This window comes from Amborella trichopoda, chromosome 4 (assembly GCF_054954075.1).
Source record: "Amborella trichopoda isolate Santa Cruz 75 chromosome 4, AtrichopodaSantaCruz75HAP2 v2.0, whole genome shotgun sequence".
NCBI lineage: Eukaryota > Viridiplantae > Streptophyta > Magnoliopsida > Amborellales > Amborellaceae > Amborella > Amborella trichopoda.
Window position 1 is genome coordinate 57384999 of NC_142339.1, and position 72089 is coordinate 57457087.

A 72089-nucleotide genomic window follows, 5' to 3' on the forward strand; every position below is an offset into this window, starting at 1 on the left:
ATACAGTGCAAAATTCTATCCAAGACCTTTTCACAAGACAAAGTCACCCCTTCGAAGACTCTCCTATTCATCTCTTTCCAAATTTCTCAAAGAATGACTCCTCTAACAATTTGCCAAGTAATAGCCCCCAGCTTCGAAAATGGAACCAAGAGGCCCTCTATTATCCTCACTACTGAGAGGGGCATTACCAATGCAACTCCCAACTTCGCAAAAAACCATCTCCAAATATGGCTAGCAAAGACACAATGTAGGAATAGATAGTTACCTAACTCCCCATCCGCCTTACACAAGAGGCAAATATTTGGTAAAATCTTTCTACGCTTAATGAGATTATCAATAGTGAGCATTCGATCTTGGGCCGCCAACCACAAAATCCTTGAACCTTCAAAGGAAGAGGCCACTTCCATCGTAGCAAGAATAGATATAGACCATCTTGCCCTATCATAGAAGAGCAAATAATACATGGATTTAAAAAAGGCCATTCTTATCAATTTCCCACGTTGCAACCTTAAACAATCCAATCAAGGTGCACCTCCAAAATTTATCATAACATGTAATTTTGGTGTAAAAAATTCTTCGGATCATAAAATTTTAAACTCCAGAACTAGTTAAAATCAAGTAGATCTATAAATATATGAAAATCTTGAAATAGACGGTCTAGATAATGTGTTGCAAGATGCACTATTTCTAGAACTCAAAATTCTTTTTTTTTCATATTCATATATCTTAATGTCGAGATGATCAATTAGAAGGTTTGTCAACATTAAAACAACCTTTTTTGATAGATTTTTTATGTACTTATGTAATTCTACATTTTAAGGTTTCAACCTTATATAAACTTGTTCCAAAATAATATGCTTCCCTATTTATTTGCTTTCTATTTTTTAAAGTGATCTTCTTTTAGGGTCCTCTCTTGACTTGAGTGGTTAAAGCACAAGGGGTGTAGCCTCGTGGCTTATCCACATGGAGAAAAAAGAGAAAATAGAAAATTAAGATTAAATGCCAATTCCAAACAAGCGGTTGTTTTTAAATAATCACGTAAGGGTGTTGTTTGTATAAGGTTGCAACCTTAAACAATCAAATTAAGGTGCACGTCAAAATTTTATCATATATATAATTTTGATATAAAAAACTTTTATCATAGCTTAAGAATCTATTTTCATCTATAATTATAAAATTTTAAACTCCAAAAATGGTTCAAATCAAGTAGATCTATGAACATTTGAAAGTGGATGGTCCAGATAATGTGTTGCGACATAAATTATTTTTAGGACTCAAAATATGCTTTCCTTCTCATATTCATGCATCTTGATGTCAAGATGATCAATTAGAGGGTTTTCCAATACCAAAATAACCTTTTATGATGGAATTTTGAAGTATACCTTAATTCTACATTTTAATATTACAACATTTTATAAATTTTTTCCATCGCATAATAACCATTGGTTTAATTATTTCATATATGGATTATAAGTCAATGATATTTCTGTACTCGCTTTTTGAATTACAATCGTCGTAAAACCCCAGTGGAACCCATCGACGATTACTTAAAGGGCCCCAAATTTCAGGAATGTAACCTTCTCAGCAACCTAAAGACCAATCACAAAAAACAAATAAATAAAAAATCACGTACTTTGCATGCGCCTTAAAAAAATTTAGAGATAAATTTTGGATCCGAAATTTTAGGATTGATACTCTCAACCATGGTGATCGTGAATATAAAGTTTTCAAGAGTTTAAGCTGATGTGGACCTTGTTATGAGCAACAAATGAAACAAACATGCTACTAGAAATAATAAAATGGAAAATATGCTCTATGCTTGTGGATAGGCAATGAATTTTTTTTTTTTGGGTAAATCAATATAGGGAGAAGGACCCCTATTCATTTTTTTTTCATTAATAAATGAGAAAGAAAAAACAATTAACGTATAACTTTATAATAGGACAATTACACGAGATCATGTCGCAAAAGAGAAAGAAAGCAAATATTTGTTGTTGGAGTAATGACCTCAACTAGTGAGGTTTAATAAAGAAGCAAAAAGCAAATCATAACAAACTTAAGGCCTAGCTCAGACCTAACCGGTTCGGTTAGGCTCAATTAATGTATCCGGCAAGCCAAACTCAGTCCACTTGACTTTGACCCCAGTCTTGTCCAGGTCTAGCTTAGACCTAACCGGTTCGGGGTGGTTTGATCTGACCCCATATCTATATATAAGAAAATTGTTTTATGCGGTGGGGACCGCATTTCTATATTTGCGGTCCCGAGGTATAAAGCATCCATCTTCAAGATGAATGCAAATAGGTGATCCATTTAAAAACAATTGAAACTAACGGTCCAAATGTGTTCTTAATAGAATTATTATTTAATTTTAAAATTTATTTATCTATTCGTATTCATGATCTCCACGTCAGACATTACGTGTCTTTAAAAATTAAGTCCAAATATCCATATCAAAAGTAGATTTTTAAGAGCCAACTCATTTCTACATGGACTCATAGAAACCATATCCGAATATAAATTGGAGTGAATCGGATTCTTATATTCTTTTCCATGTGGGTCACTAGGTCCTATGATTCATGCGGAAGTATTGGCATCTATATAGATTCTATTGTGCGTCTTACTCATGTATATATATATATAGGAGTACTTTGAAAGAATTTACAGATGTGTATATATAGAGGAGTAGCTTGAAAGGTAAACCGGAATGCTATGGCCACTTTGCAACAAGAAAATGGAGGAGGTCAGCCCTCACAAGCAACCGGCATAAGTTCAGCAAGAGCTTATCTCAATCTTCTCAACGCGCTCTCTGGTGCACCCTCATATTACTCATCATATTCACTCCATTACCTAGTTTTCTCTACTGCCAATGATCGCATGCTCCCTCGGAAGCAAACTATCCATTTGCTCCCTCGGACAAAGACTAGGGGCATTTTCATGACCCTCAAACTTTGGAGATGTATCCCTCCACACCTAGAGATCAATTCTGAAAATAAATAAATAAATAGTAATTCACACACACATTTATGAGCCTAGGAAAGTAACATCCCAAAGTTCCATTTTAGTAAGATCAAAGTGTTAAAGAGCTCAAAATATATTTTTTTTCTTATAAATAATTATATGATGACATTTAAATGGATCCCAAATTTTCAGATCCAAAAAATCTTTCCAAGTAGAATTCCTACTCGACGGAGCAAACAGACAGTTTGCTCCTGCAGGAGCGTAGTATATGTGCAAAATGCTGTTGGAAAGCTTTTCCCTGTCTCAGGCTGATGTCAAGGTCCCAAATTGACGCCCCAAATGATTTAAGGTGATTCATTCGACTGTGAATAGAAAATGCTTTAATGGATTTGTTGACAAAAAGGTTCATACAACGAATCAATTTTTATGCTACAAAAGTAAGGTGCACTTTCACTTCTTGGAATAGGTTATTTTGATATTAGAAATCCTCCAATTGATTTTCACAAAGGTGTTATTAACTTTGGTCCCAATTGGTTATTCAACCATTGTTGTTAGCTTCGCTTTGCTTTGGATGAATGGTCTTCGAGTTTAATCTTGTCGCCGAGGTAAAGTGATAACATGAAAACTCGTTCATTTGTTTGAATTCAAAAGTTAGAGAGGAAATATACGTAATAAGACCATTTACTTTTGATATAAAATGGTGACAATCATTATTGATAGTTAGATGGAAAATTGGGTGGTTAAAAATGTGTCATTGTCTGAATACAAAGTTTAAAATAAAATATATCATTGTGACACACTTCAATATATTAGATTTCACATCTAATGGCCAAAAAAATTGTAACCTTCATATACTAAAAGTAAATGGTCTCTAGTTAGAAAAAAACAAAACCTATGAATCGTATAACTGTGGGTACAGAAAACTTACGTAACATTGGCATACCAATCCTCTTAAATAGAGGCAAGGACAAAGGAAAGCCGATAAAGATAGAAAAAAAGCATATCTCATGAGAGGGAATTAGCGAAAGCGAAGAGATTTTATTGTTCATTTACTCCCATGGGTAAGCTCAATCTAAAGAGTATTTTGAGGTCCTCAAATTTTGGAATGTACCTTCTTCAACCTATATGCCGTGTTTGATAAAATGAATTTCCAAATTATATTCTTCATGGGCTTGAAAAAAAAAAGGTTTAATTTTTGAAGGGTGATATATAAATGTTAAAAAACTCAAAATTTATTTCTTTTTTTCTTTTGGAACAATCATATGGTGATTTTTAAGTCGTTCCCAGAATTTCTGACAATTTTTTTTTCGAGATTAGTTTTTTGCTCAAGGGAGTAATTGTATAGTATACAAAAGATGGTACGCTTCAAATACAACCTTTACAAGAGAAAATGAAAGGAAATATTTCTCTCTGAGAGTATGAATAAAATATTAATAATTGAAGCAAGAAAATTTTAAGGTTAAAAAGTAATTTATAAAACATCTTAATAAAGTAATAATTTGTTTTGGATTTAATTTATAATATTTATTTGTATTATTCATTTTAAATTTTAAATTTAATCGAAGACTTCCTCTGAATTGCTGGAAGTGCCAAAGTGCCTCCTTTCTTGCACCAAAAGTGAAGATCTAAAACAAAATTGATAATATTGATCTCAATCTTAATACTTTGTGATATTTAAACATATCAAATATTTTTTTTGGATTGTCCATTTTCAAGATTTTTAAGTATGTATATGAATTTGCCCAATTAGCACGAAGTTTGGAACTTTAAAATTGGATAACTTGTAGTGAATATAGATTTTCAGGTCATCCCAGGATTTTTTTTACACTAGAATTGCTATCTTTTGGCAGGAACAGGAGCTGCATCTTACTCTAATTGTTTAAGATTGATGCCTTACATATTATGTGCAACCCTTATTTATTGTACGTGTGTAACGTATTTTGTTGGGATCAAATTGTACACTTCCTCCTCCTAGCAAACCACCAGCATTTGTTAGGTCTGAAAACTTAGGAATCATCTTAAAACCATCCAATTGATTATCGGTTTCAAAAAAATTAAAATATGTAAGTTTTTAAAGGGAAAAGTTTATATAGAGCCGAGGCTCTAAACAATCAAATTTGAGCCTACCTGAAAACTTTCACCGAAAGAGGTTGTTTTGATGCCGAAATATCTTCAAATTGATCATCTCAACATCAAGATGCATGGATATGAGAAAAAAATAAATTTTAAGTTTTGGAAATAGTATATTTTTGGATTGTCAATTTTAAATATTTTCAAGTGTTCATAGATCTGTCAATCTACACTATTTTTTAAGCTTTAAACTTGATAAATAAATATAATATATTTTTTAAAGCTATAACAAATATTTTCAGTATTGAAACCACATTTTTCAACACTATTTGAAGGTATGCTCTAATTTGATTGTTTAGAGCCTCGACTCTATACAAACCACACCCAAGTTTAAATACCTTAACCCTTAATAGAAATGATCTAGAAAATGAATGGCGTGTTCAATCATGATTTTTTAAGGCAATTATAGAGTGCATCTTCTACCTTGCCTGCTTTTTGTTTTCCTTATTAATTTGGTATTTTGGATTAGAACATACCTCACAATTCAAGGTTTAAGAAAAGGGTGTAGTTTTTAGAAGATTACAACCTTGCTTAAAAAAATAAAGTTGTCATATTCTACATCTCCTATTTTAGCTAAACAGTGTCGATTTGATATGTTGTTTAAAACAATGTTAAAAAGCAACATGTCTTTTGAGATAGTAACAAATCTATATTATCTAAATAAAATGAATTGTGTATATCATCGTAAACTTACTTTACTCAATATTAGATTTTTTTTCTCTGAAAAAAAAAAATACTCATACATAAGCTTCTTTTGCCAAATATTTATATTTTTCCCCTGAGGCAGCATTATAACTCGCGCTTTTTAAAAATGAACCCAAATTTGGATTTTCAATATGCAAGTATGCGTTAAACATAGGGAAAGTATGTAAAGAGACCACTTACTTTTAGTACAAAGAGATCATAATCACTCTTGCTGGTTAAATTTTAAATCAGGTCGTTGACTAGCCTCAAAGTTCAAAAACGAAATTTCTCAAACTTCATGACACACCCAGAGCCATCTATTTTAAAATATGATGGTTAGAAGTAATTATGACCTTCTTATAACAAAGATAAATGGTCTCATAGTATATAATCCCATAAACATAAGCCTATAGTCTAAAGATCATAGGTTTTAATTCCATTCAATCCCTTTTTAGCGTGATCCAAACTGAACCAAAAACTTGATATTTCGTTTCTTTCTTTAAGTTTTAGGACTAAAAAAATGGTCGAAGAAATATGCAAAGTGGTTGTTCATGCTCCTAGCATGCTTCAAATATGATCGATATGCTATCCGTCAAAAAAGGATACTTTATATGGGATTTTGACACCCTCGATGGAGAACGAGCATTTTAGGACTTTAATATTTTTTTTTGTTCTTTCCTTTTTAATTATGAGGAGATTGTACTCAAGGAAAATGATTTTGAAGACTTGTTTAGTATAAGGCAATTTACTACAAGAAAGTCAAAATCACTCCAGTCTAAAAAAACTTTATTGCACTTTTAAACTCTATCAGTAGCACCCCAAGCTGGCCAATGCCATATCCAGCAGCTAGAGCGATTGTAACCTTCTTACATGAAAGGTAAAAAAGGTCCTATCCTATATTTTCCCTTCTTTTATATAATATTTTCACATCCAATTCAAACATCCAAAAAGTTTTCATTCACAAGCAATTTCTAATCCACTATTTCAAACATTGGACAACCAACACAAAAGTGTTGAATTCCTTTTGTTGCTTTATTTCAGTTTATTTCTTTTTCCTCTTCTTCCTTAAATGTTAAATGGAACCCAGTGGAAGACATCACATTGTGGCACTTAGCAATCTGACCACCTACGCCTTGAGACGACCATTCTCTCTTTCTCAGTTCGAGTTCATGATATTCCATTTATTTTCCTTTCTTTTATCCAGGAATTGGGGTTTTATCGACCCCGTATGCACTATCCGAAGGTGGTTGGGTATGCCTAATGCTACTCTTCGTAATGGCCTCCGTTAGTTGCTACACTATGTTCCTTCTCAAACGATGTATGGATACAAATCCAAGGATTCATAGCTATTCTGACTTTGGCAAATTCGCCTTCTGCCGAAGAGGTTGGATGACAACATCTGTAGTTCTCTATCTTGGATGCTATCTTCTTGCAACTGAGTTCATGATACTGGAAGGTGACAATCTGGCAAAATTGTTTCCTGGTTTTGAAATTTCAAAGCCAATGTTGGAGGGCAGAAAAGCATTTGTTATTGTCTCCGCCATTGCAATATTCCCTACTGTTTGGCTGCGAGGTCTTGGTCCACTTGCTTATATCGCAGTGGCAGGAGATCTAACTCCTATACTTCTGCTCAGCGCAATTCTATGGTTGGCATTCTTCGACGGCATTGTGTTCCACCAGGGCCGAAAATTTGCAAATCTCAAAGGAATGCCGACTGCTGCCAGTATTTATGCAACCTGTTTTAGTGCGCATGCCACCTTCCCTCTAGTTTATTCTACCATGAAAGACAGGAAGAAGAGCTCAAGCGTAAGCACAGTACACTATATCTTAGTTGTGGTTGCCTTTTTCCTTTCTTCTTTGGTTTGGCTGCGTTTTGAACCTTTGGATTTGAGGCCCTTAGATAACCATGTTTCATCAGTAAATATATATTTTATTTTATCATTGGAAATTTATCGAATTATACTAATTAATTATTTAACAGTTTACCTTTTTTCAAACTATTCCAACTCATGATCATGTATATTTTGATGGGTATTTTAAAATTAAATCCGAAGTACTGGAAAAAGTGCTAAATAGTTTTATCTCTTGTACATTTTGTTAAATCTCCCTTTTATTATTCTCGACTAATGACTATTGCATGCTTTGTCAATATAGATGCTGGTCATAAGTTCTGCTACTGTTGCTGTGATCTATGGAGCAATGGCTTTATCCGGTTACTTGATGTTTGGAGACCAAGTAAAAGCTCAAATAACTTTAAATCTGCCCCCCAAGAATATCAGCTCTGCCATCGCAATTTATGCCTCTATTGCGACTCCATTTGCGAAATACGCGTTGGTGGTAACCCCAATTGTGATTGCAATTGAAGAAGCAACCCCACTATGTAAACATAGGCCCATGAGCCTTCTCATTAGAACCTTGTTGGTGGTTAGTACAGTTATAGTGGCCCTGACATTTCCATTTTTCGGGTACTTATTGGCACTAATAGGATCCTCTATTAGTTGCACCGTCTCTTTATTGCTCCCATGTTTGTTTTACTTGAAGATCACTAATGGCTTGAAGGGTTTCAGGGCAGAAGTGGTGCTTATCTCAGGGATTTTGGGGATGGGACTTTGTATTGCTGTTTCAGGAACTTACATTTCCATGAAGAGGATTGTTCAAAGCTTATGAAGGTTAAAATCATAGAGGCTCATGGTGAAAAGTTCTAAAAGATTACCTAATTGGGCAATCAAAATTCAACTTCTGTCAAAATTCCCACTTCAGTGTAAACTTCTGTCCCACTTAAATTGTATATTTAGAGTAATGGGCTCTAGGATATGTAAAACATATGGTTATGGTTCCGTTAAAAGCTTATCGAGCAAAAAAACAACAAAAAAAAAAGCAAATTGTTTATAAAATTTCTCGACAGGAAATGACAATTATGAAGCCCTTCTTTTGCATTGCATTTTCCTTAAAACTTTGCATCACGTTTCAACTTGATTGCAGTTGTTTTGCAGCCAAATGGTGAGAAACACAGCCAATAAATAACAATACAAATTGCTAAATATTTTGTATTTGAACTTCGTTTTATCTACTAGGTCTCTTGTAAGGGCGGATAGATTAGGAAGAACTCAATCAAAGGATCCTTGAAGGTTATTGGGTTAGTGTCACAAAACTCAAAATTCAGATTTTTTTTTTTTTTTAAAATAACATTTAATAGTTCTTATATGGTTCTCAAAAATTTAGACTAAAATAATATTTTTAGATTTGTGTTTTGCACAAGGGAGTATATGCATATTATGCTCCCATGGGAGCATAGCATACAATGCTCATTACTTATAGCTAAATCTTACACTTAATATATGACATGATATTTGAAGACCAATGTGATTCAAAACAAGATGCTGATGATTTTCTAAGCAACTAAAATTACCATGGATCCGTGGAGTGGATCGTCCATCCTAAATTTGTAATGAACAGTGCAAATGGGTGATCTAGAAAAATAGTAAATACTAAAAAAATAAATAAAAATTAAAATAGAGATTTATAGGGTGGGATTTGTGGGAACTAAGTAAACATCACATAAGCTTAAAAGATACATACATAGGCATACACACATAGAAGGATACCACAATACCATAACAATCTACTTTGTAAGTAGTTTAATAATATTAAATTAGCCCAAGACCCACCACTAAAAAGATAGAAGAAGAAACAATCAAATAGGTGAAAATGAAAGGAAGAAAAACAGCTTTTCATTCAATAAAAAAAACAGGGTACACAAAAGCATTACAAACTTGAAATATGATATCACTTTTCCCCCATAAGTTTTTTAAAAAGAAGTTCTTACAACCAAATTTATAATAAAACTACCAACTTACAACAATAACTACCTATTTACAGTATTAACTACTAACAACCTCTTAATTCTATAACTTCCTAGTGCACAATTATATATACAACCTCAATAACTAAGAATAAACTAAAAAACAAAACTAATATGATTTCTAGACAATACACTTAAATAATTTTAATAGGTTTTGTGGGATAGGCTAGGTCAGGGCCTATACCTTCCTAGAGCCAATTTGGTTTGAGCCGATTCCCAGTCTAGATCAATGGGAATCTTTCTCTAGCAACGCACCCTCTCTCTCTCTATTGTGTACCTATCTCTCTTTAATAAATGTATTTTTATAAAAACAACTTACAATAAAAAGAATTAGACCGACACTAATCCACCATGATCCGAACTGCCTTCACTTTGGATTTCAAGTTTGAAAGTCCCAAACCTTGAAGGTGATGAAGTGATGGGTGTAGGGTTTTCAGGAACCCCTAGCTTGTAGAACCGGGAATCCTAAATACCTGGATCCCACCCAAGATCGTATGCATGATTGGCTAAATACGAAGTAGATTAATACAACTATAAATCCAGTGTGAGAAATAAAATAAACACAAAAAGGCACACTATAAAAACACAAGATTTACGTGGTTCACCCCATAGAGCTAAATCTACGGCCTCGACAACTAGAAATCCACTATCACAATGAAGATTACAGTTTTGGATTACAAGAAATAATACCTATATCTAAACATTGGTAAAAATCATCGACAATCTTCCCTTTTAAACCTGCTCCCCCGATCGAGCAACACCTTCAATCAACCTCTTTCCCACCGTAATATCGCTACCGGAAGATAATATCGAGAGTAATATAAAGATTTTTTCTATCTAGAAGTGGAAGTTAACCAACTCAAAACTCATGAGAATACCACATCTATCTTGGAGGCTATGTCTCTCTCTTGAAGACCCATCTCCCTCTTGGAGATCCAGTCCCATAACCCCAAAAGTTGTGACTCTCAAAAGATGGGTCTTATGTCTTCCTTCACTCTCTTATAAAAATATTACTTTCTTGCTTCCTAAAAAAATCAATTAGCTACCACCAAACCCAACAATGGGATTTTGGACTAACCACAAAATTTCTTAAGGGCTTTGGCTTTAAGCTGTCTCTCCTTCGGACGTTGAAGGTTTAAAATGAGCCATATTCAAAAGAATAATGGCACTTTTAATTCCGACGCATGAGTCAAGCCCAAGATTGAACTCCAAACCGCTAACTATAAAGAAAAAATTACATGCTACCAAGGATGAATGACATTAGAAAACAAACATTGGGGTGTGGGGTTGAGAAGTTTCAAATAAGGTATTTAGGATTTGCCTTTTATTGATACAAGAATGTCAAGGTCGATCTAGGACCGAGTGGTTCAGACAGTGCGGTATAAGCTAGACTTATAGAAAGCAAAATTGTTTTCAATGAGGGGGAAGTTTGACATCAATAAAATCTACTTTGGCCGATTCATCCATATATTAAATATCCTTGTTTAGAATGCCCAATGACATTGTGAAGAGGTTGGAGAGGCTGATGCGTAATTTTTTATGGCGTGAAATGAGGAAAACCAGATAATTCAGTCGGGTAATTAGGAACAGGTACCCTTGTTAAAGATTGGGGGTATGCGAATCAAAAGAGGATCATGAATAGTGCATTACCTACAAAATGGTGATGGAGATGTACAATTGAAAATGAGCATCGCCTAAGACAATATGGAGTAGATAGGGATCACAATGATAGGCATTGTTGTTGATAGGGAGAGAAACAACTGAGATTCTTACAGCTAAAACGGATTAGTGATGACCACTCAAAAGTTCAATTTCCTGTACTATTTCAAAAAGTGACATCAAAGAGTGCTAAATTTAAAGATTTAGTCACCTTATTAGGGATGAATGCAACTTGGGGAACCCAATGTAGATATAACAGATAATCAGTAGAATGTTGATATAACAGACACGGTAGTATGCATATATATCCTATTTAAGAGAAAGGGTATAATTTTTCCAAATATATGTACTTTATGTAAGGAAAAAGTTTATATAAGTGCGAGGCCTTAAACAATCAAATTAGGGTGCACTACAAAATTTTCAGTAGAAGGGGTTGTTTTGATGCCAAAATATCCTCAAATTAATCATCTCGACTTCAATATGCATGTACATGAGAAAAAAATGGATTTCAAGTTTTGGAAATAGTGCATCATGTAATGCCTTTTTCGACCATCAATTTTCAAGATTTTTCTATATCCGCTTGGTCTACACTATTTTTTAAGCTTTAAATTTTATAATTGGAGATGAAAATATATTTTAAGGTTATCCCAAAGATTTCCAGTATTGAAACTACAGTTCTCGATACTATTTGAAGTTGTGCTTTACTTTGATTGTTTAGAGCATGGGCTCTATACAAACTGCACCTTTTATGTAAAAAAATTGAAGAAACTATAGATCATTTATTTTTGGAGTGTGCTTATGTAGGGATCTCGAGATCCCCTCGCTTGTGGAATCCGGAATCCCAAATATCGGGATCCTACCCAAGATCGTGTACTCAATTGGCCAAATACAAAGTAGATGAATACAATTAGAAATCGAGTGCGAGAAATAAAGCAAACATAAAAATCACACCACAACACACGATTTACGTGGTTCATCCCGTAGGGTTACATCTACGGCTTTAACAACTAGAAATCCACTATCACAATGAAAATCACAATTTTGGGTTACAAAAGAGAATAACTATCTCTAAACATCGGTAAAAGACCATCACCGATCTTTTCTTCTAAACCCGCTCTCCAAATGGAGCCATTCCGTCGATCAAAATCTTATTTCTCAACGTAATACCATACCGCTATCGGAAAGATAACCTCGAGAGCAACCGAGATGCTTTCTCTCTCTAGAAGTGAAAGTTAACCAACCCAAAATTCATGCAAATACCGCATCTCTCTCGAATATCATGTCTCTCTCTTGAAGACCCATCTCTGTATTGGAGATCCATTCTTATAACCTTCAAAGGGGTGACCCTCAAAGGAAAGGTATTATGCCCCTCTTCGCTCTCGTATAAAGATATCACTTTCTTGCTTCTCAAAAAAATCCATTTTTTATTTTCCATAATACCCTTAATCTTTAAAAAAATATATATATGTATAATGATTGGGTATCACCAAATCCAACCGCTTACACAAGATACGTATAGGAATGGGTAAGAAATGAAATGGATATTCAAGTATTTATGGCAACTCAACACAACTAATACATTCACGTAGTGGGAGTTACTTGATGTTACTACTTAGGGCAAGACGTTGTGGAAGATTGTTAAAGGGGAAGTGGTGTGGGAAGTTTGAAAAGGAAGAAATCATGGATGTTTTCAAAATGTTACACTGAAGGCGAATGGATTTATAGGAAAAAAATAAGGGGTGTGTCAAAGTTAGATTTCAAGTATAATTTGAATGATGTGATTAGGATGAGAAGAAAAGTGAATCATGGTTCTAATGTGTGGGTGGCACCTGAAAGGGGGTTCATCAAATTAAATTTCTATGAAAGCTCATATGGGAATCTAGAAAGGGTCGGAGTTGGGGGAATGGTGCAAGGTCTCAATGGTGATGTGTTAAGAAGGTATGCCCTATTGGACAGTTGATAGCTAATGAAGTTAAGGTCCTTGTTGCAAGGATTGAAGATAGCTAAAGGTTTTGGCACCATAAATTATTGCTATAAATGTAATAAATTGGTGCAATAAGGAGATGAAGGTTTTCATTGAAGTAAGATTTAGGTATTGGTATAGGGACAATAATTCTAGGGAAAGGTTTTTATACTTCTTTTACAGCATAAAAGAACTATCCTCCCCCTACCATCCAGCCATCCAATCTTGATCAAGAGAGTCACTCACCGTTTGATCTTAGATCCGACCTCTCAAAGTATTTTATTTTTAGTTTTTTTTTTGTACAAATTGTATAGATATAAAATTTGGTACGTGTCATCTTCTCATTGGTGCGCACTTATAAAAAATATTAAAAAATAAATTTTCAATAAAATATAATAACCAAAATACCCCTTGACAGGTATTTTGATCATTTTATTTTATTGGATATATTTTTCACTAGTGTGAGTTTAATAGAGGATTGGACGTCCAAAATTTGGTCTCAAAATAGTTTATAGAAAATAAAATAGTGTATAGACGTGACATTGTGATTGGGGCAATCTTAGCCCTCCATTCAAAATGGACAATTGGATAAGGGGAAGTATATAAGTTTTATGCTGTAGGGGAAGCATAGAAAGCTTACCCATAATTCTATAGGTAATTTGTTGGGGAAGTATTTAATATATAGCAAGAAGGATAATGAAGGGGAGAAATGTGAGTGATACAGAAAATCGGGGCAATCTCTACAACTATTTTTTGTTGTATTTTTGTGTCAGAAATGTATATAATGAGACTATTTATTTTTTATACAATGAGGTTACAATCATTATTAAACGGTAGATTTGAAATCCGGGGTTGAAGATATGTCATTGTTTAAGCACAAAGTTCAAAACAAAATTTTTCGAATGTTACAACGCATTTTTATTTATTGGATTTCATATCCAATGGCTAAACGCCTAAAAATGATTATAATCTCTTTGTAGCAAAAATAAATGGTATCATAATAGACAATCCTTTTTGTATATAATACATATAAATGCACATTTGTATATTTGATTAAATCAATAAAGTGGTAACCTTTTGTAAAAAAAAATCAAAATAGAAAAGAAGCGTATAAAAGTGAAAAATAAAATTTAAGAAGTGTATAATAACGTTAATTCAAGAGAGGTGAGCTTAAATTTATGAAAAAAATAAAAATAAAAAATAAAAAACATGATAAGCTGGCTTTCAAGAACTTACTAACATAACTCGAGAAAAACAAAAAAAAAAAAACCACACTGGAGAGGCCTCTCTCCTATGAAGAAACCGTCAGATGCGCTAAAATTCATCCTGACCGTCCATCTCAAATCTTCTCACGTGTCGTCGCTTCTCTAACATTTAAAATGTCCGCAATGTAAGTGTCCAAATTAATAAGCTCCTTTGCTACGCGTGGAGGCAACCAATCACAAACATTTCTTCTGCCTTATAACCAATGCGATCATGCCACGTACTAAATTCCTACGCAGTGATCCGGTCTCTTTTCCTCCCTATATAGAGCGATCTCTTTACCGTTATTTATACTTCACGAAATTTCCCGTAAATTCTTCCCGGCGCCTCTGTCTTCACATTGAAGCATTTTCCGGCGAATTCCCTGCGGTTCTGTATAGAGCGAGGCATTCTCCGGTGTCTGTGCCAAGGGAGACATTTTCTGGGCAATTTTTCGGTGTTTATTTGTGAAGGGAGGCGTTTGACCGTCAATTTCCTGGCTTCTCTCTGAAAAGGAGAAATTTTCTGGCGTGTTAAGAGCCGGATCTAAGATTTTCCGGCGATCTTTTGGGGCAATGGAAGGCCGAGGGCCTGGACTCGGTCGAGTCCTGGTTTTGGTCTTCTGCATCGCTGGTATCTGGTCCGCTTATATCACTCAAGGTGTTCTCCAAGAGACCTTGTGAGTTTCTCTCTCCTTCTCTCTCTCAGTGGCATCCTTAATGGCGCAGTGGCATCCTTACTCGCCATTATTTTCTTTTCTATTTGATTAATGTGGATGGAATTGTGATCAATCTAGCCATACCTTTGGCGAATGTCATTGTGTTTGATTCTACAATCCTCATTTGTTTTTAATGTGAAGTTTTTTATTTTTTGCAAATTTGTTCCTTTGAATTTTGGTTCGCAATTACAAATATCTCTGTGTTTGAGATTACCTCGCTGGCCATTGTACCGACAAATAAAAATATTTTGTTGCATTTGAAATGGAATTTAGGCTTTCTATTCCTTCTATTCACCATTATCTGCTGGAATTATTTATTCTTTTGCACTTAATCATGCTAGCAAAAATACTTGTGAATGTCTTAAATTTTTAAGGGTTTGTCTCATGGATTTGATGGACTACTGGATCAATTCGTATGCAATTAAAGAGAATTTCAGTTTTTACATCTTTTACCCTAAGTTTTTTTCCCCTTCAATGTCAAATTTGATTTATAATGGCTTGAAATTGTAATTTTTTTTATTCTTTTGTTATTCCTGGTGTGCTTTTAAGTTTCTGTAATGCATTCTTATGTATTTATACTATAAAAATTAATGCTTTTCTGAACTTAGAAGCAAAGTCCCAACTGTTTTATACTTTTTATTCTTCCATTTTTACATGTGGATATTGATTCATGTACTTCTTTCTTAATTACGTTTCTCAATACTTGTAATAGGTTCTGAAAGTTCTCCCTTTATTTCCTTCTTTTGTTTCTATTGTGTATAGTTACGAAGATTTTAAACGTGATGAGGCATTTAAGATGGTTGAATATGACAAAGTATGGTATTCATTTGATTTATGAATGGTTTGTTTGTAGGTCTACCAAGCGATTTGGTCCTGATGGGAAACGGTTTGAACACCTTGCATTTCTCAATCTCGCTCAAAGTGCTGTTTGCTTTTTCTGGTCATTGATAAGTAAGCTTTGAGATTTTGATTTATAATCTGATGGCAATGGGATTTTCTTTAATACTGGTTTTGAAATGAATTGACTTAAGCTTTCTTTGATGTTGTTCGCCGCTATTTCTGATAGTGATAAGGCTTTGGTCTGGAAGTCGAGGTGGTGGAGCTCCATGGTGGACTTATTGGAGTGCAGGTATCACAAATACTATTGGTCCAGCAATGGGTATTGAAGCATTGAAATACATCAGTTATCCAGCCCAGGCAAGTTCAAAGTTGTTAAATTTGTCGATTGCAATATAAACATGGCAGCATAGAGGTAGCTAATTTGAATGATTTGCATTATCATGTTGGATAGGGGCAATAACTGTTAAAATGATAAAATGATGCCTTGGATCTTCAGAAATTGAATTCTTAGGCTTATGAAATTGAATGATTTTGTGAAAATTGAATGAAAAATTCTATTCCAAACTTCTACCTCTCTTGAGGTGTTTTAGGTTGGGTGGAGCCCTTGTTAAGCAGGACGCATACTGGTGCATTGCTTCGTGTTCTTTTTTTTTTTTTTTTTTTGGTATCCAGTGATAGGATTTGAACTTGTAGATTACCACTTGTGTACTACTACATGACTTTGTTTATAGACTGTTGAACAAGTCCTGATAATAAATGACACTCCCATTCCCATAATGCAAACTCGTTCAGCAGAATGATTACCAGTAGTGTACTACTACATTACTTTTTTAAAGGACGTTGAACAGTTCCCAATAATAAATGACACTCCCATTCCCATAAATGCAAACTCGTTCAGAAGAATGATGATTGACTTAGCTAGACACTGGGCCCTTAAGCTTTGAAATAGGCAAACATGGGCATGGAGCACGAGGAAGAGTTACAAGTACATATCAAGATCAGGACGTGTTTCAATCTCATCATCCCTATGCCTAACCCTTACGATGGGTTTAAGTATTTATCATTCGAAACTCATTCTGAGAAACTAACTAAACGAATGCCTGTCTGCTGTAAGAGAATCTAAAAGCACCGAACAGAGTACACAGCATAATACTTGAGTGGCCTCGTATTACCAATGGCAATTCAAAAGAATGAGTGGGCTCATAGAAAAATGTGCTTAACAAAGGAAACACGGAAATACCACATTTTGCAGATGACTTCTGTATCCAATTTAGTATTTTACCTCTGCAGAACGGAACATAGATATGGTAATTTGATGACCTGTCACAATTTAGTATTTTACCTGGATTTGAGCACTGTGATTAAGGATAACCTGTTCGTTCATTCACATATGGCTGTTTTGTTCGTAGTGTTACCATGAATGCATGATGGATTTCACAAAGAAGTAAAAGCGGGTCTAACAAATGAGATTTGTTTATGTACAGGTTTTGGCAAAATCCTCAAAGATGATTCCAGGTAAGCTTTTAAATTGACCGTTTTTCTCAATAACAACATATATGTACATATGTGGTTATTATGTAATATTGTTTTTCTATGCTATATTACAAAACATATCCAGTTCACACAGATGGTTTATATTTCTAGAGCCTGAGGTGGATTTTTAAATAAGTAGCTGCAACCAAGGTTTCCATTTGGTGAGAAATATTAAGTAAACTGTTGTTTCTTGACTCATTCCATTGATGAACTACTTCGCTACGCATGGGAAACTATCAAAATACGGAATTGACATGATATGCATTTTTACTTTCACAAAAATGACTATATGAGGAACAAACATAACAGTGAGTATTAAGCACTTCATTTACTGCATTTCACTAGTTTCAGTGGAATTGCCCAAGTGTTAAACATTAAATTGTTGTCTGGGAAACATTATATATCCACACTGATTCTAATACCAGTTGGAAATGTTGGTCTAACAAAAGCAAGTGTATGGTCATTTTCTATTAAACCAGGCATCCTGCCCATTGAAGTTTTTACCGATGGTCTTTTACGCACATTTCCCTCCCATCTCTTTTTAGTAGTCCAGTTTGCTGGCTTCGAGAAATGTTTCTTACGTATCTTACCGACATTTGCATAGCTTTTATTTGAGTCTTTTGCATATTTTCTATACAACAATTCTTAATGTTCCTTAGAAGCATACAAATTTGTGAGGAATTTCTTTCCCAAGTGAACTTGAAATGTGTTTCACCTCTTGATTAGGCAAGTATCACTTGATACAACATGTTAAGATATGATGGATTCACATTTGTTGTTTAAGATTTTCTTGTTCAAAATGTGTTATATACTTAATGATAGAAAATGAACATGGCCTATTTTTCAGAATAACTGTTTAGATACTGTGAATGGTGTACTTTTACAAATTATATTTTTTTTTTTAGTGTGTTAACATTGTATTTAAGTAGTGAAAAATTACAAAGAGGGGAGTGAAATTTAAAGAGGCAACCCACAGATGGGTGCCCTATACAAAAAGGAATATCCAAGCTATAAAAAATGAGATGCTAAGCCAAGATGAAACAAAAATAGGAGTGAAGGGGAAAGTGCATGCTCAAAAAGGTGCTAAGGCACTTCCCGGCATTGTGCTCAGGTTTACTTCCCAATAAGGAGGCCCCTTCCTTAGCAAGGTAGTCGGCCTCAGAATCGGCTCCTCTCCAAGTGTGACTCCTCAAATTTGAGTTGGATTGCTAAGTTGGAGTATCTTATAAAAAACATCATCAATCTCCAAGACCACGGTGTCCTACTCAAGGCCCAAGCCAGCACACTCTTGGAATCACTGTTGACGATAAGAGTATGGCCCCAAGATGGATCAAAACTCCTTAGGAATTCTTGGAGTGCTTGGGCTTCTGTGGTTTGGAGTCAGAAAACCTAATAGGAAGGGAAAAAGGGAGCAGGATGACTCCGTCTTTGTTTCGAAATAACCCCTTGATGGTCTTCACAGGGAAGCCCGAGAGATTCTAAGAGATTTCAGGTTCATTTTGTTTGGAATACAAATTACCATATTTTGTAATGTTAATTTAATAATCTTTAACTATTTATATAGATAAGGTGCCTAGGGACTGCACCTGCCTAGGTACAAAAACACCCATCTAGTGTGGTATTTTTGGTATTTTTTGTTTGGATTATAAAAATGTATGAAAATGTATTTTTTATACAAAATATGGTTTTTGTTTGGATTATCAAAATGTATGAATATGCATTTTTATACAAAATTTGTTTTTTGTTTGGATTATAAAAATATATGAATATGCATTTTTATACAAACTCTGGACCTAAAATGGGATCTTCGACATTGTGCCACCTGGCAGTTTTTGAAACATTGATAATTGGAGTATTCTTTCTGGAGAGACTGAATTCTAGATGAGTAACCCACATGTCTAACCATTCTCTTCATCTTCTTGGCTGTAGTGATGCTGATGGGAACTCTTGTTTATGGTATTAAATACACCATTCCAGAGTACGTGTGCACTTTCCTTGTTGCTGGTGGTGTATCGGCATTTGCACTAATGAAGGTAATTTGAATTTTTTTTTAAAAAAAATGTGTTTCTCTTTTGGGTGCAATGTATATTTCTTACTCTTGGTCATCTTTGCTCTATCTTCAGACCAGGTCAAATATTTATCTTCTTTTTCTTTTTTCACGTTGTATTGAGCGAGTCATCGTTAATTTCCTACTTGAAAAGAAGTAAACAAGCTTCTTTGCTTGAATCACCGAGCATTTATCCATAAACAGTGGAGGCATGAATTATAATTTTCTAGTGCTAGAAAGTTGCATTTGTTTTTCTCCCTTTAACTTGGTGTTTCTATTGTGCACAGCCCAGCTCAAAGACCATTAGCAAACTTGCACACCCAAATGCCCCTCTTGGCTATGGTTTGTGTTTCCTCAACCTCGCTTTAGATGGATTTACAAATGCCACCCAAGATAACATATCAGCAAGGTAATGATAGCTGTTATTTCTGCATAGGAGCTTTCCCCCTTTTCTCTTTTTCTCTTTGTCTTTTTTGTTCTTCTTCCTTCTCTTTGTTTTTTTGGCATTTATTTTTGGTTAGTCCATGAACCTTGGAATATATGTCGTGATAAATTCACGATATTTCTTCGAAAGAAAACTTGGGTGCTTTTCATACTGTTTTAGGAAGCATACCATGCATGCCTGTTCTCAACTTGTATGGTGCAGATGAACCACAGTTCGAATTTCTAATGACATTCACCTCAGAACTATGCTTCATCTTCACCGTCCATCTTGGGAATAGACTACAGATGCCATACTTGTGCATGGTACTACCGTGCACACGATTTTTATGCTATCCTCCTCATCTTCCTTCATTATTTGACGAAGCAGTGCCTCTGTCTATCCAAACAGGTACCTGAAAACAAGCGCATGGGACATAATGCTGGGTATGAATTTATGGGGAAGCATCTATAACATACTCTACATGTTTGTTTTGTCTCGTAACATTGGCTTCGAGGCCATTGCATTTTGCAGGGAGCATCCCGAGGCAGCTTGGGATATTTTAATGTACTGCCTTTGTGGAGCTGTAGGCCAAAACTTCATCTTCTTAACAATAAGCAGATTTGGCTCTTTGGCCAACACCACTATAACTACTACTAGAAAGTTTGTGAGCATAGTGGTTTCTTCTCTCGTAAGCGGCAACCCTCTCTCTATCAAGCAATGGGGTTGCGTATTCATGGTCTTTTCAGGCCTGTCTTACCAAATATATCTCAAGTGGAAGAAGCTAAAGATGAAGAAGAAGAAGAAGGCCTTGTGAGGATTCTCCCTTTTCATTTTTGTTTTTGCTTTTAGTTGGGGGGAATTCTCTTATAGTTTCCATATCCTTTCATCTCTTCCAGAATGGGGAGATGGGTGTAGAATTTAGTGAATGAAATGTAGAGGAATATTATTTTTACCGAGGCTAATTCCAGAATTGGGAGATAAAAGAGTATAGAATTTAGTGATTGAAATGTAGAGGTATATTATTTTTACTGAGGCTAATAGAATTGAATTCAGCAGTTCTAATTTTAGTAAGGGAAGATCTGAGGGGAAAGAATGGTATTTGATTCACCTTTTCTTTCTTTTGCTTTATTTTAGTTGCTGATCCTTCTCGACCTCTCTTAAAAGTGGAGCTGGTGTACTGTTCAGTGATCTAGCTGTAAGCATATAGCAGTTGATTTAAAAAAGGGTGTAGTTTTTATAAGGTTGCAACCTTAAAGAATCCAATTAAGGAGCATCTTGAAATTTTATATAATTTTGTTGTAAAACATTATTAGTATTATCTTAAAATCTATTTTCATACCTAATTAAAAAATTTTAAATTCAAAAAATGGTTAAAATCAAGTAGATCTGTAAATAATATGAAAATCTTGAAAATGGACGGTCTAGATAATATGTTGCAAGATGCACTATTTTGGACATTCAAAACTTTTTTTCTTTCATGTTAATAGATCTCGATGTCGAGATGATTGATTAGAGGGTTTTTTTAACATTAAAACAACTTTCCGATAAATTTTTGAGATGGATATGTGATTCTACATTTTAAGGTTGCAACCTTATATAAAATTTTTCCTTTCAAGGTTGCAACCTTATATAAAATTTTCCCTTTCAAAAAAAAAGAATCCTTCTCGACCTCTCTTAAAGGTGGAGCTGGTGTACTGTTCAGTGATCTAGCTGTAAGCATGTAGCAGTTGATTTAAAAAAGGGTGTAGTTTTTATAAGGTTGCAACCTTAAACAATCCAATTAAGGAGCATCTTGAAATTTTATATAATCTTGAATTCCAATTAAGGAGCATCCAATTAAGGAGCATCTCCGTGTGGATGTGCAGTGTAAAAGTATTATCTTAAAATCTATTTTCATACCTAATTAAAATATTTTAAATTCAAAAAATGGTTAAAATCAAGTGGATCTATAAATAATATGAAAATCTTGAAAATGGACGGTCTAGATAATATGTTGTAAGATGCACTATTTTGGATATTCAAAACTTTTTTTCTTTCATATTCATAGATCTCGATGTCGAGATGATTGATTAGAGGGTTTTTTTAACATTAAAACAACATTTCCGATAAATTTTTGAGATGGATATGTGATTCTACATTTTAAGGTTGCAACCTTATATAAAATTTTTCCTTTCAAGGTTGCAACCTTATATAAAATTTTCCCTTTCAAAAAAAAAGAATGCATAGTAATATATTTTTGCTTAAGTTTCTAAGGCCGTGCTACATATATTATTTAAAATAAGGGGCGGTTGGAGGTATGTTGATTCCTAGACAAAGACTGGTAAAATCATTCTCAGACTCAGCCACAGATTTTAAATCTGACAATTAGGTTGACAATTAGGTGTGGTTGTGATTTCTTTATATCACAGTTAACAGTTTTAGTATAAACTAAGGGTGTGGTTTGCATTATTAGGGTGCAACCCTAAACTATCAAAGTAAGGTGTACGTCCAAATTTTAAATTTTATTATTGGATGTAAATTTGGTATAAAATGGTTTTAAGATAGTTTGAGAGTCTATTTTGTTATCTAATTATAAATTTTGAACTTCAAAGATTGTTTAGATCATGTAGATCTATAAACATATGAAAATCTTGAAAATGGACTGTTTGAATAATGTGTTGCAATGTGCAATATTTTTGGGATTCCAAATCTTTGTTTTTTTTTTTAAATGATCAATTAGAAGGTTTTCCAATGTCAAAATAATCTTTTTTTTTTTTTGTTGATTATTTCATCGACAACAATCTTTTTTGGTTGATTTTTGAGGTGCACTTTAATTTTACAATTTAAGGCTGTAATTTTATATAAACTTTTTCCTATCATAAAATAAAAGATAAAAGGTGGGGAGAAGTGTCTTTGATTGTGTTTAAGTATGCCGGGTTTTAATTTTCCTCGTTTTAAATGTTCCTCAATAATAAAATAATAATTGTCCAAATTTTGTTTAATGTTAAAAGATTTTGGTAAATTTAGTGCTGCACCTTAAAACATTTGGGGAAAATTAATTTTGGAAGAAATTATTGTGAATCCATATTGTCTCTTTTGTTTGGAATTCGAAATTATGAAATGTTGCACATCTAACGGATCTGGAATTTGAAAAACACTGCACATCCACACGGAGACTTCCAAATAGAAATTTCAAAAAAAAAAGTGTCGCAAGATTCGGAAATCTCCCGTCTCTAGAGCTACACGGTTGATTCAGGCGGCCCTTGGCAACTTTAGAAGATACATTTCTTTTAAAATTAAATCGTCTGTCTCGCAAGACAGGGATATTCTAACTTGGTGACGTGATCAAAATAATATTTTAAAAAATGCTCATGTGGATTGGAATCATCGACCTATTTTTTGACTAAGGGTGTAGTTTGCATACGGATGCATTCGTTGGTGTAGAGATAAGGTGCATATAATTTTGATGTAAAAGGTTTTTAAGGATTTTCTCAAAATCTACTTGTATATCTAATTATAAAATTTAAAATTTCAAAAATAGTTAAAATCAAGTAGATCTGTAAACATATGAAAATCTTGAAAATGGACAGTGTAGATAATATATCGTAAAATGCACTATTTTTTAGACTTAAAATCTTTTTATTTTTCATAGTCATACATCTCGAGATGATCAATCAATTTTCAACATTAAAACTAGCTTTTTCGATAGATTTTTTAGAAGCACCCGTAGTTCTACATTATAAGGTAGCATCTTTATATAAACTTTTTCCTCCCCTCAATATATCAAGAATGAGACCGTTCTTGCCAAGGACAACCCTGTTCACTGATGTACAAAATTTTTTATTTTCTCTATTGTTTTATTTATTTATATTGCCAACTCTCCTGGATGGATGGCAGATCCATTCACCGATCACGATCGTCAATTCGTCGACCTGGACCTGTTTCTCGGATGGTTGGTTGACCTCACCGATTCGGATTTTCAAAGATTGGATAAACGTACTCACATACGCATCTCATCAGGCTTAGGTGAGACTTTGATTAATCAAGCGCCTCAGTTCTACACAATTCTAAACCAAGTAGTGAGAGTATAAATTCAATTGTCCCCATGAACCATGCAACAATCGTTTTTAACATTTAATCCTTTGCTAAGTCAACTTTTTAATAAATGCCAACATTTTAGTACCACCCAAAAAACAAAAAACATTTACTCGTAATCTAAGTCAATTTTTTAATAAATGCAAACAATTTAGTCCCACCAAAAAAAAGTATTTTACATCGAGTAGATGCCTCTCTAATAAGTTAATATCTTCTTCTTTAATAAGTTAATATCTTCTTCTTCTTCTTTTGAAATTGTTACTATGTTTAATAAGTTCATATTATTGGAGTGCATCATCATTCATTATTGTCCCCCCCCCCCCCCCTCTCTTTCTATATTGGGACATCATCATTCATTCATGTCCTCTCTCTCTCTCTCTCTCTCTCTCTCTCTCTCTCTTGGAGGAAACCAGGGCGCCAGATGCTTTCAAATTGGTCAAGAGGATTCTTTTGGTCACCTTCTCCCTCTAAAAAGTTTTCTTAGAAGCGGAGGTCAATGCCTATATTTTTCTCTATCGAACTAAGGTCAGCTGCTTTAACATCTTGAACATCTTAACAGCTGTTTGTGAGATCTCTATCCAAACTCTTCCAAAATCCAAACTATTAACCTTATTATATATGAGTCTTACCCAGCTTTTATTTTGGCAATTTCTGCAGTTTTCCTGACCATGTGGCTTTTTCTTATAATCATAACTCAAGGGCCCAAGCTTTATTTTGAGGACCCTTCCCTCCACTCAATCTCAACATGCTCTCCCTTTTTCACCGAAAAGCTTACGGTAATAATAATGAAGTCACAAACTTCACTGACTTTTTACATTAGCCCTCCTCAAACAAACTCCATCCTCTATTACCCCATACCCCAATCTCAGAATTTAGAGAGAGAGAAAGAGAGATGCTGGTTCATCAGAGTTGCAGACTTTCCAGTAAGTGAACATCTTTCCCCTATTGCTGTGTTTCTCATTTTTGATGTGTTCATGAAATTCTTTCTGTACTGTCCTGTAAAAGCATGTCAATTTTTCAATAGGAAACAGTAGAATTCAGGCAGCACGTACCAAATGCATTTCTAATATAGAGAGAGGGAGACTGGAAAAAGCACAGTAAAAGCATAGAATCAGCCTTAACTCTCCTGCTTAAAGAGAGAGAGAGAGAGAGAGAGAGAGAGCAAGCAGTTTGCACGCAAAACCAACCAATTTCATTTCTTTCCAATCCTGAACATAGGGGGAGCTACACATGATAACCAAAAAATAAGAAGAAGAAAACCTTTTTCTTCTTCTGTGGGAGCTACACATGATAACCAAAAATAAATAAGAAGAAAACCCTTCTTCTCTTCTGTGCCTGCAGAAAGCAGACATGTATACACACTCAAAAGGCTTATTTGCCCTGCACACCAAAAAAACAAATACCAATCCACCAATCCACTTCAACTGGTCAATCCTAATCTTACTCTTTTCTTCTTTCCTTTTTTTTGTTTTTTTCTCTGTTTTTCTTTCTGACTACTTCTCTCTTTTTCTCTCAGTGCCGACTATACTTACACTCACGGACACATTATGTAATTCTTCAGTTTCTGTACATATAAAACTGATAAAGACCTGACCATTTATCACAAAAAGACGATAAAAGAACACACATTCATAAGATAAGAAAGAATGGTGAGTAGACCCCCTGTGTGTTTTTGAAGAGGGATAAAGGAGGCTGAAATCAAAGGGCATGAGTAAGTGCCCTCCTGCAAGATGGTGGGGATGTCTTGTTAGAAGAGGTCGGAATGGAGGTAGTTTTCTGGATTGGCGATGGGGTCGCCAGACCGAATGTACTTAATAGGAATTGCCTCTCCTGAAGAATGGACAGACACCATGTTAGAGAAAGAGAGAGAGAAAGAGAGAGAGAGAGAAAGTGTGTGTGTGTGTGTGTGTATTGGAATGTGTATTGTATTATGTGCATTTCTTTTCCTACTTGGAATGTGTTTTGTATATGTGCATTTCTTTTTCTACTTTCTTACCATTATTCATGATAATTCTTTTTTTTTCTACACCTACATACATACACACAGATCAATGGAATCTAGTGTTTAACTAAGCTACTGCTGAATGGAACTGGCAGAACTGATGGAACCCATTGCATGTGATAGAAGAGAGTGTCAATGGTGATAAGTTAGACAAAGCTTGAAAGGAGAAATGTAGAGTGTCAATGGGGATAAGTTCGGCAAAGCTTGAAAGGAGAAATGCAGGGAAACAGTAAAGGTACGTGTTTTCTTTTCTTTTTTTTCTTTTTTTAAATATGAAATATGTTTCACCTCATACAATGCACTCAACTTAGAAATCTCAAGAGATTCAGGGGAACCAAGAGAGCCTATGTTTTTTGAAATATGAAATATGTTAACAACTGTGTTTCCTCAATAGTGAGAATCTTTAGTTTTAACAAGAAACATGCCACTGTTTTCTTATCATGTCCAGTGGCCAGTGCTTCTTGCAAACCACAGTCAACTATCGTCATCTTTTCGAACAACTGAAAGATAAATATACGTTCCAAATATTGTAGTGTAGGAGTTTATACATTACACAAACCAACTAATTTGGATGTATGAGGTACAGGAATATTGGTCTTTCCAGGGTTCTCTTCTGCCCAACAAGTGATATGCATATCTGCAGGTAAGAAAAATTCCTGCACCTCCCTCTCTCTCTCTCTCTCTCTCTCTCTCTCTCTCTCTCTCTCTCTCTCCCTCTCCCTCTCCCTCTCCCTCTCCCTCTCCCTCTCCCTCTCCCTCTCCCTCTCTCTCTCTCTCTCTCTCTCTCTCTCTCTCTCTCTGCATATTGTGCGTGTGCATGTGTGACTTAAACATCAAACAACAGAATAAACTGAGGGAACATTTAGCAAATGCTTCTTACACTGTCTGAAAACTGTGGACTCGGAATACCATCAGCGAATGACCGAAAAAATGGGATCATTCGAAGAGGAGATGAGAACTCCACATTCACTGAGAAACACGAGAACTTTCCATCTTCATTTGGCTGGATGCAAGATGATAATAGCCCCTCTGCATCAAAAACCAAGACTCAATCCAATGCCAATCCCAACAAAGCCAGACAAAACCATAAAAAAAGAGGGGGGTCATGCCTGTAGAATAACCATCTTCAATTCCTTGAATCTCTTCTTCATTTTTCTCCCCAATGCAATCATCTGTGTTTTCTTCCTTGTTAAAGGCTACGCATTCTTCTGTTTGTCTTTGATCTATTTTGGTTATTTCTGCATTAGACTGGGGATTTGAGATGGCACTGTCTCCAGAATTTGCTGATAGGTCCTCATACAATTCAGATTGCCTATGCAATGAAACCGACCATATTTTGTCACCATCTTGGGCTGTCAAATTACTATAGCTTCTTGAATAATAATTGGCTTATTACCTCAATGGAAAAGGGCTCCCTGTTTGACTGCTTTTCAAATCTGTAATCAAGTTTTTGAAGTCTTCAAATAGTGGATCAAGACCGGCAACTTTGTGTCTCAAAATATCTGAATCTCCACTCTGAGCTAAGAACTCCTGGAGTTCCTGTAGTTCACAGAACATTAAATATGAGGTACAAATTTAAGAAAAATGTTTATTCAAATTAAAGAATATTTTTTGAAATTAAGTTCTTTTAGTAAATATTATTGTTTCTAATGTAAAGTGAGCAGCTTAGGGTCCATTTGATTGTCAAATTAGATCCAAGGAGTTTTTTTTTTTTTTTTTTTCTCAATTTATATTTGACCAAATCATATTTTGGTGAATTTTCATTTCCTGCTTACAGGTGTGTGATTGTCCCAATTTGAATTGCAATTTTTTATTGTGCGGTGCAATGGTTAGGTGTGGCCATGTGCAACGGAGGTGGTAGTGGTGGAGTGGTGGTGTTGGTGGTGGCAGCAGTGGAATGGTGGTGGTTGTGGCTGGATCGTGGTGGTTATGGCAGTGCGGTGGTGGTCGTGGCAGTGCACTGGTGTTGGTGGCGATATGGGTGGCAATGGTGGTGGGGTTTTGGTAAAGAGAGAGACAATTGATGCAAAAACCACTCCTAGTGGTTTTTCCACAGATGACAATTGGGGGTCGAAAAATCAATTGCAATTTCAAAATCTAACAGACCTACAGGGTCACATTGTAATTGGCCAGATTTGTAATTTGGTCCAAGTTACAATTTGGCCTCAATTTGGCTAGAAATGAAATGCGCCCTTAGTATGTGGTTATGGCCTTAATGTGAGACCAAACTGAGAACATGGATCAGAAATGCTTTACGATATTTGCATTTGCTCACCTTCCATGCATTCTCAAAACTTTGATTGGATCCTTGTGTGTTAACTTTCAGGGCAAGAGAGCTTAGCAGTTCTGCTTGCTGCAACAAAGCAGTGATCCTTGGGTCATTCTTAGCAAGGAATGTTTCTTGGACCTTTTTATCACCCGATCCTGCATTTGGATTAAAGGGTAAGAGTAAGTGACTATATACATGTTCGAAGTCAAACCATTTATATATGATTGCATATAAATTTGATTCTCGGTGCCATAGTTCTTGTCTATGATGAAGAAATATTCAAGGGAAATAAACACTCATATCCCCCTAATTTTATGTTATCAAATGAACCCCCCCCCCCCCCCCCCCCCCCCCCCCCCCCTCCCCCCCCACCCAAATGTTGTATTTAAAGTTAATACCCCTTTTCTCAATTTCTTTCTGAGCTTCTGGGTTGAAAATCATAACTTATGTGATGACTTTGGATCTTACAGATCTGAAGTAAACTTTTTTTAATAATAACTTCAAACCTTTAAGATCCAAAGTCATCTCTTGGTGTCAAACCTTGAAGGTCCAAAGCCAAGATTTATATTTGAGATACAAGTCTTGGCTTTGCCCCTTTAAGGTCCAAAAGCCAAAGACTTCAAAAAAGAGAAAAAAAATATTGGCTTTGGTAGTTATTCTAGGAAGACTTCCATTGTTTTTTAAGGCTTTGCCTTTGGACGTTGATGGTTTGAAGCCGACTGATACAATTCTTGGATTCTCAAGGGATGACCTTGGATCTTTAAGGTCCAAGGTTATAATTTAAGAAACTTTGCTTCGGACCTTCAAAATCAGAAGTCATCACATAATTTATGACTTCAGATCTAAAGTTTGAAATGGGGCATTTTGAAAAAAAAATAAAAAGTTGAAAAAGAAAGGTACTAGTGTAATATACAACATTTTAGGGGGATTTTTTAAATAACGAGAACATTAGGAGGACATGAACATAAATTTCCCAATATTCAACAATGGTTCCCCTGTCCATGCTTTATAATATTATTTTTTTGGGTAAATATCTCTTATGATATTATTGAAACATCATAAATTGCAAAAAACTAAACATCACAGTAATGTCGATAACTCTCTCTGCACATGCAGGACTATAATAAAATGAGAGCTAAACAAATCATCAAAAGAGACATAATTACTGAGAGAAACTGCATACTATGAAAATAATAAGTACAACTCAATTTTGGGGCAAAAAGAATGGTGATCCATTTACCATCTTTTGTTGCTAATTTGGATTCATCATTGTTGAGACACTCAGTTGATAGGTCTACTATGCTGTTGTAGTTGGGTACCAGAGCTGCAAGAGGAGATCTGACTTGCTGACTTATCGAACCCAAATCTCCGCGAGACCTCCCTTTCTTTCTAGTATTTACATCATGAATGTTAGTTTTCACTATATCCATGACGCTTCTTGTCCTTATTTCTTCGAATCCTGATATATGGGTCCTGAACCACATTGCACCACATGCTTAGAACATCTGAGGAAGTTGCTCTGATGTATTAGATAATTGTGATACCTCGATAAGCTCCAATGTATTAGATAATTATGAGTGATTTTTCATGCACATATGTGATCCATGATGTATATCAATCCCCATATGTGTGATTCCCAGATGGCTGTTTTGGTCTGAGCATTGATTGAAGAAGGTCCATGGTTCTCATACTATTATATCCGAGGTATCTTAGTCAGTAAATTTTCAGGGTCCCAAACCTATGGGAACCACATAAAACATGTGTACAGGCGTATAAAGGTATATGTAATATTGATTGGTGCCTTTGGGCCATTGTTCATATTCTTCCATTTTCTTTGTTTTCTAAATATTTACTTTTCTTCCTTTATTTTCCTTTATTTTTAGGTAGTTTAGCTGGGTTTGCATGAGGGCAACCTTCAAACTTTGAACCCTTGAATCCCTCATATTAAGCTCAAAATTACAAAAAAGTTTAGCAATGGTATTATTAGACAAATATGCCATAAACCAGGTGTATATATTATATGCCCCATGAGGATATCCACCTTCCATTACTTCCCAATGACAGTTATTCATCCATGGACAGTTAATCTCCACTGTTCCTCACTGGAAATGGATGGTGGTTGTCCCCTTGTAGTCTATATTATAAACCACCAGTTTATGGCTGATTTGGCCATATAGTATGCAAGTCTTTCTCATTATTTGCCAAGTTGTATTCACCCATTAATTGCCAAGTTGTATTCACCATGTCAACATCTGTGTCTTTATCTGGTTGGCCTATACATCAGTCCCATTTATCGAATTTTTTTTGTTGGAATTTCAAAACCAGATTGAAGTGTGGTGGTGTCAGTTGTTGCTTATACCTGATCCTCTTAAAGGGTGATGTATCATTTGGGAGGATAATTCTTTTGTTGTTTTCATTTAAGCAGTTGCTGGTGTTTTCCTTCGATTGGGCCTCTCGTTTTGCTTTTTTCTTGCAGAGAGTAGTGAACCTGTTTTTCACTGCATTATCCGTCCTGTACGATAAAAGAATCCAAGTTAGAGGAGGTTTCTTGTCACTGCCTGACCAAATGGAGTTGCAAGCACAAAACATTGAAGCTTCAAGAGATGACTAAAAGCTTGCTTCTAAAAGGTAGTTTTGCTTAAGTGTGATCCTCACATGGAGATGTAGGCTGTAAAATGTTTTAATGGGCAATGAAGAAGTTACCTGCCTGATACCACCTTGGCAATTTCAGTCCACCTGTTTCCAAATATCTTTTGTGCCTGCATTTGGACTTTCTTGTCAGTTTATTGGCAAGTAAAGACCACAAAGCAAATATACAAATAAAAATCAGTCTCTGATTTCAATAGTTATATCCTTTGCAGGAGTATACCATAATAAGTGAGCTTTCAAATGTCAAGTTCTCAATGGACATGATTAATATATTTCCAGTTTTTACAATTTTTAACTGTTTTAGGTTGTCTCAGCATGAGGCCTTCCCAGAAATGGCCAGGCTTCAAAACCTTGGCTATTGAGGGGTAGTGGAGCATGAGTCAACCATTATAAGAGTTTTCAAATGTTTTCAGGATTTCAAAAGTCTGCAATAAAAGTCTACAATAACTAGAAGAAAACACAACAGAGTGGGAAGCGCATAACATGCACCTGTGGTATGCAGTATATTGCACACCATGGGGACATCCACCATCCACTTCCACCAATGGATAGTGGATATTAGCTCTCTTACCCAAATAAAATAAAATAAAATAAAAAATAGGATACTAACTCAGAATTTCTGATGACATAGATTCAGCCTTTGCTCAATCTCCACTGTCTGTCATCAAAAATGGATGGTTGATGTCCCCATGGGGCACCATACGCCACATACAACTAGTGTATAGAATACTTTCCCTTACAATTACAGAAATGGATACTAGCATACCTCACATAAGAGCTTGTCCTCTTCGGCCGACCACCCCCCTTTCTTGAAATCAGAGTTTAAGTAAGTGTACCATCTGCAGTCAAGAGAAAAACTTATAAGCCCAAGTAATCGTTCACGCTGTTTTTGCAGTTCAAACCAGAGGATCATGTTAGAAAGATGCGAGAATTTTGATCAACCTTCTTCTACATTGTCTACTTGTTTTGTCCTTGAACTTGGAGGCAATAGCAGTCCAGCTGCACATTTAAGAAAAGCAAGAACCTTGTAGGGGTTAGTTTTAGTTCAAAGGGCACTTAACTAAACAGAGTTTTGAACTGATAATATAAGAACTAGTCTTAAAAAAAGGAAATTTGAATTGCAAGCAAGAAACTAGTGACGATGGATTATCTCCTAACCTCTCTGTTCCATTAATCCTGATCTGTTCACGCAATAAATCATCCTCCTGTAACAATATAACACAAAGTGAATACACTTTTAGAAGGAGAAACATCAATCAATAAAAGATCATGCAAAAAGAATTGAAAGAAGTAAAATTTTAACAATGCTGATTGGATGTGCAGAACTCAAAAAAATGTCAATACAAGATCGAAGGAAAAACATTGAGAGAATTGGTCTTTCAAAATGCTCATTATGTATCTGTACCATAACAGAAAACCAATAGACGATCATGCAAAAACCGTTGACAGAAATGAAATCTTCACCAAATGTTGATTGTAAATTTATAATTAGGAACATCAATATAATATGATGCAAAAAACTTTAACAAGAGTACACTCATTTACAACTCCAGTTATCAAATTAGAACCAATGAGAAGCATCAATATAAAGATTATAAACCTAAACAATTTACCCCAAGAAAGAAAAACTAAAATGTTTTGATTCATCTGAAAGCCCCCTCATCAAAATTCGAAAGACAAGACGAAAACCAGATAAAATTTGACAAACAAGATTCGAAACCAGATAAAACAGAACACCCCAAAATGGAAAATCAAAGGGGAAAAAGACAAATGGGCACACAATGAGAAGCTCAGAGACCTGAGGAGTCCAAGTAACAATGTGTCTATCTCTCTGCTTTGGAACTTCATGGAGCTTCTTCATGGCCTCCATCTCAAATCACCCACCTCCTCTGAAACTCTCTCCCCTCCTTTAATCCAGTCAGGCAGGGTAAAAAAGTAACACTTTTTGCTTGGCCCCAATCTCTCAAACCCCTTTTTCTCTGATCAATTGACAAAGCATTCAAAGGTCATCCATGCTCAAATACTCAAACCCAACTTTTTCCTGATGTTCACTGTGCAGAGATAGCTACAAATTCTCCATCAATATACAGACCCAAACTCGAAAAAGAACCTCTTTTTCAACTGTAATCCCCAGTGAATTTTCCATTATACCGTATATTATACGTATAATTTGAAAAAATCAGGAGCTTTAGACGAGAATTGGCACCTTAAATTGAGCTGAAAAGCTCGAAAAAATGCAGATCTGTATGAAATACGGTCTGAATACAGCAAAATTTCGTTTGAGCCACTCTTTCTTGGGCCTTAATCCCAAATTTTCGGTGAAAAATTGCCAATATTAGGCAATAGTGGTCGGAATCCGAAGAAATACGGCGTCGTCCGCATTATAATTTCTCTCAAGAAACTCGGGATCCGAGAAGAGTAGAGTTAGAGAGAGAGTGAAGGGTCTTTATAACGGGATATTTAGAGAGAAGTCCTTTATAACGTGATAGCTTAGACTTTAGAGAGAGAGAGAGAGAAGGGGATTTGGGCGCGTAGGATAACAAGTTCAAAAAAATGAAGAGAGAGAAAATAAACATTGAGAGAGAGAGAGAGAGAGAGAACACTGAAATCCACACGGGAATTAATGGGGAGCAAGCCTAAGGAGCAACGCTCAAAGCTCCTTTTCCATTATGTTTGGTGCGTATTTTTAAAGGGAAAAGTTTATATGGAGCCGAGGCTCTAAACAATCAAATTTGAGCCTACCTAAAACTTTCATTATAAGAGGTTGTTTTGATGTTCAAATATCTTCAAATTGATCATCTCCACACCAAGATGCATGGACATGAGAAAAAAATAGATTTCGAGTTTTGAAAATAATGTATTTTTTAACTCATTTTTGGACGGTCAATTTTAAAAATTTTCAAGTTTTCATAGATATGTCGATTTACATTATTTTTGAAACTTTAAACTTCATAAATAAGTATAAAAATATAATTTAAGGCTATCACAAATATTTCCAATATTGAAACTGCATTTCTCGATACTATCTGAAGGTAGGCTCTAAATTGATTGTTTAGAGCCTAGTCTCTATACAAACCGCACCCATTTTTAAATAACCGTACCAATGGCGTAGTCTCGCAGGAGTCCGTTGTATGTTACTAGGGTGAAACCGTGAGAGTGCTATTTTGGAAGGATTTTTTTGATATGGAATTTTGATAACCAATTTGGATAAATTTAGTATTTTTGGAAAGTTTTGGTAAAATTTTACGCTCACTCTTGTCTACCATACACAATCCACTTCTTTTACTTGAGTTGAGAGTTTAGAGTCACCATCCTTCTTAGACCGGAATGTATTTTAAAAAAATGAATTTTGAATAATAAAACAAGTTCTGACCATCCAAAAACTAGAGATTGGTTTACAGTTTTGTGTTCATTATTTAGATATTTTTCCTGTTGCATATGAAAATTTTTATTTTTGAATTTGAGATCTAGATGAGGAGGTTGTATCTAACTTTCTACATTTAATCTTAGGTGGGGGTTTACCTGAGAGAATGAATGGACTGTATGCTCCTGCAAGGCCATGTATTATTTGGTTTGTTTTAAATTCTAAAGTTTCAAACTTGTATTTTGCAATAAGAATTTATATTTTAAAGATAATTGGGGACATGAGGTTCTTGTGAATGCGCGTTTCAGTGACTTTTTACTGCGATTTTGAATGCTTTTTGGGGAGTAGCTTTTGGGGGTTGGATTCTTTTACGAGGTGTTCGATGGAGGAATTTTTTTCCAAAGGTCTATGATTATATACTTACCTGATAAAATATTGATGATTGTGTTCTATGTGGACCTCTCTCTCTCTCTCTCTCTCTTTCTTTTCTTTTGCTTTGGAGCGGGGTTCGGGCGGTGGAAAGTGAAAGTGTACTTATTTTAGTTTTTTTATAGAGAGAGAGTAAATTGGAATACCTTTAATGCCCCTGTATCCTTGGAGCTCTCTTCACCTGAATTTAGGATGAATTTTGGCTTTTGTATCTCAATTTTCCTTGACTAATTGGATTAACTTTTCAATACACATGCCAAATTTCTGTCTCCAAATAGAAATTTAAGACCGAGGGACCATAGAAAAGCAAAGTTGTGTGTGAAATTTTAGGCCTTTAAGATCCCCATGCATTCGGACGCCTATGGATGCACGGCCCATCATGTGATTTCATTATTTCCTACAAGGTTTCTGGGGTATATAACACAGAGGCGTGCACCTTTGAATGATCGAAAATTTGAACATAACAGGAATTTTACTTTTTAAAATACAATATAAATAAGGAAAAAATATATATATGAGTTTGAGGCTCTAAACAATCAAATTTAGGCACACCTCACAAATTTCATTAGAAGAGATTGTTTTGATGCCTAAATATCTTCAAATTGATCATCTAGACCTCAAGATGCATGGACACGAGGAAAAAAATGGATTTCAAGTTTTAGAAATAGTGCATCTTGCAATGTATTTTTTGACCGTCAATTTTCAAGATTTCAAGTTTTCATAGATCTCCCCGATCTATACTATTTTGAAGCTTTAAATTTTATAATTAGAGATGAAAATATATTTTAAGACTATCAGAAAGATGTCCAGTATTAAAACCACATTTCTCAATAATATTTGAAGGTGCGTTTTATTTTGATTGTCTGGGGCCTTTGCACTATACAAACCACACCCTATAAATAAATCGAAAAACTTTATATAAGGTATTCACCTTATACTATAGAAGTAAGACACATTAAAAACCTCTTTGAAAAGGTTGTTCCGATGCTAAAAAAGCCACCAATTGGTCATCTTTAGCGTAAGATGTTTGAATATAAAAAAAGAAATGGATTTCAAGTTTTAAAAATAGTGCATCTTATAACATATTATCCGGACCATTTGTTTTTAGGATTTTTAGGTTTTATAAATATGTTCGATACGCATTCTTTTTCAAACCTTAAATTTCATAATTAAAGATGAAATATATATTTACAACATTGAAAAATTTTATGGTGCCAAAACTGCGTCTTTCAACAAAGTTTAAAAGTGTACCTTACTTTGATTTTTTAAGGTTGAGACCTTATACAAATTGCACCCTAAAAAGGATTCATTGTCTCTCGAATTCCAAACAATATGCGTTCTTATCACTTGCCATGTTCTTTATGATAATGTAAGCTTTTTCATCATGTACATGAGTGTGCTTGGCATAAGGCGTAGACATGATTTTCGGTACTACAGTTCGTTTTTTGTTTGATAATGGGAAACTGCCCTTACGACAAGGTAGTGATCTCATGCAAGCATTGTATCGTAGTATGATGCAACAATCTTGCGGTATCTTCAAAAGCCATGTTAAAATCATGAAATATTGGGATATCCATTTACCTTGTATTTAAGATAAACATGTATATATGCGATATCCACTTCCCACGAAGATATGATTCTCAAAACTATTTTCTAGAGAATAAACATGCCCTAAAAGTGTTGCCTCTTAATCCCATTGAAAAATATAGTTTTTGTCAATCCTTGTCTTATAATTTAATATTATTTTAATGAGCAACGATTTCGTGCAACAGTTGTATCGTATTATAATGCAATGACACTTCTAAGAAACCATGTTTATAGTATTTGTATGATCCAAAATTTTGCACACACACTCTCTTCATCACAATAATCAATCCCAAAAAAAAAAAGTTAAATTTGAACCTTAGATATGGTCAAAATGAGTCCCCTCCAAAAATGAACATAGACCATTCATTTGGCGAATTTCAAGATCTTAGCTCTTATAAACTCAAAATGATTGTTTTATTTTTTCACATTGTTCATCTGATGGTAATAAAGCCATCCAAAAAAAGTGAAAATAAAAAAATTCTTCTAAGGTTTAGATATGAGAATGTCATGAAAATGAACGGTCTATGTTAATTGGGCTAAAAACTACTTTCTGGTTTGTGTTTTCAATTTTTTTTTTTTTTGTGATTGTTTAGTAGAATGAAAAGAGTGTATATTTCAATTTTTGGATCAAACAAATGGCCATAACATGGTTTTTGAAGGTTGTTACATCATATTACTATACAACCATGAAAATCATTGCTCTATTTTAATTATAAAATATTAAGCCCAAAAAATAATAAGGGTTCAATTTATAAACACCTAAAATAGAAGCCTGGATAATGTACAATAACCTACACTTAGGGCTTGAAATCTATTATGTTTCAAATCAATAATCGCCGAGGTCGAAATTACCGATTTGGTGTTTTTTTTATGCCAGAAAAGCATATTCTAGCATAATTTAAATTGCAGTCTTTTTTTATTTAAAATTTTAGAGTTTTTTAATAATCTCAACCATGAAGATGATCATGAATCTTGAATCTTTTCAAAAAAAAAAAAAAGTGTGTTTTATATATTATTTTTTTTTTGACCACCCATTTTGGCATTTAGTTGGAGTGCAATTTTTTTATTCCTATATATATATATATATATATATAGGAATAAAAACCACACTAGGGTGACTAGGTGTGGGGATTTTAGAAAATTGTCATTTGATCCATTAGGAGACGCACAAAAATAGATGAGTTGGCTCACCATAACCGGATGCTTTACCTAATTTTCTATTGTTTTCTCTATTTTTTCTGATCAACTTATATAGATATAATAGAAAAGATACATTTGCATACACTTTATTAAAGATACATTTTGTACAAAAAGAAAAAATAAATCAAAACGATTTACATACTTTGCATCCATTATTAAAAAGTCAAGGGCATTTTGTGAAGGCTTTTTACGGTTAGTCCGCTTCCACTCTTTTGGTGTTTGTCCCACCAACGGCCGTCACGGTGGGGACAGAGTTTCAAAAGAGAAAGAAACCAACGCACAAAGAACCGGCAAAAGTACCCTCTCTCTCTTTCTCTCTCTAATTTTGGTCTTAAAAGTTATATAGCATTCTTCAATTATGGACTAATTTTGTCATTTTCTATGAGAATGAAACCCTAATTATCACTCGTCGCTTATTAGCTTGTACTTAACTTGATTATATTCAATCTAATATCCGACCGGTGATAATTAGCGCCTCAAGGGAAAAAAAATAGTGTTTGAAAAATCGACGAGCTGACTTGAAATCACTTGACTTGCCTCGGATCTACGGAGGTCACTGGTTTTCGATGTCCCCAAACAAGGACTAGCGCACTGGGTTGTGTAGTGAACCAGGCCATTCATTATTGGGACTCGAGTGATTCTCGAGTCCTACTATGAGGTTTTTCCCTCTTTATGTTTCATTATTTGTTTTTCTTTTTTTTTTTTTTTGGTTGCATTTTTTACATAATGATTCCCATGGACCAAAACTGCCGAGCCGACTTTGGAATCAGTGATTTATCATATCATCGAGCTCTTAATCGGGTACCCAAATCCTTTTCTTCAAAATAACTACGAAAACCAAGTTCTAAATTTAAGACAAATAAATTAGGATAGGGTGCCAAGGTTTAAATTTGAAGGCCGAAATAATTTAGGTTTAGGGGGCGATTTGGACGTCTAATTGTCCCCACAAACATGATACCATTTATTTTGTATGAAAGAGAAAACGGTTTTATGACTTGTTTGAATTTTGCAACGCTTATTTAGCACCACTAGTTTCAAGCTATTCCCGATGCTGCCTTATAGCCAATGTGCAGCCTCCACGTGGCGAAATCCCCCCATAATTAGGTCTTGAAGGGACCTAATAATCTTATTATTAGTCTTGAATAGAATGATAAAATGGTTCAAATTTATTTGTTGAAAGAGAGAGCGTACGAGGCCTTACGGGTCAGGTCAGGTTTGGTTCTCACTCCTCTCTTTTTCTCTCTCTTCCTTTTTCTTTCTTTCAAAATTTGAGATGAGGTGCCCCATGCAACTATACTATACTTGTGCATAGAGCTCGAGATGGAGACCCACTTATGCATGCTTGTAAGACCTCAATTCAAATGGAACTTTAATTATATTATTCTCTTTTTCTTTTGCTGTGTGAGAGAGAGAGAGAGGTCTCCCATACTTGTAGGGTGAGGAGCTTGACAGCCACTTAATGCTTGTTTAAGATGACTTTGTTCAAATGCAATTTCAGTAAATTTATTCTCTTTTTATGAAAGAGAGTGTGTGTTTGGGCAAGTTTTTTATTTTCTTCTTTTAGATGACTTTGTTCAAATGCAATTTCAGTAAATTTATTCTCTTTTTATGACAGAGAGTGTGTGTTTGGGCGAGTTTTTTATTTTCTTATGTTCTTAATAAGATGGCAGCGGTGTGGTGAGAATGGAAGGTGGGACGTTATGTGGAGGCAGATCATCTAAGATCCCCCAACCCCATTTGTGTAAGATAGAGATGCTATGTCAAGCTTAATTTGTATTACCATATCCTTAAAAGTAGTGATTAGCTACAAAAAGCGGCTCGAATTTGAAACATGGCAGAATCCCGAGTACGAGTTCTCTGTGCAAACTCACTCGGCTGAATCTGCCATGTATTTGCTGAGTCAGTAAAACTTATAATTCTAAACCTACTCGAACTTGGCAGGCTGCAGAGTCCAAGTAAGTCAGCCGAATCGGCTCCCTGGTTTTACAACACTAATTAAAAGAAAAACAAAAAGAAATTGTATCCAAAGTGTCTAATTTTTGCTTTTGCATTTTATCTTATGCTTTTGCAAGCGCGTGAGCAAAGATAAGGATTGGTGATTTGGTGTTTATTTGGGAGACTAATAAAGTTTGATGTAAAATAAAGCAAAATAAAAAGCAAGCTCTAGGTTAAACTTTTAAGGAACCTACTTTCCTATATTGCTTTTTTATTTTATTTTTCTTTCTAATTACTATATGAAAAGCCAATTTACGAAGGGGGTTTTTGTCCAAAAGGATTCCATTAAATTCCATAAAAAAGGTGGAAGGTGGGGGCCAATTTTACAAATAGGGGCCTCATTTTGATAGTTTTTTGGCGCTTGGGATTCCTACACGTGTGGGTCATATTATTGATATTTGAGCCAGCTTTTGCTTGGCCCATATCTTACCAATCAATTTCCTTTAAAGAAAACTGGAAAAGAGAAAAAAACACAAGGAAAAAAAAACGACGGGCCATATAACCACGTGCTCTTTTTCAGTGAAAGGAGGAATCCAATGCCTTCTATTTCTTTCCCCTTGGCCTTTTCCTCCTCAACCTATTCCCCCTTTCAGATTTTTATGAAATAATTTTCTCAATTTTCTCTTTGGTAGATGTTTTATTTTTTTCTCCACTGGGCGTTATGTTTGAAAAATCACTGATTCGAATGGGAACCGCCTAAATTGCGATCGATAGACAGGTGTTTGAATCCGGTTTGTGGAACCGCAAGGGCCCAGATCCCTATATTTTTAATTTTTTTATTTTTAACTTGATCCTACTCAGGAGTCACCCTGAGGCAAATCATAATTGGAACCCTGATGATTCAAGGCTCGACTTTGATTTTTAAAACACTACATTTTACTATTGATTTCTGGTATGTTTTCTTTCTATTTTTAAATGGGTTCTATTTTTATTATTTTTTTAATAGGGACCAGAAACTGTAAGTCAAAAGAAACAGTTTTATTATAGAATTTTCTATTTTTAATTCTTGGGTTTCTCAATTTTTGCATCATTCAGAGAAACCCCCAGTGGCGAAAAACCAAAATTGCCGTTGAGATTAAGCCCATTCTTCTAGCCAAGTCCACATATTCTTTAATAGGTTTAGTCATATAGTTCAAAAACGTGCAACGGCTATTGTGAAAGCACCCTGATCATCGTCAGATGTGCACGGAGTCATCTGCACCATCCATTGTGTGACTGACTCCACTTGGGACGGTCCAAATGCATGGTATGGTGGCGTCCCAACTAAATAAAATATCATTTCCAAACGTTAAACCACAAATTTCAACTCTTCCTGCCCTTAAACCACAAATTTCAACTCTTCCTGCCCAATTTAACGCTTACTTTGACTAAAGGGAATTTTTATAATAAGAAGCCACCGCCAATTTTTTATTTCTTCTTTTTTGGTCCAAAATTTAGTGAAAAATGGCATAAACTATGGTCATAATCTAATTTGTAAAAGTAGGTTAGTTATCACTGGACACAGTTTTGAAAACATACGATCAGGACTGTTCAAATTATTAGAAGATTTGACCCCACATGAACTGAAAAGCCTCATGAGAATATAATGTTTCAGCTTTAAATTTAGGCATACAATCACTTACTTTTCTGCTCCTTACCCTATCAAATGGCGTCAATGGGGCCATTCGACGAGTGCAAGTGAAGGAAACCGACAACCGGGGCGCCTGGTTTCAAAAGAGATAGCCCAGGTAAGTTGAATATGAAAACAGAGACACTTGCCCGACCAAGTCCGACCGGATTTGGAGCTTTGCGATTCTACAGGGTGAGATCCAAAAATCATGAATTTGAGGTTTACAGCTGAGCAGAGGTCAGCCCTGGCCTAGTTGGGCCCCAACCAAAATTGGGTTCGTCTAGTTCTGGCCTGTACCAGACCAGGCCTTGGCCCATGCCTGGCCCTATCCAGATTAGGGTCGTCTCAGACAAGAAAGAATAGAAATAATAAAAAAGGAAAAATAAAGAAAAAGAGGGTTGAATCGGACCAGCCCCGTTGCCACCAGGCCCAACCCTCTGGCTTTGTGGCTCTGACCCTAGTTTTGTTAGGGCTAGACCTTTTGGGTGGGGCCCAGCCTCCTAACCTATTGCCACCCGTGTTATTTTTAACAAAAATTGGCCAATTTAGGCCCAAGACATCCAACTTGGCCAATTCAATGGTGGACTTGGCTTGGCTTGGGAGCCTGGCGAGTGGGAAGCGTGGTCCGACTCTCCAAACACTTTGTGAAATTTTGTTTGCTACAGTGATTGTATCCAACATTAAATAATATAGGTGTGGTTCTTTGGAGATAATCGTTGCAAAAAGCGCTATCTGGAACATCTGTTTTAAATATTGGATACTTCAAACAAATTATCTAAAGCTTTTTTATTATAAAGTATTGATATTTAATAATTGAGATTATATACTAGAACCATTTATATTTTGTGCAAGGTGGTCAAAGTCACTTTTAATTGTCAGATTTCGAATCTGATAGCTTAAGGTGTGCCAGCTCCAATTGCAAGATTTCGAATCTAATAGCTTAGGGAGTGCCGAAAAAAATTAAGAAGATGGTTTTTTGGGTTTTGAAGCCAAGTTAGTAAAACACTCCTATCACAATTTCCAAGTTAGTAAAACACTCCCAGCAGCACGATTTCAAATCTAATGGTTAAGATGATTTCGATATCTTTGTATCAAAGAAAATAGTCTCATAGCATTCTTTTTCTTAATGATACCATTTATTATGTACCCAGTTGGTTTCAATCTGGATAATAGCTCTTCAAACCGTGCGATGTCAACTAGGGACGGTTGTAGAGAGCCGCCTCTCTGCTCAAAGTTTGCTGTCCACATTGGACGATTTTCATGGTAGTGAGAAGATAGAAATAGGATGGTTAGCAGATATAAATGTTTGTGTTCCAATATCTAAAAGAGTGTTTTGAAAACCAAACCAGTGGGCGAACCGGTCACAAGGCGAATAGGGCTTGCTCGACCGGTTTTAGTTTGGATCACTGGTTCTCCAAGGTTATTTAGTATTGAAAAAAATAAGATTTGGTGTTTTATGGGCGCTTCACGCAATAGCTGCTAATTGCCAATATAAAATCACCAATAGTTGATGGTTGATTTGTCATGTTTTTCTCGAGGCTACAATTGTTTTGGATGCAACCATTTGATGTTTTAAATCTCCTTATTTTTTTTCTCTTTCTCTACTTCATTATGCTGCATAATTGCCTTATTGCGTGACGTCTTTATTAATGAAAAGCATGTGGGAGGCCTTCTCTCCTACTGATTCACTCCAAAAAAAAAAAAAAAACAGAAAGCTGGCGAGAACATCTTATATATCCCTCCCACCTGTGGTTTCTGAGCCAACTCAAGTGGTTCCAAGCAATGTTTGTAAAACTGGCAGATTTAACTGCTAACCGCCCAGTTAGATTGGCGGTTTTGGTTTTGGACGGTTTTACTGATCAACAGATATTTTAAACGTTAAATAGAATGTTACTTCAAATTTATATCAAGTGTATTAGAATGATTTATTGGTTAGTTTTCATGTTTAAGTTTCATGTGCATCATGTTTGGATCTTGTTGCCAACGGCTTTCCTTATAAGAATCCATTTCTCGTTGGTTCAAAAAAATTATTTCTTTTTGGTTCAAAAAAATTACTTTTCTTTTAAGAATCCTTTCTCATAGGTTCAAAAAAATTACCTTTTCTTTTAAGAATCCATTTCGTTGGTTCAAAAAACTTATTTTTATTTTAAGAATCAATTTCGTTGGTTCAAAAAAATTACCTACCCACCGGAATTGAACTCGAAACAAAAATTACCTACCCACCAGAATCGAACTCGAAACATTTTATTAAAAAATTGGCTTTTATTATTAGACCTAGTAACCAATACACCATTTACTACAGGATTGGCAAAAAGAAGGGCCCATATATATAACTTAATATTTTTTCATTTTCTTTTAAAAACATGAGTTGGTACATTATTTTAATATTCTTTACATTATGGTAAAGATTAAAAAAAAAGTTAGTCATTGATACCTACTTTTATATTTTCCCATCTTTTTCAAAAACTTTAATGCCATTTACTACTTAGTTGACAAAAAAAAAGCCTATATTATATATAACTTAATTTCTTCTTCATTTTCTTTTTAAAAAAAAGAGTTGATTAAGTTGATTTTTTTAACACTATTTTAATACTATTTACATTATGGTAAATATTAAAAAAAAATAGTCATTGATATTCCCTTTTATATTTTCCCATTTTTTCAAAAAGTTTTAAAAATACCCCTAGACACAAATTGATTTGTTAAATCCATTTTTTTCATTAATTTTCAACTTCATTTGAGTATTTTTGTTTTATTATATGTTTTTCATATTTTAATATATATTTTTTGTAATCTTTTTTATTTTTTTTGATCGTTCGGGACTTACCCAGTTAGATCGATGGAATCGGTCGGTTTACCTATTAGGCCGGTTAAATCGCTTCAGATCCCATGTCCGGTTAACCGTTCCAATTCGATTTTGTGAACACTGGTTCCAAGTCACCTCAAAGTATCAAAAAAATTTATAACTCTATACAATTTCCAAAAAAAAAAGGATAAATTTATAACTCTCTTTTTTGAATACCCAATATCATTTTTATCTAAAACCTTTAGATGTCTTAAACCATTTATAATTTCTAAAATATTTAATAATGATTTAACATTTAGGTAATCATGTTACATTTCTTAAATAAAGTAAGTAACAATGTTCCAGATTTGAAACAATTTTTAAAAAGTGGCTTTCGGCTCATGGCATAGTGATTGGGGTACAACTAATCAACCAACGAAAACATAATCTTAAATATATATGAATTAAGAAAATAAGAAAAGATTGTTGAATAAAGCAAAAACCCAACTGAAAAGGTAAGAGGGAGATTAGTGGAGCATCAATGAGGTTAAGAAGAAATAGCTATAATAACATTTACCTCATTGTATACAATTGCTAAGTTTAAATAACCTATTTTTAGAGGGGTTGGAGGTTTAACATACCAACTATTTTTAATGTTTGCTAGATTTTATATTTAAAGTACGGAAAAGTAGCGTTGTTTATTCTTAAATTTGAAATAAATTATTTATAAAGTTTGAATTTCTCCCCTATTTAACAGACATGCCTCTTTAACAAACATCAATCTTCATTTCTCGATGATTTTTTGTCATTGTTATTGCCTACATGTTTGGAAAACGTTTCCATATTGAAACTTATGCATAAGGTATTTACCTATTAGGGATTATATATATATATATATATATATATATATATATATATATATATATATATATATATATATATATATATATATATATATATATATATATATATATATATATATATATATATATATATATATATATATATATATATATAAAAGATGAGATTAACCTACTAGTTCATATAAACAAATGAGCCCAATGGTCCAGATTGAATCTGGACCGATCTGAAGATCACGGATGTTCGGTAGTATTCAAATTTTAATTTTTTTTCTACATATTTAAATCACTTGAAATTTTAGGTGTGTATTCTTCTCATCAATGCGCGCCTAATAAAAATATAAAAAAATTTATTTGTGAAAACAAATGATCAAAATACCCCCCGAAGCTTTTTGGCGGTATTTTGGTTAATTTATTTCATGTAAAATATTTTTTTGATATTTTTCGAAGATTCATCTATTTTTAATGAACACACGTCTACAATTTTAAGTGATTTGGATTTGTAAAAAAAAAACTAAAATTCAAATACTACCGGATATCCGTAATCGTCAGGTCGACCTAGATTCAATCTAGACCGTTGCACTCATATGAGCTAGTGGGCTAATCTCATCTTTTCCTATATATATATATATACAAAAAGGTCATAATCAACCTGAGGTAAATCATAATCACCCTTAGCTATTACGTTACATAGAGGTCGAACAATATTCTCACAATCTGAACATGATCAATGAGATATCAGCCGGCATCAAATTTCACAATTAATAACTTAGCTCAAGGTAACAGTGACATTTTATTCAAGTGCAAGTTGTTTTATTGTATACTTTTCTTATTTAAGAGCCAATCAACTATATTCAATGAGAGAATATCTAAAATTGCTCCTAAACCTGACTATAGGTTGATGCAACAAATTCAATGAGCGGCGTCTTGTAAACGAGTCCGGTTTTTATGGAGCCATAATTTAAAGTATTTGGTAAAGTCGCACCTCAAAGCCGTAAAGAGCTGAAAAGGCACTTTAAAATGAACTTCTGAGCACCAAAAATGGTTCAGATAAGAGAATATGCAAACTCCACAAATAGATGATCCAGGAAACGTATTACCAAATGAATGTTTTTAGGACAAATTTTACTAATTCTATGATTATCAAAGTCGAGATTACCGTTTTTAATACTCTTGAGCGAAAATTGCATTTTTTGTGGGATTTGATATGCAACTTTATCACATCCACAACACTACAAAATACTTTTCCCTTGCAAAATATAATATATCAATCACAATGCAAGGAACGTTTGTGACGAGTCCTCTTTTCCTTGTCCTATGCATTCATTTTGTGACAGTTCCTTTTTTTCCTTGTCCTTTGCATTCATTACTTGAAGTAGGGGCCATATGCCACGCCTTACGTCCATTCGCATAGAGTAATAAGGATAGGACTGGCCACCAAACCAAACCTTTGGAAGGTTTGGCCTAATTAAAACTAACTCTATACTTGTCGAATCGATTGGGCTATTTTTTAAGATTATATAACAAATATTGAAAAGATAAATAAAAAATGAAATATAATGGATTCTCAAATTCGTTTATTCAATCGAATCCTTCAAAACTAGATATTTTGATTGCCTAAAGCCAATCAAATAATAATTTTGATAGGTTTTCGATTAAATTAGGTTGTTGCTTTAAGCTAGACCAGCTAAAGCACCGCTTAAGGTTAAAACATTGGGTGATCCAGTCCGATCTTGATAACCATTGTTCAACAAGTTTATAATATATTGTTTACTCTCAGCATTAAGAAAAAAAAAAAAATTGTCATCACAAGCCAACCTTACGCATATATTATTCTAAGGCATATTTTAAAGAAGTTGCTTTTAGCACACAAAGGCAACATGCACTCTGAGCCATCGGATGTAACATTGGACACCTAGAGTAAAATCTACCACCTTGTGTCATAGGCACAGTTCTAACATGATAAGCGTAATACTTTCATGCTTCTCAAGCTAAAGTCATATGTTATTATCATTCGGTTTGAGGTACCTTTATACGGATTGTAATAATTGCTTGGACATTGAACCATCAGGTGTAAAATTGGATAGTTGATTTGCTCTCTATCAACAAAGTCTTAAAAATTTCATTGGACTTCAAGTACAATCAATCACACATCCCCAACTACCAAATTTCACATTTAAGCAAAGATAACAAGTTATCATATATTTTCCTTTTTATCAAAGGATATTTGATGTATAAGTTTTCAATCACTGAGATTCACTTTATATCATAGTTAACAAAACCGGACTATACTGTTGGTCTGACCGGTTGGACCACGATCGATGCTTTAGTTGGTCTGGTCTAATGCAGAAACCGAAATTGGTCATTAACTCGTAAACAATCGATGTTTTATTTGTTTCGGCTAATTCGTCCAGTCGGTTTTATTTTGTTCAACCAGCCAAATAAAGTAGCCAACTTTTTTTTTTTTTCTAACATATTACATATTTTTAAACTATTATGTAAACTTTATTGATATTAAAAAATTCTGGTCAAATTGATTTAATTGGCGGTCTGACTTCTATTCATTGGACCAAGCCCATCACCGAATTGGTGACTGGTCAAATCGTAATAACCCTACTTTATATTGTGTAGAAGGTCGACCCTAACCTAGAATTGTTTTCTTGATATATATGTAATGTTTCAACTTCCATTCTCATTGTTAACATATCGACACATTCAATTTAATATATATATATATATATATATATAATTCATATGAACATATGAGCCCAACGGTTCAGATTGAATTTAAGTTGATCTAACAGTCACGACCTTATTTTTGAATTTTTACATTTTTTTTAAGAATCCAAATAACTTGAAATTTTAGGCGTTCTTTTTTCTCATCAAGGCGCACCTAATAAAAATATTTTAAAAATAATTTGTAAAAAATAAATTAACCAAAATACATTTGAGACGTTTCAGAGGTATTTTGGTCAATTTATTTATTGTAAATTATTTTTTTGCTATTTTTATTAGATTCTCATATTTTTGAAGAATACACGCCTAAAATTTCAAATTATTTGGATTCGTAAAAAAAAACTTAAAATTCAAATATGAAATGAGATCGTGACCGTCAGATCGATCCAGTTTCAATCTGAATCATTGAACTCATATGATTGGGCTAATAGAAAAATGGACAAATATACTATTCAATGGGTTGACTCAACACATTAACATCCACAATCACCTGATTATAGAGAGTATTGTGAGTGAGTGCTAGATGTTAAATCAGGAGGTAGCCATCGGTGTTACACAATACACATGCTTCTTGTCCATCTTCCCTTTTTTTTTTCTATTTTTTTTCTTTTTTTTAATGAAAATTATTTTCTACGAATAGCATTTGAAAGACAAAACAATGCCATAAAAACTTTGATCGATGATTATAAAATGGGAGTCGGGCTTGATTGGCACTGGGCACTTTTGATCTGTGATTTAAATGACATATATCTACCAAGAATTTGAACAACTTTTGATCATTGATTGAAATGACATATATCTACCAAGAATTTGAATAAGTTATGCCCGTGAGTAAATAATGTTGTCTTAAAGAGGCTAATATTAGTTGTTGAGCGCAAGGACATTGCATTTTATTTTATTTTTATTTTTTATTTTTTTATGGGTGTCGATTGCATAAGGTTGAGAACTTAAATAATCAAAGTAAGGCGTAACTGAAAATATTATTGAAAGATTATTTTTTAAAATAATATTGAAAGATTATTTTTTAAAATGATATTGAAACAAGATTTTTCAGTAGCAAAAACTTTGCTGCGATGATTTGAAAATTTATTTTCATAAAATATAAAGCTTAAAAAATAGTATAAATTGAACATATTTATAGACACTTGAAAATATTGAAAATTGACGATCCATTAATGCATTATAAAACATACTATTTCCCATATTTGAAAATATTTTTCATGTCTATGCATTTCAAGGTCAAGATTATCAATCTGAAGGATTTTCAACATCTAACCTCATTCTAATGAATTTTTTAGGTGCGTTTTAATTTGATTGTTTAGGGTCTCAATCTTTTATAAAGATTTTCCTTTTTTTGTGTTTGAGTAAATCCCAAAAGATATACTTAGATAATCAATAAAATGGAAAGCGTTTCTTAGTATAAGGCATGGCACACCTAGAAAACCTATTAGAAAAGTTAGTTTGATTATGACAAAAACTTCTAATTAATGTTTCGACCTCAAGATGTAAGGATATGAAAATATATTAATATATAAAAAAAATTAAATATTAAAAATAATATATCTTGTAACACATCTAAAAAAAACCTATAATTGAAGCCTCGACTGGATATGAAAAAATAAATGGACACCTTGAAAATAATGCATCTCATAACACATTTTCTTATCATCGAATTTGTTATGAATTCAAATGAGCTCAATCAGCGTCATTTGTGAGACCTTGAAATTTAATAGTCGGTAGTGAAACTTAATTTTGGGCCCTTGAGTTGGTTTCCGGGCCCATTGTCTAAGGTACCACCCTACATAAAGGACAACCTAAGTAGTTTTACTTTTTATGATTATGAGGTACGGCGTTCAAGACATTATAAAGTTTTAAGTTTTTAACACTAGTGAGGAGCAACCAACCCTTCACGGTTTACCATACTTGAGGTATTTCCCTTGAAATTTGGCATCCCATGAAAGCATTTTTGCCTTGGGTAAAAAAACCACCAGTAGCCTGCATATGTGAAATCATGCAGGGCAGTGGGGGGGGTGACATTGACATGAGGGCAACGCTTGGATTCCGAAAAGTTATTCTCAAAGTTTACATGAACCACTCACTCCTTCAATTTTATTGCTCGTCTCTCAAGAGAGAACAACCACAATCACACTTACCCCTCCCGATTTCACATCACATCTCATGACTAAAGGTGCAAAGGTGACCATGATCTTCTCATGCAAATGTCCTCAAGGGTGGTCTCATAGTAAATAATCCATAAACCACATCACAATTAAATTAAAATATAATATCCACACCCTCCCATTCACCGCGATCGGTAGAAATCAATGTTGTCAAATTCGCTTCGCTATGCCCCAAGTTTTAAACTCATATGGTGCTGCAACTTCAGTATGCTTTGCCAAGATTTGAAATAAATATCTATATAAATTTTTATTTTTGTTAAATTTTTATTTTTATTTTTTTCATTATTTTTATATATTGGTGTTGCCGCTTTAGTTATATTTAGATTGCTTCAGTCAGATTTAGATCTGCTTCGAGAAGATTCGGCGATCTGCTTCCAATAGATTCAGCCAAAGCTTTGGCTTCTTCGGCCTAAGCAAAGAATTACTATATAAAAGAATTGTTTTATTTTTTATTTTTTTTTGAATTTTTTATTATTATTATATATTTATATATATATATCAATATTTAATTTTTTTATATTAAAAAAATATAAAAAATTCAAAGTCTTTCTCGAATCGACCGAAACACCGAATTGCTTCATTCTTTTCACCAAACCGAAAAAAACCTCAAAGCCAATCCAGCAACATTAGTAGAAATGCGAATCTAACAACATTAGTAGAAATGGCTCGCTACAACTTTTTGGGTAAGAAAACCCCATTTTTCTTCAACGGAGTGATTCCATGTTGTACGAGACCTCGAAGCATCAAAATGAGAGAGAGAGAGCAAAAACTAAAAATGAATATAATTCCTTTACCATAGTGTTCACAAATGACCATAAATGCCCCTTCCCTCCTGCTCGATAAATCAATAGGAATAAGCTTACTCCTCTAATGAACATCCCTTATTTTCTGGGGTGTCCCTAACATTTTCTCCACCTCTTCTCTCTTTTCCTTCTTCTCTTCTGTGCTTTTCCTCATCTCTTTCTCTATCCCATCCACTTGCAATCGCATAAAATATCCAATTTAGTAACTGTTCGAAACCCTGAATTGGTGTTTCAAATCACTATACCGATCTGGATTCGTAACTTGTAATGGCTAAACAAATAAAAAATAAGGTTTATCAATATACGAGCCTTATCCCATCTATAAGTCAAGAAAAAATAAAAATACAAGTTCGTAATTTACGAAAAAGGGTGTTTGATCCAAAGGCGTGAGGACCCAGATCATCCCCAATGAATTTGATCCAAATTGGGGATCCCAATCGAAATCACCGGGTTTAAAACCTTGGGCGTAATACAAAAGGGCAAGCACTGCTACATGTTTGTCATGATGTTGGTATGATACATTGTCATTTACCCAATCCATCTCAACAAACGAACGATGGCGATGAGATCTTACACAGGTCGAGGGAATTAGATGGATTGTTAAATGGCTCATCCTCACCTTCCATTATCAAGCACGGATGGTGACCTTGAGATGTACGATACATACTGTAAGATACATGTATCCACTGTTTAGAAACTCCTCTTTGCAGGGGAAGTCGGTGTTGAAAAGCCCTAAATTAATTGAAAAAGAAGAGAAAAAAATCTTAAAACAAGAAAATATATTTAAAGTAAAATAAAACAAAAACCAATAGACAAATAAGCTTGAAAAAAACTTGAAAAACAGATTTAGAGAAAAACAGATTTATAGTTGGAGAATTTTAAAACTTCAAAAAAAGGAAATATAAAAATAAGGATGGAACAAAACACTCACCAATCTTTGCCAAAAAATACATAGATCATACACAGACTGATCCCACATTTTTTATAATTTTTGAAATGTTTTTAATATTTTTTCAATATCCGCCAGTTGTATACGCGGGAGCAGACTCGTCCGAATCACACCGCATTCATCATAGTATAAAATTCCTAAATCCAAAATTTCAGCGAGCCAAAAATTACATCAATGGTTTTATCAGCTGGTTCTCTCACACCATGCACAGCTGCACGATTTGCTGCTTTTCCTGTGGTTCCCACCCTGGTAAAGCGATTTACAGCCCAAAGGCTTCCATTTGGGGGAGTTTGTATCAGTGGCCTAGGTGCCTCTCTCATGAATCTCTTCATTTTCTCTCTCTCTAAAATCCTCTTTTATCATTCTCTCTATATGAACCTCAAGTCCCATTTTTGCACACTCGTATAGACTCTCTTGCATGTACATGCACTTAGACGCGCGTTTGGGTCCTAAAGACTACATCTCCAAACTTTAGGATCCAAAAGATATTATAAGCTTGAGTTTTGCATAAGGAAGTAAATCCACAGTTTGCTTCCACTGGACTAACAATTCCTTTCATGTTATCATAATAGCATCTCATAATTTGCCAAAAATGTATTTTCAAATTAAAAAATCATTTCTTCCTTGGCATACCGAAATTAGAAAATAATTTGCCAAAAATGTATTTTCAAATTAAAAAATCACTTCTTCCTTGGCATACCGAAATTAGAAAGGAAATTTATTATGTGAGACAATTTATTTTTTATACATGGATGTCGCAATCATCATTGACCGTTAGATTAGAAATTTGATGGTTGAAGATGTGTCATCATTTTGGCACAAAGACTAAAATAAAAATTTTCGAATGTTGGGACACATTTTCATGCAGTGAATTTTACATCCTAAAAGTGGTTGTCATCTCCTTGTAACAAAATTAACGGTCTCATAGCATACACTCTCAATTAGAAAGCATTTCTACCTCAGATTATGGATTTGAAGTGAAAATAAGTTTCAAGCCCTTAAACAGTCTACATTTCAATTTTTTGAACCTCACATTATGGATTTGAAGAGAAAATTCACGAGATCTATAATATTTTTTGGAGCTTCCAAATTTTGTGAGAGGTTTGCAGGGCCTTAGGATGTTATCTGACTTTGGGCTTCATTTTTCCTACCGATTTATAAAATTTCATAAATAATGAAACTTATGCTTATAAATTTTTTAAGATGTGAAACATAGTTTGGACATGGGGATATATTTTTCAACACAGTTCCTATTTAAATCAAGTTGATATGGCCTTTTGTGTTTTATTGGAGTCAAATCCAAATAAAAAATCATTAAAGGGTCACAAAGTTCTTATGAATTACAATAAATATAAAATGATATCCAACACAAACAGGAATAGGGCTGGGGTCGTGGTGGTAGCATTCCACACCTTAGTTAACATTTTGTGGTTTTCATTCCTTGTTAACACCACCCCAGTAACACCTTCAAAAAACTAACTCTTAATGAGCTTGGTCAATGGAATAATTGCAGCCACCTAATTTCACATTTAATGGTCAAAATTAATGTGACCATCTTCTATCAAAGGTAAATGGTCTTACTCTTACTTCCCTCTTTCAAAAGCTTGTTGAAAGCTACCTCCGCTGGCCTTCACCTACATCAATAAACTCTACCCCTTAACCTAAAATTTAATACTCAGGTAGTAATTCAAGTGCCTAATATGCCTCATAATAAAGTTTTGATGCTCTTAAATCACATGTAAAACTATTTTCCTTGTTGAAATAGTTACACACCACATTCATCAAAATTGTTTTTGGGTAAGTTAGTGGGAGAAAATGCCCCTACCCATTTTTATTAATAATAAGAAGAAAATACAATTCACACTACATTCATCATCATCAAAGCCATTTCCAACTAATTGGGGTTGGTTATACGAATCCTGATCTGACATTTTATTCTATTAAAGGACATACCCACGAGGAGACCATAAGTGCTACTATTTTTTTTCCCTACTCCTAACCATGTTCTTTTCGGCCTTACCCTTGTTTTTTTTTAGCCTTCCATTTGAACTAACATGTACCTCTTAACATGTGTTATACTATATTTGCACCACATGGCTAGCCTACCTCGGTCTATTTTCTCTCATATTATTGTCAATTGGTGCCACATCTAAATTTTTTCGAATGTATTCATTTCGAATTCTATCCCTTATTGTATTTCCACTCATCCGCCTCAACGTCACATCTAAAACTATTGTCCCTATTGAAACAATTATACACGACATTCATCATCATCAAAGCCTTTTACCAATTAGCGCTACATGCATCTAGGTCAGTCATTCTACTCTATGAAGGGTTGTACCCTTGGGAAGGCCATAAGTCCTTATATATTTTTTCACTACTTCCAACCCTATCCTTTTGAGCCAACCGCTTGCCCTTTTTGAGCTCTCCAGTTGAACTAACTCACACCTCCTAATATATGTTGTGCTGAGTCTACACCACACATGGCCAGCCCACTTGAGTCTACTTTCTCTCATCTTATTTCTTATTGGTTCCACACCTAAATTCTCTCGAATGAATTCATTTCAAATTTTAACCTTTATCGTCTTGCCCCTCATCCATCTCAACATCATCATCTCAGTTACACTCATTTTATGGGTATATTGTTCATTGACCACCCAACATTACACCTTTTAAAATGAAGCTAGTCTCACTGTTGTCCTATAGAACTCGCCATTGGGCTTCATTGGCATTGTGATGATCACATAAAATTCTAGTTGTATGTTTAAATATTAAACATACATATTACATATATGAATTAAATAATGATGGCAGTTCCATGAAATGATAATAAAAAGTTGCACTTCACACGCATAACTATATAAACCAACCTCAAAATGCCTTTGATATAGTGATCGAAAAAGTTTTAGCATTACATACTGTTAAAGGTGGTGTGGATGAAAGGGCTGAGTAAGTGATGAGGTTGCTTCTGGTTCGTGAAGTGTTGGGGGATATGGCATGTAATCCATACCTGTAAAATCTTGACCCTATACCATCTTAGGCATGGAAGAGTGGCCATTAGACCAATACTAATCTCTACATACTATGGAAGCAAAAGGGTAAATTGGTTATCCAACTCATGTACTAGCTATTTGCTTCTAGTACCTGGCCTTTGTGCGGGATTATTTGATATATGGCGGTCTGGGTAATCGGTGAACTCCCCCTTATGCATCCCCCCCTCCCCACCCAAAAATAAAAATAAATAAAAATAAAAATAAGAACGAAAGTCTCCCGAAAAGATGTCATATTCCATGGAAAATAGTGATCTTCATATCTCTCTATGGCTACGAATTATAGGACCTTTTGGGATTCTCAGGTTGAGATACCCAGTTTCCTCACTAAGCTTAAGTCTACAATCATCTCCTGGGTGAAGGCGGTAAATAACGTTTTATTTCTCGCAGAAACTCATACTTGTAAATCAATTTTGTTGACAACAAAGTAAATTATATTGCCGACCATCCAAAATACAAAAGCAACCCAATAAGGTGAACAAACTTGGGTTCATGTTTCTTTCCATGATACAGTCCCTGATGTGGATGATAGCCTTCTGGTGATGGAACCATTAGTCCTAATGTGGACATTCGTGAAGACAAGTACCTACATGTGAAGACTTTTTTTATGAAGTGAGCTATATGATAATGACCCCAGGGATTACTAGAGAGGGAACAGCTTGTCTGATTCATGACAAGTCATGCGGCAAAATTAGTAAGCTGAAAATGACCATGCAACTCATGGATAAGTGTTAGGACAAATGTATAGTGCCATCAGTCATGTAAGGAAAGCGAGGGTTGGGGTTGGGGTCGTGGTGGTAGCACCATTTGTGCCCCAGTTAAGCTTTAGTCTTTTGTTTTCACCCAACGCATTTAAAAACCATTAACGATTTAAAAAGCGGGTAGGGGCTCGTCATCCCCATTGAAGTACCAAAAATAAAAGCGAGGGATGGGTTTGTAGTGGTAGCACCCTTACATCTTAGTCATCATGTTACGGTTTCCATTTCCACTGACACCACGTCACTAATACTTAAAAAAAAACTAACTCCTAAACTATTTGAAAAAATAGGTAGGGGCCTGTCTTTCTCACTGAATTATACAACAAAAGAAAAAAATAAAAATAGAAAAAAGCAAGGGCTGGGTTTGTAGTGGTAGCACCCCCACATTTTAGTCATTATGTTGTGATTTTCATTTTCACTAACACCACACCACTAATACTTTAAAAAAAAAAAAACTAATACTTTAAAAAAAAAAAAACTAACTCCTAAAATATTTGAAAAAATAAGTAGGGCCCTGTCTTTCTCATTGAATTAAAAAAAAAAAATTAAAAAAAATTAAAAAAAAGAAAAAAAAAGAAAAGAAAGAGAAGGAGGAAGAAGAAGAGAGAGGTATTACATTGCCCAGCTTTGCCCCATTTTCAAGGGGGACCAATGTAGATGTCAAACATAAGAGAGAAATAGAGGAGCATGGGAGCATGCGTTCCATCACACAAGCAATGTTGTAAATATGCGAGTGGGGATATTTTCTACGCACGTAAGGTTGAAAATGAAATGATAGAAGATGTTGTTCATCTAAATTGGTTTATCTAAAATTGTGACCCTCTAAACAGATACCATACTCTGAATTGCGGCGTAACATACGCGTGTGTGATTTCTATCGTGTTATGATTATGGTCATATTTCCGTAGTTCATTTGGTCCATTTTTGGCATGGATTAGTATATGGAAAAAATTTAAATAGGGATGCAACCTTAAAATTTAGAATTAAGGATGTGCCTCAAAAATCCATCATAAAAGGTTGTTTGGATGTTGGAAGTCCCTCTAATTGATAATCCCGACATCGAGATGTATGAATATGAAAAGAAAAAATATTTTGAATGTGTGAAATAGTATATCTCGCAACGCGTTATCTGGACCATCCATTTTCAAGATTTTCATGTGTTTATTGATCTACTTAATTTAAACCATTTTTATAGTATAAAATTTTATAATTAGAGATGAAAATAGATTCCCAGGCCATCCTAATAATTTCTAATATCAAATTTATATTTATGATAAAATTTAGAGGTGTGCCTTAATTGGATTGTTTAAAGTTGCAATCATATGCAAAATACACCTTTTTTTTTTTGTTTCTTTATTTTGTTTCTTTCAAGTATAGGAGAGGAAAGAGATCAAACTTTAAGTTCTTGGTTGAAAAAAAGTAACCAAGAGAGACCCTTCATTCGATATAATTTCATTAACCTATATTATAGAGTGAGGTTTGTATAAAGTATCAACCTTAAACAATAATTATGATGCACTTCAAAACTGATGCAATCCTTTTGCATCAAAAATATACTAACAAATAAAGTTTCATTACTAGAAAGACTTGTAAAAGTATCAAAATCTATCGTCAACACTAATTATAAAATGGAATTGTCTATAAATAGATTATTTATCCTTTGTACATGGATGTCACAATCATTCTCACTCATTAGATGTCAAATTGGATGGCTTGAGAAGAGTCATGAAGTCCATAAGTATTTTTTTAGAACTGTGTGTCATTCAATAGCATTATTATAACCACCTATTTTGAAATTTAAGGGACAAGAATAATTGTGACTTGCATGTACAAAAGATAAATGGTCTCTTTGTTGACAATTCCAAATGAAATTTATACCTCCAAAATAATGTAGATCAAATAGATTTATGAACAATTAAAAATGAACGGTCAAGACAATACGTTACAAAATGTATAGTTTTTATGACTTAAAATTCTAACTTTTCTTATTTCAAATATGTACATAACTAGAGGTTGAGAGAAAGAGTTTAAGGGTCTTGTAGTATTTGAACAACCTTTTCTAATGGATATTTGAGATGTGCCTTACTTCAATAATTAAGGTTGACACATTTTGTAAGTCTTTCCCTATATCGTAACCTTGACCTTCCTACATAATTTAAAAATCTTTGGTCGAAACTTCCGGCTTTGAAAAAGTGCGTTTCCTCATTGAAAACCCCAAGTTTCCTCGACATTTTCGTATAGAGTAGTTGTCGACATCTTAACAATATAGAATCACTATAAATTATTTTTTTTTAACAAGCAGATTTTTTTATTCCCATGGATGGGAGCTTTCATCTCACCTATTAAAAAGAATGCCCGTCTAGCAAATTAAGGGAAATTTCGGAGAGTACGAATGTCAGCGTTCTCATATCTACACGGACGCATCGCCAATCTGATTGGTCACGCTCAAAAGAAAGGAACCCGCTTCACGTGTCAACTACCAAAGTTAAGATTCTCTCTCTCTTCCCTCCCTCACTAAATTCGAGATTCTCTCTCTCTAATACGACTGCCTTCGTTCCCCTCCCTCAATCCTCAGTCTCAATTCTACCTCCCTCCCTACCCGTATCTCATCCCTTGTCGAGGGCCCACATTAGGCCCGACCAGCCTTGCCCTAGCTGGAGCGGCTATGCCTAGGCTTCGCTGGCTCAATCAAGCCACCCCCATCAACAAAGACTTTTCAGCAATGTTATCAAATTCGTTTCGTCCGATAGACCAAAGCTTTCACGCATAAATCCAAGCCACTCGAAGCCGTTTTGGTTAGATTGGGGCCGCTTCAAGTTGCACCAATAGGCCGGACCGGCCTCTCCCTAGCTGGAACGGCTATAGTTAGGTCAGCCCTATAGATTTGACGAGCCCCATCTTACAAAGAGTTTTTAACAGTGTTATCAAATTCGTTTCGTTTCGGTGGCATCAACTTAGTTTCGTTTCGACAGAAGAGGCAAACCTTTTAGGTTTTAGGCATAAACCGAAACAAAGCGAAGCCTGTGCTGCCGCTTCGGTCAAATTCAAGTTCGTTTCGAATCTTTTTGGGCTAGCAAAGAAATAACTTTATAAAAATATTTTTTATTTTTTATTATTTATATATATTGTATAAAAATATTTAATTTATTTATATTAAATAAAAAAAAAAATCTACAATTTTTCCCTAAATCAACCAAAGCACTGAATTGCTTCATTTTTTTCACAAAATTGAAAAAAACTCCAAAACAAATATGACAACGTTGGTTTTTGGGGCCAGGCTAGTCGAATCAAGATGACGCATCATTATAGAGTTTCTAGGGACGGGCCGGCGGGTCGGCCCATTGCCAGCCATATCTGTAACTTAGCTATGATTCCACTGTCTGGATTCCTTTTCTTTATCAGAACACTCAGTGCGCTACCCAACTGATTGACGCATTCTTGGTGAATCGACTCTCCTCTCAATTGATTTTTTCTCTCTCTACTCTCTCTTTCTCTCTCCTCTCAATTGATTTTTTCTCTCTCTACGACTGCAGCTTAGATTTTTGTTTTTGGAAAGCTTTGTATGCTCTCCCTCCACCGTAAAGTTTTTGGTGCCCTTTTATCTAACTGTTTATTTTTTAATGGAGGGTTAAGATTGTTTCAATCACAATGTGTCACATCTTTATACTGTTTTATTTTATTTTTATTTTTATAAACGGTTTTGAGACCGAATTTTGGACATCCATTCTTATATTAAACTCGCACTAAGGAAAAATATAAAAAAAATATTTTAAATAAAATAAAATGACCAAAATATTTTTAAAAGTGTCGAAAAGTATTTTGATCATTATTTTTTATCAAAAAATTATTGTTAATATTTTTTATACATGCGTACCAATGAAAAAATGATACGTACAAATTTCATATAAAAAAAATTGTATTAAAAAAATTAAAAATAAAATACTTTTGAGACGTAAAATCTAAGATCAAACGGATAAAAAATAAACAGATCGACAGAGACATCATAAAACTTCTAAGTTGTAGGGGAACATAGAAAGCTTTCCCTTCTTCTCTTTGTTCACCATCTTCTCCTGCAATTTGCACATTATATAATAAAGAAACAATATAATAAAGAAATGGCACGAAAATCATTTATAGCTTGCAAAACTAGTATCAGCCCGTGCCCCAAACAACTGCTTCTCTTTCCTGCACCTCCAAATTTCTCTCTCTCTCTCTCTCTAACTTGGCATGAGCACGACCAAGAGAAGGCAATGAAAACCATTTATTTCCTCGAAGACTGATATCAGGGCAAAAACAAAAAACAAATTTAACCTGTTCCTTTCCCAACTATACACTGATCCGGACATGAATTCAGGCAAGAGACATGAAAAAAGGGCGAGAAAAAAGAATGGGGTTTTAATGGAAGCTACTAGTGCAGTGATCGGTCCATGGCCAAAACGCAGAGCTCTCATCAATGGGGCAAAACATGTTTAGGAAGGGCTCTTCCTGAGCCCCTGATGAGCCCTCATCCATGGAGCCGTTGCCGCTGTTTCCAACGAGTTTTGGGCACTGGAGCTCGAGTCTAGAGGAGCCATGAAGAAGATGGGAGGTAACATTTGCAGGCCTCATGGAGTGAAAGAAGTTTCTCTGTGAATTTGGAGAGATAGGGGACTCAGTTGTGATCGGTTTTGAGATGTCGAGATTGAGATCGGAGCTATTCTCGCTCTTGATGCTGCACGAGCCCTCAGTGTTTTCCTTGTTGAGGTTGATGGGTTCGGATTCCTTGCTCTTCTTCAGTGCCAGGATCTGCAGGAGTAGATGTGGATGTTAGAGAGAGAGAGAGAGAGAGAGAGTGAGGAAAAGAGGGCTTGGGGCTGGGATCGTGGTGGTAGCATCCCCACACCTAGACACGAGATTGTGGTATCTATTCTTACCACCCACTAACATTTTAAAAAATCTAAATCTTAATCTACTTAATTAAATAAACGGATAGGGATCTTTCTTCCCCACTCAATTATCATAAATAAAAAAAAAAAAAAAAAAGAGGTTAGTCTTCGGGCCACATGAAATTCAGTTTCGTTGTTATGAAATTAGAAAATTGGGAAGAGAAAAGGGGTGGATAAGAAATTTCTTATTTCTGATTACTAATTATTGAAAGCCATTTAATTTCATATATATATATATATATATAAATTAAAAAAAATATCTCCATATTTTTTATCTTTAGGTTTCATATCCTTATAGACACAAAAGTTTAAAACATATCTCAGACCAAAACATCTTAAAGTTTTATAAATTCTAACCATTTAGTTTTAGTGACTTTAATACTAATTTTTTAACCCAAACAACTAGCAAAAAAAGCAGCCCATATTATACCTCCCTCTCTCTCTCTCTCTCTCTCTCTCTATTTCATCGCATACTTAATTTGTAAATCCTCTAGGCTATGGATGAACAATCCATTGTTGCCCCTGAAACCATCGACCCGGCAAAAACTTTGAAAGAATATTGAGAGAGCGTGTGTGTTGGGGGATTCAATACCTAGAGAGAGAAGGGGATTGGGGAGAATCACGGTGGACAAATTTGGAGGATTGAGAGGTGAAGAAAGAAAAATGACTGTATTTTTTATATTTATTTGGATTAAAAATATAATTAAAATGGGTAAAAGCAGTATAAGGGGATTTGATGATATAAAACTTAGAATTCTTTATTTCAAGATATGTTTTAAATCTTTGAGATGAAACCTAAAAATAAGGATACAGAAATATAAATTAACATAAGCATTGAGATGAAAAAAGTAATGTCATAAGGGCTTATCCCCCGTTGAAGGAGTTTTAAGCCCCACCCGTTTGTCTCTCATCTCAACATCTTGTGAGCCCCCTTCTCTTTCCCATCCTCTATGCATACTTTCCTTACCCAACCCTTCCTCGTTATCTGCTAAACCCCATTCTTCGATCGAGCGAGCTCACTTTCTCTCTCCTCTTATTGAATCAATATAGAGAGAGAAAGGTTGGGCAGCTAGAGATGGAGAGAAGGGGAAGGGGTGAAAACACTAGGGAGGGGTTATAATATTTGGAGCTTAATAAGCAGGATAAAAGTCCAGCAATAGTGGTTTGAGTATCCTTTAACACAAACGAGAGACAATGCGAGAAACTTCAAGGGCTGACCACTTATGCCCAACCCCAATTCCTATTCCTTGTCGAAAATGTGTTTTGTGTTTGGTTATTGACAGGAGTGAGTGAGCGATGAACTCCTCCCCTTCATATCACATAGTTTATGCAGATCGTTTGCTGCTTTTCAGGAGTTAAACCATATCTCTGCGGTTTGTCTATTCTCACTGCTTTTTTTAGGTAGTTTTATTAATCTTATCTTTTGGGCTGCTTACGTACCCACATAGAGAGAGTCCAAAAGTGGATTATGCTCTTTTGTAAGAAAGAGATGGAGAGGAACTGAAATTTGGGTAATGATTCGTTTTAAGTCCCGAGATTTCTTACGAAATCGAGGATTTTTGGGTTGAGAAGTGTGATTGATCAGAGGAAGACTTAAAAAATTCTCTATAAAATAATTGAAACCCCCTGTATCTATCTCTGTTAGAAAGAGAGAGAGAGAGAGGGGGGCAGAGAGAGAAAAATTATCTTGGAATGTACAAAATTCAGATCAGATGTGACAGTGTTTGGCTTCTAGCCTTCTACCCAATCCTGTTAACCAATTTCAAGTCAAGACCCTTGATTTCATCATCTATGAAGCATCAATTTTTCTTTTAGAGTCTTAACTTCCAATATATCATTAATTTAGAAATACCATTTCTGATTCCTATCATTCATAATACGCTCTCTCTCTAAATTCTCAAAAGAAATCAAGTTACCTCAGCTTGGAGCTTCTTATTTTGAGCTTGGAGCAACTCATTATCAGCCTTAACAGCTTCAAACTGTCTCTTGAGCAAATCGTAGTCTTTCTCCAATTGCTTTGTCTTCCATCTAGCTCTCCGATTCTGAAACCAGATGGCTATTTGCCTTGGTTGAAGACCTAGAGCTCTAGCAAGCTGCATTTTCCTCTCTGGTTCTAACTTGTTTCCCAGCTCGAAGTTCTTCTCCAATGTCTTGACTTGCTCCATGTTGAGCCTCCTCTTTTTCTCGCCCGCCTGCGAGCAGTCGTCAGAGAGATCGTCTTCACAGTTCATCTCCTCGCAAATTTCGAGCCCGGAGAAGGACATGGATCTCTTGCCCATCATGGATGCCATTCCTGATTACAATGGCTTAGTGGTTTTAGAGAGAGATAGGAAACCCAATTTGTAGATGGGGTCTACAGGCTTCTCTGTCCTTTTTCGGTGTGGTTGTGTTTGTCTATTTAGAGAGAGAGAGAGAGAGAGAGAGAGTAACCCGATTTGCAGAGGGAAACGTTTTTGAGACTGCGAACACTTTTTCTTGTGTGTGTATGCTGACAATGACTTAGAGAGAGAGGATGCAGTTAAGCCAATTGAGAACATGGAGTGTATGAAAAAATGTTAGAGAGAGAAAGTACCATGAAAATCTTGAGGAGTGCAAGAGGAGACGATTGAAGAAATCGCTGCATTGGGGGCCTGATCATTGTCGCCATTACTCTGCAACATGAAATTGGAAGGGAAGAAAGCCATGGCATTGCAACCCATTAATGAAACTAAGTTAGGGTTTTTGGAGTTGAAATCTCCTCCTTTTGTCAATGGACATGAGTCTCCCTCTAGAAGCCATCATCACAATTCGAGAATGTAAACTCAAGGAACCTGAAACCCAATCGAAATATTGCAGCATACAGCCCTAAGAGCTAATAGAAAAGCGGAGAATTAGAAAGAGACGTAGAGAGAGAAACAAATGGAATAGAAGTAAATAAAATGAGAGGAGAGCAGTGGACTGAAGGGAATAGAATTAAAAGACGTATGATCCAAGGTATATAAAAGAGAGAGAGAGAGAGAGAGAGAGAGAGAGAGAGGTTTTTGTGTGTTTGGGATCAAATTGAGATGGTAGATAGAGAGAGAGAGTGTGTGTGTGTGTGTTTGCGTTAGAGAGAGAGAGAGAGATTTGTTATGTGTGTGGGCTGAGATATTGAGAGAGAGGGAGCTCGTATGTGTGTGTGGGATGAGAGAGAGAGAGAGTTGGTGAGTGTGTGAAAGAGATCCAAAATGTGTGGGCTTGAACATGTGTATGTTGTTCGTGCGTGTGAGACAGAGTGATAGAGATCCGTAGTGAGAGACAGATAGATCGAAGTAGAGAGAGAGAGGAATCTAAGGGGATGGGGCCTTGTGGTTGCAGGGTCTGCTACCTAACCCACAAACAAGGATCGTGCATCTGGTTCTCTCTCATCTGAAATGGGTTTTGTCTTGGCCTGCAAAGCATGGGTGGTAACCCGCCTCTGCCACATGAAAATGGGCGTCATGTCCCATCTCATCACCCCACACACCCTTTCTCTCTCTCTCTCTTATATCACTACCACCACCTTTCTGATCCCCTCTGCTACTTCTCAGTCTCTACTGCTGCAAAGTTTTCATCGTCTCATTCAATCCAACAATTCCCAAGACGCACTCTCTCTCTCTCTCTAAAATTTCAAAAAGAAAAAGGCCTCCAGCTTTACATTACCCCGACGAAAGTAAGAGAGAGAATGGAAACGTCGGGTCGGAGAGGGGTTTGGTTAAAGTTCATAGAAAGGAAGTCGAATTAGGGTTTAGAGAGAGAAAATAAATTACGTTGTCGTTGGCAAAAGGTGAAAGTGAGTGGCATCTTATCTTTTCTTGTAGTTCACTTACGTTTGCGCCACCGTTGTGTGAGAGGGTAATGAGAATATTACAAGAGTATCTTCACAATCGTCGAAAATATCTTCACATGCTCCTCTATTGACATGCATTTATTATTATTATTATTATTATTATTATTATTATTATTAATTAATTAATAAGGAGTTAGTCGGAGAAGGGCCTTTAATATGTACCACATCTCCCTTAAAAAGATTGCAACGGACTTATTTATAAATAAATAAAAAAGATTTGACCTTCTTTCCTAAAATGATATGTATATTTCTCAAATTTCTATGGCGACGTAAAATCACTTTTTTGAGTTGAAATTTTTGTGATGGCCTTAAAATATATTTTTATATTTATTTATAAAGTTTAAAGCTTCAAAGTTTGTATAGATTGACTGATCTATGAAAACTTGAAAATCTTGAAAATTGACGGTTCAAAAATGGGTTACAAAATATATTATTTCCAAAACTTGAAATCTATTTTTTTCTCCTGTTTATACATCTTGATATCGAGATCATCAATTTAAATATATTTGGGCATCAAATCAACCTCTTTTGGTGAAATTTTTGATGTAGGCTCAAATTTGATTATTTAGAGCCTCAGCTCTATAAAAACTTTTCCCATTATACAATCCCATCCATCGAATTCACATCTATCAATCAGACTAATTCTGATCGCACTGTGCTGAATATAAATAACTATAATACGTATTTTGTTTTTAGAGAAAATAACCTTGTTATGTATACTTCCCCTAAAAGTAGTCCTTGTTAATCAGCTCGATATTTTAAGGACCGCAATGCAATTTTAGAAAGATGGGGTTACTTTGTTTTTTTGTTATGAAACTATATGGCATCACAATTCTCAAGTAGATTCTTTTATTTTTTTAAGGGTAATGTCCTTGATTTTGAGATGGGAACACGGGCGGCTAGTTCAGTTCTGTACTTCTGTCTAAATTTGGATTTTGACTCCTTCAAAATTTAGATCTTGCTCTCAAAGATTAGATGGTCCATATGTTTTTTAGGCACATAAAAAATATTTTTTTTTTTTTTTTGAGATTCATTTCCGGGGTGCTAAAAATACTTCTAAACTCAGCTTCACCTAAGGAATTAAATCTCATGTGCCCAGGGCAGGAAATCATTTCCCTATAGAAATTTGAAGTGACCTAAATATATATTAAAAGAAATTTGAAATTGAAGAGAAATTAGAAAATGTTATGAGGGACCCAACCAGGCTCCCAACACATGGCTCGATTCGAATAATATGACGATTAGATACATCAAAAAAAATAATGAAAAAAAGACAATTAGATGATCATGAGCTATATTATTGTTCAATTTAAGCAATAAAAAATTCAGAAATTTTAATCAATGAAAATCAAGGTACGGAGGAAACTCTTGATGCTTAAGACCTGCACAAAGTCAAGCACAAAACCAGATAAAAACGAAAGTTTCCGAAATCTACTCGAAGTTTCACCATGATTCCACCCATTGAACACAGGCCCCATTCGAGAAGGAACACTTTTTCCTCCTTTTTAAGGTTTCACCTTTTTACATGAGTGATTGAAAGTCAAAATTTATAGTTTTATAATCCAAATATTTTATTTTTATAGTTTTTTGTTTAGGGGTTTTCTAATCCAATTGTTAAAGTGGGAAATTTTTTTAAAAAATAGAAGCTAGAGATTGAAGGAAGATTGCATGATCATTTCCCACCCTGGCCCATAGTGGGGTGTCCTCACTTAATTCTTTTTTGAGTAAATTTGTAGCAAGGGCCCCACAAACCCAAATATTTTATTCAGAAAATAAGAAAATGCATATATTGTAAAAAAACGGTATTCCTAAAATAGGGATATACACATGGCCACTATTGGGTGGGATGGGGTGGATCCATGTTCTTGCATGTTGCCTAGGTAATTAAAATGTTATTTTAATAGAAAAAGTATTATTATAATGAAAGACCAAGTATTAAATAAAAGGGAGTAAATAGAAAATAAAGAGGACCATAGTAAATAATTTTTTTTAAGGTGCATGGCATGTGATTGTGTGAGGTCAGCAATTGGCACCTGGCGATGTGGTGACAAACCATGGCCTTAAGGGGAACATCCTGGGCAAGGGAACTCAAGGTCCAATATTATTGTGTGTGTGTGTGAGAGAGAGCATCAATGTTTCTATGGCATCATAGCATGAGCATGGCTAATATTGTTCTAGAGAGAGAGAGAGAGAGAGTGAGCATCAATGTTTGGGAGAGAGAGGCATCAATGTTTGAGAGACATAGAGAGAAGCATCAATGTTTTTATGAGTGCTATCAAATTCGCTTCGTTTTGGTTGAAGAGGCCGAAGCTTTTGTGTTTTAAGCATAAATCGAAGCGAAAAGAAGCACTTTGCTGTCGCTTCGCTTCAGGCTGCTTTGATCAGATTCAAGTCTCTTCGGGTTTGCTTTGATCAGAAAGAAATATCTATACAAAAGTATTATTTTTTTAATTTTTTTTAATTATAAATTTTCATTATTTTTATATGTAAATATCTAACTTATTTATATTAAATTAGAAAAAAATGTTTAAATTTTTTTTCAAAATTAACCGAAACACTGAATTGCTTTATTTTTCTCACCAAACTGAAAAAAACTTCAAAGTGAATCCGACATTGCATCATAGCATGAGTACGGCTAATGGTATGCTCCATTGATGTATACATCAATTGAAAATGTCCACTTGCTTGTGCAATATCGCACGTCCCTTGAAATTTAGAGAGAGAGAAGAGAGAGAGAGAGATGCCCTTTTTTTACTTTGAAGCTGGATTACTTTTGCTCTAGGAATGAGTGCATGTCATTCGAGTGTTACGTTATTTTCCGATTGATAAAAGGAGCTCATTGGTACCACATTTACGCCAAAAGGGCTCCGATAGTGGTTAGGGATGGCAACGGGTTAGGTCTAATTAGACCCGGGCCTGGACCCAGACTCAAATAGTATTTGGGTTTAAGTTTCCAATAGTTGGATCCATACTTATACCTATCGGGTCACGGGTCTATCATGTCAGTTTTCAGGTTTATTGCCGCTCTCACTATGAGTTTTTTTTTTTTTTAATCTTTTTTTTATCATCATATATGTATATTATTGACAACAAGATCACAATCATCCACCATTAAATTGCAAGACATTTGATTTGTTGTTTAATAGCTAAAGATAACTACGAGTTCTTATTGTATGTGATCCTTAATACACCCAAATAAATAGGGTTTGAAGTATTTTATCTCCAATAATTTACGGATATAGGTTGCATCTAACTGGACTTGGACCCAACCGGCCGGATCCAAATGTTGAACCTATACCCAAACTCATGCCAGATACACCTAACATGTCCAAGTCCAGATCCAGTGCCACCCCCAATGGTGATCTTACACTATATTGTGGACGTTTGAAAAAGAGATCGACTTAGAGGAGGAAAAATGGAGAGAGAGAGAGAGATTTGGCTTACTTACATGAGGAAATATGGACCCTTGTAGAGGGAGAGGGAGAGGGAGAGGGAGAGTGATTTACATTATGGCATCCTTGTAGCGAGAGAGAGAGAGAGATAGAGAAAGATTTACATGTACAAACAGGATCCAAGTAGAATGAGAGAGAGAGAGAGAGGTTTAGATGTACAAACATGGTATCCCAGTAGAACGAAAAGGCACGCGTGCCTTAGGATAGTCCCCCTACTCAAACCCTAGCCTTAGGCCAGAGGTGGCAGCCATGGCTATGGGAACTGTAGCCCCCTTTTGTTTTTTAGGGCATGGTTCATGGGGTGCCTTGTCCATTTGCTGGTGTCCTTGTGTCTTCTTTGTCCATGCATGATTGCTGGTATACAACCACTGTTGTGACTGTGGGGTATAGACAACCCTTAAAGTTAGAGAGAGAGGGGGTCATTACTTCCTTTCCAACAAATAGTGGGCGTATTCTTTTTAATTGTTTTGTGACTTTTGTGGCCGTTGGGAAAGATGGATACACCAAAAGAAAGAGCCAGAACACTTGGGCTAATCTTTTGACAACATTTTCCTTTCTTGTTATTGGTTATGTTTTTCTTTTTGCGAACTTATGTTAGGTTTCTATTTTTCTTTAATATTTTTACATAATATAAATTGCCGATCCGTTCGTTATTATTAGGAAAAATTATAGAAACCCCCTATTTGTACTTTTCGACATTAACCCATACTAGTACAACATGACGCCTAACATTTGTCGGTCTAGCACAAAAATGTGCGGACTAGCTCTTTACAAGTTGGGCCAACCAGTCACATTTAGACTGCTTCTATTTATGCTAGTCCGGCAAAAAAAAAATGTGCCAGACCGACTTAGAGAGAGACCTGTTCTATTCTCATGTTGTGCTAGACCAACTTATAGAGAGTAAGTCATAAACAGGGTAAAAGAGGTTATTTTGGTTAAAAAATTGTCTAATTTTTATATTTGAGGGTAGTCGAAAAAAATATTTGAGATTAATAATAGAAAAATGGTTTGATAGGGCTGCAACCATATTAAAAAAAAATAAAGCCTCATTTCATAACTCATCATAAACTGCAATTCAAATATTGGAAAACCTTTAAATCAATCATCTCATCTTGAATATTATGGTTGTGAAAAAAAATTAAGATTTCAAGCTCTAAAAGTAATGTGTATTGTAACAAATTATCAAGACTATCTATTTCACCCTAAAAATAAGTGTTAACATATCTACATGATCTATACCATATTTTGAGTATCAAATTTCATTGTTGGTATCAAAAATTGATTTTAGAGCACCGAAAGTGAATTTCGGATGAGGGTTTGATAGGAGGCTTTATTTTGTTTTCATAATTCCTATGCCTTAGAAAATCTTCATCCTCAATATAATATCAAAAGTGTCAGGATGAGGATGTCTAGAAAGTATAAATTGGGGGATAACCATAAATTTTCTGCATGATTATGATTATTATTATTATTATTATTATTATGATTATTATTATTATTATTATTATTATTATTATTATTATTATTATTATTATGAAAAATATATGGAAAGGTATAAAACGAGACCAATTACTTTTGGTACAAGGTGGTCATAATTAATCTTGACCATTGGATGTGAAATTGGATGGCTGTATATATTCTATTGACCAAGCTCAAACTTCAAAAGAAATTTTTTCGAACTTTACAACACACCCAAGCTATTAGATTTCATATCATATGATTGCAAGTAATTATAAACTTATTATATCAAAGGTAAATGGTCTCGAAATATACAATCCCAAAATATATAATAAGACAATTTATTTTCAGTACATGGAGTTTACAACCACCTCTTATCGTTAAACGCATAGTCATGCGGCAGAGTGTGTCACCGGCTATATTGAGCTAGGATTAGACCATCTAGTTAGGACTGATTGTCAACTTCTTGTCTTCTGGTATACCATCCCCCATCATCATCATCACTTGAGTCCTCCTAACCAAGTTAAAAAATAACGGGGAATTTACTTGGATCAACAGTCGGAAAGTCAAATATTTCGTCAGTACTCCTGGCAAACATCTATGGAGATTTACCTTTTGAATAGAGGGGCTAACATTTGAAGTCGTCATAAACGCAAACTAGTCAAGATGTTGATATTTCCAGCCGTGTCTTTAGGTGTACGAAAAAAGGAAAAAAAAAACAAAAACGTTTCACTTAGGGTTAAGAATTTAGCAGTTTGGATTGGAAACCCGAATTTCAGATCTTATTGCATTTAGGGTTAAGAATTTAGCAGTTTGGATTGGAAACCCGAATTTCATACCTTATTGCATTTAGGTATGGATCAAAGATTTGGATCTAAATAATAATGTGCGAACCTTTGATATACCTGGGTTCATCTATTGTTGTAGGACAGCTGGCATACTTCGGGGAGTGAATCAACAGTCTACTCCAATTCCAAAGATCATGTGTAAGAGGAAAATGTAGAAGTAATCTACACTTTTATTTTCCTGCAAACACAGTTGACAAACATTTGTTAAGATGAACCTTCTTCTTCTTAGGTTGGAAAATTATTTTGGCATGCCACCAAAAGGAACAACTGTATATTTAAAGGGACAAGGAATTTTCAGGTTTTGGATAAATTTGGGTTATGCAGTCATCATATAGGAATTTATAGCGAGATTTAACCTTGAAATCACCCGCTGGATTCAGGTCCCAAATTATGGAGTCATCTTTATTGGGGCATAAGAAAACCTTTGCAGCAACTCTATGAGTGTTTAGAATTCATGAATGAAGCTGTCTGACATCCTCCTATACTTGTAACTAATAAGAGCTTTCCCTCTCAACTCTTTCATTGAGGTTGATGGATTGATAACTTTAGAGAAGAGCTCAGGAAGAAAATATCGAAAGGCAGAATTTTCAAGCTATTTGTCGAACCAAAACGAGGTTTGATCTCCTCTTCCCACAACTTTGCGACAATGGCGATGGTAAATAGGCCTATAGTAATCGATACCTTTCTAGGTGCTAGACAGTGATGCTTTAGATCTAGGGTTCTTAATCAAACCGTAAAGTACATCCATTTCATATTTCTCTCCCTCACACCCTTTTGCTGTAAATAAAACTACCACCGCCATTTGTTAGCAAACTAGTATTTGTTAGTTTCAAATTTTTGATCCCCAAACCATCTTTTATCAATTGGAAAAAGTTTATATAAGGTTGCAACCTTACTTCTACAACTATGGATACACCACAAAAATTCATAAGAAAAGGTAGTTTTAATGTTGAAAAACCTTTTGACTGATTATCTCGACATCGATATGTATGACCATGAAAATAAAAAGATTTTAAGTCTAAAAAATAGTGTTTTTTACAACATATTATCTACACCGTCCATTTTCAAGATTTTCATATGTTTATAGATCTATTTGATTTTAACCATTTTTTAAATTTAAATTTTTATAATTAGAAATAAAAATAGATTTTGAGATAATCCTAAAAAAATTTTACATCAAAATTATATACCATGATAATATTTGAAGGTGCATCTTACCTCTACAGCTACGGATGCATCCGTATGCCAATTGCACCCTTATCAATTTGAGCTTTTTCATTCCTCCAACGTCTCCCCATGATGTCATCTGATTGTTTCACAACTATTTTGGACATGTGAAACAGGGACATGAGGTAGACTAGCAAATTGGATAAGGTAGACTTTATCAAGTGGCTCTTACCCCAAAAGAAAGTAATTTTGATTTTCAAAAATCAAGTTTTCTAGTAAATCTCTCCACAGTAAGATTCCAAATAAATCTAAGAGGATTACCAGCAACCAGGGGCATCCCTAAGTACTTACAAAGCAAACTGCCCATCCCATAACCAATAATTTCTGCCAACTACTAGACTCTCTCTTCTTTATAGCCAATGCCAATAAGATTAGTTTTCCCAAATTTAACTTAAGGTCAGTAGCTACCTCCATACAATTGAGAAAGACCCACAAATTCTTTATTTCCCTTTCATCAAGGTTATAAAAGATCATCATATTCTCTACATATTAGAGGTGAGATGCCATCAATCCTTTGTTGCCTATACTGATTCTAGAGATCAGTCACTTCTTGACCATTGAGTTGAGCATGACACTAAAGCTTTCTGCCACCACCAAAGTATAAGTATATAGCAATAATGGTCACCTTGGAGGATCCTTCTAGAAGCGTGAAAATAACTTATTGGCTTTCCCATTAAACAGAATTGAGAAATGAGTTGATGAAACGCAGCCTTGAATCTAAAGTATCCATCTAGGTCTAAAGCCTATTTGTTCCATAATGTCGTAGAGAACTTGTCAATCAACTTAATCATATGCTTTCTCAAAGACAACTTTGCATATCAGCCTAGGCTTTTGGCCTCTTATTCAAGAGTGATTGTATTCCTTGACAATTAGAATATTGTCTGTAATTTGCCTGCCTTTCAAGAAAGCAAATTGCGGCTTGCTAATAACCAAATGAAGAACCTCTCTTAATCTGTTAGCAAAGATTTTAGCG

The 72089-nt window shown here is 34.8% G+C and overlaps 4 protein-coding genes and 1 long non-coding RNA gene across 10 annotated transcripts; 3 read left to right on the plus strand and 2 right to left on the minus strand.

The window, feature by feature from the left end:
* Positions 1-2659: 2659 nt before the first annotated feature.
* Positions 2660-8708, plus strand: LOC110006801 (amino acid transporter AVT1I). Of its 2 annotated transcripts, XM_020664080.2 has the most exons (4): positions 2660-2809; positions 3151-3307; positions 6977-7578; positions 7927-8708. In XM_020664080.2, the coding sequence occupies exons 3-4, from the start codon at positions 7033-7035 to the stop codon at positions 8437-8439; spliced, it is 1059 nt and encodes a 352-aa protein (XP_020519739.2). In that variant the 5' UTR covers positions 2660-2809; positions 3151-3307; positions 6977-7032; the 3' UTR covers positions 8440-8708. The 2 variants fall into 2 exon arrangements, with proteins under 2 accessions (XP_020519739.2, XP_020519725.2); XM_020664066.2 differs by lacking the exon at positions 3151-3307 and having other exon boundaries at positions 2661-2809.
* Positions 8709-14880: 6172 nt separating this feature from the next.
* LOC18422421 (UDP-galactose/UDP-glucose transporter 3) lies at positions 14881-21127 on the plus strand. Its single transcript, XM_006827093.4, has 7 exons — positions 14881-15177; positions 16070-16167; positions 16283-16413; positions 17541-17571; positions 19519-19622; positions 19924-20045; positions 20469-21127. The coding sequence occupies exons 1-7, from the start codon at positions 15074-15076 to the stop codon at positions 20872-20874; spliced, it is 996 nt and encodes a 331-aa protein (XP_006827156.1). The 5' UTR covers positions 14881-15073; the 3' UTR covers positions 20875-21127.
* A 3342-nt stretch (positions 21128-24469) lies between these two features.
* LOC148782631 (uncharacterized) lies at positions 24470-30223 on the plus strand. Of its 4 annotated transcripts, XR_016055047.1 has the most exons (6): positions 24470-24659; positions 24834-25057; positions 26182-26371; positions 26723-26779; positions 27914-28578; positions 29717-30223. It is a non-coding gene; the product is annotated as an uncharacterized LOC148782631 (long non-coding RNA). The 4 variants fall into 4 exon arrangements; XR_016055045.1 differs by lacking the exon at positions 29717-30223 and having other exon boundaries at positions 27970-28352; XR_016055046.1 differs by lacking the exon at positions 24470-24659 and having other exon boundaries at positions 24851-25057; positions 26232-26371.
* Positions 25304-33798, minus strand: LOC18422422 (transcription factor MYB124). 2 transcript variants are annotated; one of them, XM_020665007.2, is made up of 13 exons: positions 33261-33714; positions 32853-33033; positions 32213-32259; positions 31997-32053; positions 31821-31893; positions 31109-31164; positions 30765-30917; positions 29646-29878; positions 28412-28560; positions 27533-27675; positions 27246-27448; positions 27017-27165; positions 25304-25964 (listed from the first exon to the last, which is right to left on the minus strand). In XM_020665007.2, the coding sequence occupies exons 2-13, from the start codon at positions 32922-32924 to the stop codon at positions 25833-25835; spliced, it is 1467 nt and encodes a 488-aa protein (XP_020520666.1). In that variant the 5' UTR covers positions 32925-33033; positions 33261-33714; the 3' UTR covers positions 25304-25832. The 2 variants fall into 2 exon arrangements, with proteins under 2 accessions (XP_020520666.1, XP_011623133.2); XM_011624831.3 differs by having other exon boundaries at positions 32853-33798.
* A 25804-nt stretch (positions 33799-59602) lies between these two features.
* On the minus strand, positions 59603-63965 carry LOC18422423 (homeobox-leucine zipper protein ATHB-13). The gene is made up of 3 exons (XM_006827095.4): positions 62857-63965; positions 62201-62577; positions 59603-60144 (listed from the first exon to the last, which is right to left on the minus strand). The coding sequence occupies exons 1-3, from the start codon at positions 62981-62983 to the stop codon at positions 59755-59757; spliced, it is 894 nt and encodes a 297-aa protein (XP_006827158.1). The 5' UTR covers positions 62984-63965; the 3' UTR covers positions 59603-59754.
* Positions 63966-72089: the final 8124 nt, after the last annotated feature.

Excerpts from the sequence above, each read along its gene's own strand:
- LOC110006801 (XM_020664066.2), top strand. The coding sequence starts at position 2,710 with ATGGCCACTTTGCAACAAGAAAATGGAGGAGGTCAGCCCTCACAAGCA. Across the intron at positions 2,810-6,976 it reads TCTTCTCAACGCGCTCTCTG|GAATTGGGGTTTTATCGACC; the intron begins GTGCACCCTCAT and ends TCTTTTATCCAG. Across the intron at positions 7,579-7,926 it reads ACAGGAAGAAGAGCTCAAGC|ATGCTGGTCATAAGTTCTGC; the intron begins GTAAGCACAGTA and ends TTGTCAATATAG.
- LOC18422421 (XM_006827093.4), top strand. The coding sequence starts at position 15,074 with ATGGAAGGCCGAGGGCCTGGACTCGGTCGAGTCCTGGTTTTGGTCTTC. Across the intron at positions 16,414-17,540 it reads ACATCAGTTATCCAGCCCAG|GTTTTGGCAAAATCCTCAAA; the intron begins GCAAGTTCAAAG and ends GTTTATGTACAG. Across the intron at positions 17,572-19,518 it reads ATCCTCAAAGATGATTCCAG|TGATGCTGATGGGAACTCTT; the intron begins GTAAGCTTTTAA and ends TCTTGGCTGTAG.
- LOC18422422 (XM_011624831.3), bottom strand. The coding sequence starts at position 32,924 with ATGGAGGCCATGAAGAAGCTCCATGAAGTTCCAAAGCAGAGAGATAGA. Across the intron at positions 32,054-32,212 it reads AGGATTAATGGAACAGAGAG|CTGGACTGCTATTGCCTCCA; the intron begins GTTAGGAGATAA and ends TTAAATGTGCAG. Across the intron at positions 27,166-27,245 it reads TGAAGATGGTTATTCTACAG|AGGGGCTATTATCATCTTGC; the intron begins GCATGACCCCCC and ends TTTTTGATGCAG.
- LOC18422423 (XM_006827095.4), bottom strand. The coding sequence starts at position 62,983 with ATGGGTTGCAATGCCATGGCTTTCTTCCCTTCCAATTTCATGTTGCAG. Across the intron at positions 62,578-62,856 it reads CACTCCTCAAGATTTTCATG|GAATGGCATCCATGATGGGC; the intron begins GTACTTTCTCTC and ends CATTGTAATCAG. Across the intron at positions 60,145-62,200 it reads ATAAGAAGCTCCAAGCTGAG|ATCCTGGCACTGAAGAAGAG; the intron begins GTAACTTGATTT and ends CTACTCCTGCAG.